Here is a 72,089-nt window from a genome sequence, read left to right on the forward strand (position 1 = left end):
CGCAATGAAACAAAAGTTTAAATTTTAAGAAAAAGAAGAATGGGTTTGACTGACAAAACACTGACATATTTGTGAAAGGGAGCACAATGATATTGAGTGAGATACATGTATTTATTTTAAAACTTAAAAAAATTTGGGTGAAGGAAATGATCTATTGTTCTTCTATTATAGTTCTACTCTATAATAATATGGTGACATCCACATTCTTTGGTGTAGCATTCAAGTACCCAGACCTTGTAGTGAGACTGACTTGCTTTAAATTCTAGCTCATTTCAGTACTAATTGTAACATCTTAGTTAAGCTATTAAATAACTAACTATGTCCTCTGTGCCTCAGTTTTCTCATCAGCATATGAGAATAGTAATAAAATATAATAGATGAGATTGTGATGATGATTAAATAGATTATTATATGTGAAGAGTTTGGAACATTTCAGCATGATGTAATAGCCCATCACTGTTAGATACCTTTATTATTAGTGATTATCAAGTCCTGCATGACTTCATCTTTGTGTGTCATGCTAAGTGTAGCCTGCATGCTGCCCCTTCTTTCCTGTTCTCTGATTTTTCATTCCTGAAAGTATACCGAGTTCTTGCACATGTAAGTATATTAAGGTCCCTCAGGGATTGAATGCCATACAACCCTACCCCACCCTTGCCAGCCCACCCTTCACATTCTCAGCTGTGTCCCTTTCTTTCATTCTCCCTTCCCCTTTCTTTTCTTTTACAATTGACATAATTTGATAACTTACTATGTTCCAGGAGGTCTATATAGAATAAAACATAAAATCATGACCAAAATGATACATAGACTGTGCTCTCCTATTGCATTTTAATAAGCATGATGGACAACGGTCAATCGATTACACAAATAAATGTGAAGCTGCAACTATGGTGAGTTCTTTAAAGGATAGATAACTAAAATTAACTTGGTAAGAATTAATATTAAAGGTTTTCATGAGAAGATGATAGAATGGAGAACTATTGGTTTGATATGCTGTAACTATAGCAAAAAGTGAGGGACAGGGAAAGAAAAAAGAAATTTACAGTCAGGCAGAAAAAATATTGTTCTGTTGTAGAAGAAGTTGTGCTGAACAGATGAGAAATAAAGCAGGTGACACTGGAGAAAAGAAAGGAGGGTGGGAGGCTGGGCGTGTTGGCTCCTGTCTGTAATCCCAGCACTTTGGGAGGCCGAGGAGGGCGGATTACCTGAGGTCAGGAATTCGAGACCAGCCTGGCCAATGCAGTGAAACCCCATCTCTACTAAAAATAGAAAAATTAACTGGGCATGGTGGTGAGCGCCTGTAACCTCAGCTACCTGAGAGGCTGAGGCACAAGAATCCCTTGATCCTGGGAGTTGAAGATTGCAGTGAGCTGAGATAGTGCCACTGCATTCTGGCCTGGGCAATAGAGAGAAACTCAGTCTCAAATAATAATAGTAATAATAGTAATAATAATAAGAATAATAAAGGAAAGAAAGAAAGGGAGTGGGGATGTGTTAGATGTGAAACTAAAAGAAAACCGTGTAGGGCTTTGTAGAGTACCATAAAGAGATTCCTTTTTCATTATATGAACAAAAATGAGAAGCCACTGGGAATGTTAACGTAGAAAGCTGACACAATTAGATTTACTTGTGAAAATATTGTTTTATCTACTGTGAGAGTGTAGTATTAATTAGAATAAGACCAAAGTGGAGCCACATAAAACTTTTATTTTAAGCGGAGATAAATTTCTAAATTGGTGGCATAGGTAGTAGTATGGATGAAAATTCAGGAAAATGAATATTGGAAGATAATAGAAAGTCAAATCATTAGGATTTATTGGCAGACTGGGCATGTTAATTGAAAGAGGATAATGTGACAGTGATTGTTCCAGAGTTTCTAGCTACCATAACCATGTGAATGATAGAACCATTTCCTGGGATAGGTAAAATAGAAGGAGGGACACATTTGGGTGTGTGGTAGAGATATATATGAGTTCAGTCTCAGATGATTCATCTTTTTGACATTTACAGAGCTATAATAGGCCAGGGGAGATGTGACTTATATATCTTCAATGAATGGAGGCCTACCTTGCTTCCCTGCTAAATTATACCCTGTCCTATTAATTCTATGTTAATTCCTCTTTTCTTTATTTGTTTTCTTATCACAGATTAGTTACCGTGACTTAAACTGTCTATAGAATGATTTTTCTATCATTCTCTTTCTTCTCAACTAAAATGGATTTATCAAAAGCATTAAATTACTTCCAACTATTTTCTTCCCTTTCTCATTCCTTTAGATTAATATTCATTGAGTAGCTAATATGTTTCAAGAATGTTGCCAAGTGTTTGGAATATAGCAATTGTACTAGATGAATTCTGGCATCAACTGAGTTTCTGGGAGCCAGTACCATGACTAGAAACCAGGTATTTTTACATTTGTTGGTACTTTTCCAAACACCATACCAGCTCCTCACATTGACACAGATTTGCCTTCTAATCAAACGAGAAAACTACGAAAATAAATAATCTTGGCAGAAGTAATGGCAGAAATAATAAGTAACCAGTGTAGGCAGTGAGATTTGAGTCTACTTCAAAATTTACACAATGGATAAAGGGAAAATAGAACATTTATTTTTCACTCTTTTGGAGAAAGAGTGTATGTACATCTTTGGAACTGTGCATTCTCTGACGTAGAAGAAACCAAGTAAATTATTTTCAGAGTCCAGTGTTGTAATTAAATTTGAAAGAGCTTTAATCTATATCAAATTTTGATAAAAATTAAATTGCTTTTTTTTTTTTATTATTTTGTGAACTCCAGGAATAGGTATTTATTGTTTTTTAGTTGTTAATGACCCAAGAAGAAGTGGTGATAAATGGACTATTTTCTCATTGTATTGAAAGAAAGTGAATCAAGAATGACAATCTTTGCCTCCCCTCCCCTCCCCTCCCTTCCCCTCCCCTCCCCTACGTTCCCTTCCCTTCCTTTTTCCTTTGTCTTCTTTTTTTGTTTGTTTTATACAGAGTCTCTTGTTCGGTCACCTAGGCTGGAGTGCAAGGACACGATCTTGGCTCACTACAACCACCGCCTCCCAGGTTCAAGTAATTCTCCTGCCTCAGCCTCCCAAATGTCTGGGACTATAGGCACGTGCCTCCACGCCTGGCTACTTTTTGTATTTTTAGTAGGACAGGGTTTTGCCATGTTGGCCAGGCTAGTCTCGAACTGCTGATCTCAGATGATCCACCCACTTAGTGGATGGGATTATAGGTTCTGGTATTATAGGCGTGAGCCACCGCATCTGGCCACACATAATATATCATTATACGTGCATGTTAATTCCGTTCTTTTACTTCTTTTACTTGAAATTGAATTATAAGCTGTGTCTGGTTTAATATATGTTTGTCAATATAGGTAACTTATTTTGTTGATTTTGTTTGTTTTGCATTGGTTTTGTCTCATGTGCCAACACACTCTCTGAAATAGAGAAGTTTCTATAAGACGCATCTTTTTTTTTACTCTTTTTTGAAATTTATAAAGTGACTTAGAATCACAAGGAGAACACCTAGAATATTCAAATTGCTTTGTTTACTCACTGGAATGGAACAGAAATCAAAATACGGTATATCTGCCCTCCCTACCTTTCTCTCCACCCGCTGCCAGCTCCATAGCTCCAGCTAATCAACATCAGATTGTGACCTTGAAAACTCCACCTGTCAGTTTGTCCTATTCATGTTAACTTCATCATTACTGTTGAAACCTTAATTTTTATTTTGCTGTTCTCACAAACTAGAATATATAGACCATGTTTTTAAATTTTTGGTAGCTGTGTCAATAGTAATGAGTATGCATGATGCATTGCACTATGAAAGGGCTTAGTGTTCAGCTGAAGGGAGGGCGAGAGATAATTCTTTCCTATTTTTAGTCAATGGAGTAGGCAGAGGCTGATCTAATGTAGAAGAGAGCTTCACATGAAGGAAAACTGGTTTATTCATCAAACTCAAGTTTTTGATGAGAGCAATAAATAAATCTATTCACCCCTCATCTTTAGAGGATACGTGTGGTGCTCTGGGAAATGACTTTAATAATTGTATCCAGACTTTCTTGCTTCAACTAGCACATTGAATATTAGTCCCTGTGGAACTTCTGCAATTACTAACTGTCATGTGAAAATTTCTACCATTTTTCATAGAAAGAAAAGAAAAAAATATATATAGCAGACTTACTGAAACTGACAATTGGCAGGCAGGTGAAAATGAAAAGAGCAGGATTTGGACTTAGATTATGGAATCATTTCAGGTTGGGGATTAGGTTCAGGGAGATGCATATACTTTATAAATATTGACCTATTTTCTCTTTTTTAAAAACATATTTGCCATTTAGGAATATTAACAGTTATCCAGTACTATTTATTTGTCAGTGAGTGTTTACCATGCAACTGAGGATAAAAGAGACAATTACAAAAATAAAACCTTTAAACTGGTATCATTCTTTTTTCCAGAGGGGTTACCCTCTGTAAAGACTTTTTATTTTTATTTTTATTTTTATTTTTTTGAGAGGAAGAAAGATTTTCCTTTCAGGGACTGAGTGAGATACAGTGTAATTACATTAGGAAACCAAAATTACATTGTTTAACTTGGCAATTTAAAACTTCGATAGAGTAAACTAAATCTGGTCTCTTGTCAAATACATGAAAGAAATACCATTTTCTGGTGACAACTCCAGTTTTAATTGACAGATAAGTACAATTTGAACCTAAGATTTTTGGGGCACCTTGTCAGGTATTCCCAGAAAGATGCTCTGTTCTCATAGTTGCTAAATGCATAGAATCATTTTGATGTCTATTTTTTCTGTCAATTTCTCCATCCTTCATTTCTTAAAAAATGTGCTAAAGAAACTTGGATTATGTTTTTAAAATATTTCTTAATTACTATGAAAACTCTTATGAAAAAGAAATGTTGACTAACAGATACTATCTATATAATGTTATGTGTAATACTAAATCCATACTGACTGACCATGTTTAGATTTAAATTTACACATAACGGAGGATCCAAATTACTTGTTGCACCAAATAAGTCACTTTCTTACTCTATGGAATTTGATGAGTCACTTGATCTCTCTAGTTCTTTTTTTGTTTGTTTTTTACCTTGCAAAATATAAGACAGAATAGTATACAGTAGCCAAGGGCATAGAGCTTGGAACTAGGTTGTTTTAACACAAATTGGCCCCACACTTCACTCGTTGTTTAGCCATAGAAAAATTACTTAATATTTCCTCACTTTGCACTCCATATCTGTAAAATGAGAATGTAATTACAATTCTATGAAGAAAATGAACTTTGTCTCTTTTGGAGTCAGAAATATCAAAGACTCACTAGGTTTGATATATCCTGATCTGTGTGTTCTTTTTCAAAGTTACAAAATCAAAACTACTTTGATGCCTCCTTTTAAAAGAATTACACTTTTTAAAAGAGGCAATGATCCTTCCTTTAATATTTTTTGGAAGCTCCACATACAAAAATGAGTTTATCAGTTGGGTGCGGTGGCTCACTCCTGTAATCCCAGCACTTTGGGAGGCCAAGGAGGGTGGATCACGAGCTCAGGAGGTCTAGACCATCCTGGCTAACATGGAGAAATCCCATCTCAACTAAAAATACAGAAAATTAGCTGGGCATGGTGGCGGGGGCCTGTAATACCAGTTACTCAGGAGGCTGAGGCTGGAGAATTGCTTGAACCTGGGAGATGGAGGTTGCAGTGAGCCGAGATCGCGCCACTGCACTCCAACCTAGGCGACAGAGCAAGACTCCGTCTCAAATAAATAAATAAATGAAAATAAAAGTAAAAATCAGTTAAATAAATTTTTGGAGGTTACAGCAAATAAATGGCGACATATGATTTCCAACAATATATTTGTTTAGGTTTATTTATTTATTTTTTTCCATTTGATTGGAAACAACAATACAAAGGGAAAAAAATGTAACAAATTTTTTCTTATAGCAGTGTCACCAAGTGACCATAATTGGAAGAATTAACCTCACAAGAAAAAGCCCATTACCCATCTCTGTTGTTGAAATTTCCTTAATATTGCCTTCTGAGAGGCAGGCGAACTTACTGAAAAACACATAATATATTTTGACCATCCAATAAAAAATGTCACCAGATTGAATTATAAGAAGTAAATCACACTTTAAATATCAGGGACCACATTATGACCTCTTATTCTCATCTTGTTTTTAATTGGCTGAAAACGGCATGAAAGTGAATTGCCCTTCATCACCGTGCAGTCTGCTGGCATCTGGGCTGCTAGTAATTGTGGACAATAAAAGTGACACCAAAAGGCAAATTCTGTCTCCACAGTCATTTGGTCTCTGCTATAACTTTTAATTTTGAATGATAATTTTAGTAAAAAATTGTCTTAAACTTTAAATACTGGATAGGCTACTGCTTGAAAAACTTTACTTTGTATAAATTTTAAAGTGTTCAGTTTGCAGAAATTTTGAGGTGTTACAATAATACATGCACTATCCTATTATTATTTTAATCGTTTAAAACACTGATTTTAGTTTAAAGACATGTTTTTAAGTCAATTAAAGCGATAATAGTTTGAACCATTTTAAGCAAGCAATGCTGAAAAAAAAAAAAAAAAAAAGAGTTACTTTTTAAATTCAACAGACTATCCCCTAGGACCACATGAAGCATAAGAGACTTTATACACTTGCCAGGCAATTTTCAAGTTAATGTGATATTAATATTCCTCGAAGAGCTTATATTTCTTGATTTTTTCCTCAAGTTTTCTCACATAATTACTACTATGTTAAATACTCCATATATATATATACACATATATATATAAAATCAGCAGAAGAAAAAATTCAGATTAAATGAAGATATAAAGCTAATAAAGTGATTTTGTTCTTATGTGTAATTATGAAAGTATTAAAACCTTCTCCACGTTTTATACTTTTTAAATCTTTCAGTTTGAAAAACAGTGGTTGTAATAGCAATAAATACATGAATTTGTTAAGAATCCATGACAGGAATACGTATTCAAATTTTTATGGCTTAATATTGCAGTTGAAATAATATAAAAGAAACTAAAGCATTTTGAAAAACTGAAATATGTGAATGAAATCTTCAATTTTGTCTTCTATGCACTGTTAGATATTTACTTTTTTTTTCTTTTATTATTATTATTATTATTATTATACTTTAAGTTCTAGGGTACATGTGCACAACATGCAGGTTTGCTACATATGTATACTTGTGCCATGTTGGTGTGCTGCACCCATCAACTCGTCATTTACATCAGGTATAACTCCCAGTGCAATCCCTCCCCCCTCCCCCCTCCCCATGAGAGGCCCCGGTGTGTGATGTTCCCCTTCCCGAGTCCAAGTGATCTCATTGTTCAGTTCCCACCTATAAGTGAGAACATGCGGTGTTTGGTTTTCTGTTCTTGTGATAGTTTGCTGAGAATGAAGGTTTCCAGCTGCATCCATGTCCCTACAAAGGACACAAACTCATCCTTTTTATGGCTGCATAGTATTCCATGGTGTCTATGTGCCACATTTTCTTAATCCAGTCTATCACTGAAGGACATTTGGGTTGATTCCAAGTCTTTGCTATTGTGAATAGTGCCGCAATAAACATAAGTGTGCGTGTGTCTTTATAGCAGCATGATTTATAATCCTTTAGGTATATACCCAGTAATGGGATGGCTGGGTCATATGGTACATCTAGTTCTAGATCCTTGAGGAATTGCCATACAGTTTTCCATAATGGTTGAACTAGTTTACAATCCCACCAACAGTGTAAAAGTGTTCCTATTTCTCCACATCCTCTCCAGCACCTGTTGTTTCCTGACTTTTTAATGATCGCCATTCTAACTGGTGTGAGATGGTATCTCATTGTGGTTTTGATTTGCATTTCTCTGATGGCCAGTGATGATGAGCATTTTTTCATGTGTCTGTTGGCTGTATGAATGTCTTCTTTTGAGAACTGTCTGTTCATATCCTTTGCCCACTTTTTGATGGGGTTGTTTTTTTCTTGTAAATTTGTTTGAGTTCTTTGTAGGTTCTGGATATTAGCCCTTTGTCAGATGAGTAGATTGCAAAAATTTTCTCCCATTCTGTAGGTTGCCTGTTCACTCTGATGGTAGTTTCTTTTGCTGTGCAGAAGCTCTTTAGTTTAATGAGATCCCATTTGTCAATTTTGGCTTTTGCTGCTGTTGCTTTTGGTGTTTTAGACATGAAGTTCTTGCCCATGCCTATGTCCTGAATGGTACTACCTAGGTTTTCCTCTAGGATTTTTATGGTATTAGGTCTAACATTTAAGTCTCTAATCCATCTTGAATTAATTTTCGTATAAGGAGTAAGAAAAGGATCCAGTTTCAGCTTTCTACTTATGGCTAGCCAATTTTCCCAGCACCATTTATTAAATAGGGAATCCTTTCCCCATTTCTTGTTTCTCTCAGGTTTGTCAAAGATCAGATGGCTGTAGATGTGTGGTATTATTTCTGAGGACTCTGTTCTGTTCCATTGGTCTATATCTCTGTTTTGGTACCAGTACCATGCTGTTTTGGTTACTGTAGCCTTGTAGTATAGTTTGAAGTCAGGTAGCGTGATGCCTCCAGCTTTGTTCTTTTGACTTAGGATTGTCTTGGAGATGCGGGCTCTTTTTTGGTTCCATATGAACTTTAAAGCAGTTTTTTCCAATTCTGTGAAGAAACTCATTGGTAGCTTGATGGGGATGGCATTGAATCTATAAATAATCTTGGGCAGTATGGCCATTTTCACGATATTGATTCTTCCTATGCATGAGCATGGTATGTTCTTCCATTTGTTTGTGTCCTCTTTTATTTCACTGAGCAGTGGTTTGTAGTTCTCCTTGAAGAGGTCCTTTACATTCCTTGTAAGTTGGATTCCTAGGTATTTTATTCTCTTTGAAGCAATTGTGAATGGAAGTTCATTCATGATTTGGCTCTCTGTTTGTCTGTTACTGGTGTATAAGAATGCTTGTGATTTTTGCACATTAATTTTGTATTCTGAGACTTTGCGGAAGTTGCTTATCAGCTTAAAGAGATTTGGGCTGAGACAATGGGGTTTTCTAAATATACAATCATGTCATCTGCAAACAGGGACAATTTGACTTCTTCTTTTCCTAATGAATACCCTTGATTTCTTTCTCTTGCCTGATTGCCCTAGCCAGAACTTCCAACACTATGTTGAATAGGAGTGGTGAGAGAGGGCATCCCTGTCTCATGCCAGTTTTCAAAGGGAATTTTTCCAGTATTTGCCCATTCAGTATGATATTGGCTGTGGGTTTGTCATAAATAGCTCTTATTATTTTGAGGTACGTTCCATCAATACCGAATTTGTTGAGCATTTTTAGCATGAAGGGCTGTTGAATTTTGTCAAAAGCTTTTTCCGCATCTATTGAGATAATCATGTGGTTCTTGTCTTTGGTTCTGTTTATATGCTGGATTATGTTTATTGATTTGAGAATGTTGAACCAGCCTTGCATCCCAGGGATGAAGCCCACTTGATCATGGTGGATAAGCTTTTTGATGTGCTGCTGAATCCGGTTTGCCAGTATTTTATTGAGGATTTTTGCATCGATGTTCATCAGGGATATTGATCTAAAATTCTCTTTTTTTGTTGTGTCTCTGCCAGGCTTTGGTATCAGGATGATGCTGGCCTCATAAAATGAGTTAGGGAGGATTCCCTCTTTTTCTATTGATGGGAATAGTTTCAGAAGGAATGGTACCAGCTCTTCCTTGTACCTCTGGTAGAATTCAGCTGTGAATCCATCTTGTCCTGGACTTTTTTTGGTTGGTAGGCTATTAATTATTGCCTCAATTTCAGAGCCTGCTATTGATCTCTTCAGGGATTCAACTTCTTCCTGATTTAGTCTTGGAAGAGTGTAAGTGTCCAGGAAATTATCCATTTCTTCTAGATTTTCTAGTTTATTTGCGTAGAGGTGTTTATAATATTCTCTGATGGTAGTTTGTATTTCTGTGGGGTTGGTGGTGATATCCCCTTTATCATTTTTTATTGCATCCATTTGATTCTTCTCTCTTTTCTTCTTTGTTAGTCTTGCTAGAGGTCTGTCAATTTTGTTGATCTTTTCAAAAAACCAACTCCTGGATTCATTGATTTTTTAGAGGTTTTTTTTTGTCTCTATCTCCTTCAGTTCTGCTCTGATCTTAGTTATTTCTTGCCTTCTGCTAGCTTTTGAATGCATTTGCTCTTGCTTCTCTAGTTCTTTTAATTGTGATGTTAGAGTGTCAATTTTAGATCTTTCCTGCTTTCTCTTGTGGGCATTTAGTGCTATAAATTTCCCTCTACACACTGCTTTAAATGTGTCCCAGAGATTCTGGTATGTTGTGTCTTTGTTCTCATTGGTTTCAAAGAACATCTTTATTTCTGCCTTCATTTCGTTATGTACCCAGGAGTCATTCAGGAGCACGTTGTTCAGTTTCCATGTTCTTGAGCGGTTTTGTTTGAGTTTCTTAGTCCTCAGTTTTAGTTTGATTGCACTGTGGTCTGAGAGACAGTTTGTTATAATTTCTGTTCTTGTACATTTGCTGAGGAGTGCTTTACTTCCAATTATGTGGTCAATTTTGGAATAAGTATGATGTGGTGCTGAGAAGAATGTATATTCTGTTGATTTGGGGTGGAGAGTTCTGTAGATGTCTATTAGGTCTGCTTGCTGCAGAGATGAGTTCAATTCCTGGATATCCTTGCTAACTTTCTGTCACGTTGATCTGTCTAATGTTGACAGTGGAGTGTTGAAGTCTCCCATGATTATTGTATGGGAGTCTAAGTCTCTTTGTAAGTCTCTAAGGACTTGCTTTATGAATCTGGGTGCTCCTGTATTGGGTGCATATATATTTAGGATAGTTAGCTCTTCCTGTTGAATTGATCCCTTTACCATTATGTAATGGCCTTCTTTGTCTCTTTTGATCTTTGATGGTTTAAAGTCTGTTTTATCAGAGACTAGGATTGCAACCCCTGCTTTTTTTTTGTTCTCCATTTGCTTGGTAAATCTTCCTCCATCCCTTTATTTTGAGCCTATGTATGTCTCTGCATGTGAGATGGGTCTCCTGAAACAGCAGACTGATGGGTCTTGACTCTTTATCCAGTTTGCCAGTCTGTGTCTTTTAATTGGAGCATTTAGTCCATTTACATTTAAGGTTAAGATTGTTATGTGTGAACTTGATCCTGCCATTATGACATTAACTGGTTATTTTGCTTGTTAGTTGATGCGGTTTCTTCCTAGCTTAAATGGTCTTTACATTTTGGCATCGTTTTGCAATGGCTGGTACCGGTTGTTCCTTTCCAGGTTTAGTGCTTCCTTCAGGAGCTCCTGTAAGGCAGGCCTAGTGGTGACAAAATCTCTAAGCATTTGCTTATCTGTAAAGGATTTTATTTATCCTTCACTTATGAAACTTAGTTTGGCTGGATATGAAATTCTGGGTTGAAAATTCTTTTCTTGAAGAATGTTGAATATTGGCCCCCACTCTCTTCTGGCTTGTAGAGTTTCTGCCGAGAGAGCTGCTGTTAGTCTGATGGACTTCCCTTTGTGGGTAACCTGACCTTTCTCTCTGGCTGCTCTTAAGATTTTTTCCTTCATTTCAACTTTAGTGAATCTGGCAATTATGTGTCTTGGAGTTGCTCTTCTCGAGGAGTATCTTTGTGGCGTTCTCTGTATTTCCTGGATTTGAATGTTGGCCTGCCCTACTAGGTTGGGGAAGTTCTCCTGGATGATATCCTGAAGAGTGTTTTCCAACTTGGTTTCATTTTCCCCCTCACTTTCAGGCACCCCAATCAGACGTAGATTTGGTCTTTTTACATAATCTCATACTTCTTGCAGGCTTTGTTCATTTCTTTTTCTTCTTTTTTCTTTTGGTTTCTCTTCTCGCTTCATTTCCGTCATTTGATCCTCAATCGCTGATACACTTTCTTCCAGTTGAACGAGTCGGTTACTGAAGCTTGTGCATTTGTCACGTATTTCTCGTGTCATGGTTTTCATCTCTTTCATTTCGTTTATGACCTTCTCTGCATTAATTACTCTAGCCATCAATTCTTCCACTTTTTTTTCAAGATTTTTAGTTTCTTTGCGCTGAGTATGTAATTCCTCCTTTAGCTCTGAGAAGTTTGATGGACTGAAGCCTTCTTCTCTCATCTCGTTAAAGTCATTCTCCGTCAAGCTTTGATCCGTTGCTGGCAATGAGCTGCGCTCCTTTGCCGGGGGAGATGTGCTCTTATTTTTTGAATTTCCAGCTTTTCTGCCCTGCTTTTTCCCCATCTTTGTGGTTTTATCTGTCTCTGGTCTTTGTTGATGATGGTGACGTACTGATGGGGATTTGGTGTAGGTGTCCCTCCTGTTTGATAGTTTTCCTTTTAACAGTCAGGACCCTCAACTGTAGGTCTGTTGGAGATTGCTTGAGGTCCACTCCAGACCCTGTTTGCCTGGGTGTCAGCAGCAGAGGCTGCAGAAGATAGAATATTGCTGAACAGTGAGTGTACCTGTCTGATTCTTGCTTTGGAAGCTTCCTCTCAGGGGTGTACTCCACCCTGTGAGGTGTAGGGTGTCAGACTGCCCCTAGTGGGGGATGTCTCCCAGTTAGGCTACTCAGGGGTCAGGGACCCACTTGAGCAGGCAGTCTGTCCCTTCTCAGATCTCAACCTCCGTGTTGGGAGATCCACTGCTCTCTTCAAAGCTGTCAGAGTCGTTTACGTCTGCAGGGGTTTCTGCTGCTTTTGTTGTTGCTTACTGTGCCCTGTCCCCAGAGGTGGAGTCTACAGAGACAGGCAGGTTTCCCTGAGCTGCTGTGAGCTCCACCCACTTCGAGCTTCTCAGTGGCTTTGTTTACCTACTTAAGCCTCAGCAATGGCGGGTGCCCCTCCCCCGGCCTTGCTGCTGCCTTGCTGCGAGATAGCAGACTGCTGTGCTAGCAATGAGGGAGGCTCTGTGGGCGTGGGACCCTCCCAGCCAGGTGTGGGATATAATCTCCTGGTGTGCCTGTTTACTTAAAGCGCAGTATTATGGTGGGAGTTACCCTATTTTCCAGGTGTTGTGTGTCTCAGTTCCCCTGGCTAGGAAAAGGGATTCCCTTTCCCCTTGAGCTTCCCAGGTGAGGTGATGCCTCGCCCTGCTTCAGCTCTGGCTGGTCGGGCTGTAGCAGCTGACCAGCACCGATTGTCCAGCACTCCCTAGTGAGATGAACCTAGTACCTCAGTTTAAAATGCAGAAATCACCGGTCTTCTGTGTCACTCACGCTGGGAGTTGGAGACTGGAGCTGTTCCTATTCGACCATCTTGCTCCGCCCCACTAGATATTTACTTTTAATTAAGCTTTTTATCCTAGTTTATTTAAATGTATTGTTAAATGGAATTTTTTATATAATAAATGTGGTCACAAAATAATCATTATATAAAAAGGAAAAAAGCAGGCCACAAGTGCTATTTTTAAAAATCTTTCAAATTTCAGTATAGTTCCTGTCATATAAGATACTCAACATATATTAACTATAGAATTATAATTTTTTTCAGATTAGCTAAAAAGAAATACATCATATTATGACAATATCTAGTGAAAGCTCCTCAATTAATATTTTACAATTAAAAGCTAATAGGGGAACAATGAAGGAGTGGTGGAGGGGCTCATATTTTGCTTAATTTCTTAGATTGGTTTTTCCACTTAGTAATTTTACAAATTTAATGATCCAATTGTGGCTTTCATCATAATAGCCACTTAGAATTTTGTAAAGATTATTTGAAAACATTATTTAAAATATTTATAATGCCAGGAATATAAGACATATTCAATATAAACTATTTCATATTACAATATATTTCTCAAATTATTGAATCTTTTCATTCATAAAAATAATATCTCTTCTTGTTTTGAACATTCTGTTTTTTTCTATCACTCAGAAGCTTTACTATTTGTTTTTTTAGAATCCATATATTATTTTTTAACTTTATTTCTAGTTGGTTTGTATTGTGCTTGCTATTTTGAATTATATTTTTTATTGTGAATTCAGGTTGAGTAATGTTAATACAAAAATTATACGAATTTTCATATACTTATGTTGTAACCATCTACTTTTCTAAGCTTGCTATTTAAGTTTCTTCATAGTTATTTCCATTACTTATTCATTCCTATTTTAGTTTTATGTTGTATGCCAGTGCTAAGACTTTTAAAGATAATATTGAATAAAATTTATACACTGAAGTATCTTTATTCTCATTAATGTAAGAATAATGACTCCACTATTTCAAAATAAATTAGGTATTTGCTGTTTATTTGAGATGCATTTGTCTACATGCTATGCCAAAACTTCTATTTCTCATAGGTAGTTTTTTTTAAAAAAAGTAGAGCTATACATTTAAAACATGGGATTTTAACACTTATGATAGAAAAGAATTTGTGCCGTCTCCGATTCTATATTTATATGCTTCACAATAGAATAGAAAAAACATGGTCAATGCTATTGACCATCTTTATGATAAGTATTAATTAGAGCATATTTTATTTAGATCTAGGAATTTTATTGATTATTGAATCAATAGTTCAAAACCATTAACTAGCATGACTTTTTGCTACACTAGTATCTACATCACTAATCATAAACTGTGGTGCCATTATGAAATTATAAAACTGAAAACAGGTTTCTTTATAAAACTAGAAAATCCTTAATTACAAAATATTGCATACCTGAATTTATAGCCATGATGACTAGATTATTTCTAGATTATGTCAGAACTATTGTGTTGTACAAAATAAAATAAAATTTGACGAATTTTATTATAGGCCAGTGGTTTTCAAGGGTGGGACATTATGCCCCAGGTGACACTTGGTCATGTCTGGAGGCAGTTTTGTTTGTCATCATGGGTGGTGGAGTGTGCTACTGATAAGTAGTGAGTTATGGAGGCAAAGAGACTGATAAACATCCACAATGCATAGGACAGCCTCTACAACAAAGAATAATCTGATCCAAATGTCAACAGTGCCACTTTTCAGAAACTTTGGTATAAAGGAAAATAACCTGTAATTTGAAGTGGCATTTTGTCTATTTTATTTAAGATTACATAGAAATTTGCTGAGTAGTTCCAACCAAACAGAAAATTTCTTTTTCCTTCCTCCCTTCCTTCCTTCCTTCCTTTCCTTCCTTCCTTCCTTCCTTCCTTTCCTTCCTTCCTTCTTTTCCTTCCCTCCTTCCTTCCTTCCTTCCCTCCTTCCTTCCTTCCTTCCTTCCTTCCTTCCTTCCTTCCTTCCTTCCTTCCTTCCTTCCTTCCTTCCTCTCTCTCTTTCTTTCTTTCCTTCTTTCTCTTTTCTTTCCTTCATAAGAGAGAGAATCAAACAGAAATAATTTCTATAACTTTCAAAATCTTGTGACTACTTAAACTAAAGTCATCTAACTATATTCCTTAAAGGACATAGTGAGGCTGGTCCACACTTGGCTTACCTGCCATGAGCTCTGCATAATCCGCTTGGGAAGGAAGAATCCCACACATGTGGTATTGGCAGTTATTAATTTTGTCTTCATGTATTTTATTCTGTTATCGTTTGTAGACATTTTTTTCTAAAGTTTCACAAAATACATCTGTATTTTGCTCAGATAAGATTTCACAGTTGAAAAACATTCTACAGCAAACATCGTATCTTGTTTAAAAGGAAGCGAATAACTCACCTCAAGCATGGGGAGAAGCCTTCAAGAATGGTATGTAGTTTCACAGAGAGACTTGACTATTTGAATTACATTTTATAAACAGAGTGTTAAGTACTCAAATGGTGGAACTTCAGATTCTGCACTGTGTATCATCAGGGATGCTATGTCTATTTAAATAGACTAATTGTATATCAGGTTAGAAATACATAGAAAAAAATGTAAGTTTTAATGTGCATAAAGGATGACATAAAGTCAATTGTACAATGATTTTAGTTTTACTCTATTAGGTATTGGCTAGTAAAATTAAATTCAAGCCTTACTTACAACTGCAGTTATCCCTGTAAAAGCTTACTGTTCTTTGACAACTGAGTTGTGTTTAATTCAAAAGGTGAGTAATACAACTGTTAAGATTATTTGTATCCACTTTAGAAAATGTTTAAAATGGGAAAATCCTAGTAACTTACTAAATACAGCTGCCATGTATCTTGAGTGCTCCTAAGAGGTACATTTTTAAATAGTTTATTAGATCTCCAGCTAGTTTTTCAGGTAACATGACATATGTATATAAAATATGTGAACAAATATACTCTGAAAAATTTTTAAATTTATTTTCCATATATTTAATTTTTTTTCCTGAAATCTATCTTTAGAAAATTCAGTGTCTGTGAACTTCATGTTACAAGAAGTTTAATATATAATTATTTAAAACAGTCACCCATATCCTTTTTTAGTCAGATCAAGGGACTAGGCTGATTGCAAAAATCATGATAAAAATGTTTCCTCAACCTGCATTCAGTGCTGTGATGTGTTTATCTTTCCCTCTTTCTCTGTGTGTGTGTTTGTGTGTGTGGGGGGGTGTGTGGGTGTGTATGTGTGTGTGTGTCTGGAGGTAAGAGAGATAAGGAAGAGGGAAGATCAATTCAGAAACTTTGCTAAGTAAGCATCAATCCCAGATTTATACCAAGTGAAGTGACAATCAGAGTGATTAAAGAGCTACAGACATGTGCCATGCAGACATTTCTATTTACCATCTTTCATATTCTCAGCTTCTCATCATACTGAGACCCTTGACCATTTTTTTTTTACTCCAGCCATCACTGCAGCAATCAACCCTTCGGAGATGTTCATTGATTTCATGTTAGCACAAGCCAGTATGACTTGTCTCATGACCATGGCTTTTCCCTCTCATCTTCTGCCCTCCATTATCCTCTTACCAGGGGGATTTCCGCTGTCAAGGGATGTGATACTGAAGGCCAGACTGGCATATATGATTGTATGTCTTGCACATGCCAGAAAATTAACATCCCTCAAGGTAAATCTCTGACTGTGAGGAAAAGGATCATACAGATAAATACTTATTTCTTCTTCACCCAAACTTCTGTGAGATGCAGAGTATTACATAACCTCCCAAGATATGGTTCTGTAAGACTGATAAGTTAACTGAAAACTCTGTTAAATTATTTGTTATCGGTCTGCCCTTTTTTCCTGACTCATTTATTTTTTCCCCCACTCTGACTTACCTATAGTTGTCCTCCCTAATACAAGGAAAATACAGTAACTTTGGTATTGGGCTTTCTGCTTTCTAGAGGATCCAAGTTTAAACAGTGCAAGTAATGAGAATCTGTGTGAGTACAGTCATGCATGGCTTAACTCCAGGTTACCTTTTGAGAAATGCATCCTGTGATTTTGTCGTTGTTCGAACATCATAAGGTGTTCTTACACAAATCTAGATGGTATAGCCTACTATACATCTAGGTGATATGGTACACCCTATTGCTACTGAACTGCAAAGTGGTATACTGTGTAACTGCATGCAACGTTGTAGGTAACTGTAGCACTACTAAGTATTTGTGTATCTGACAACTTCTACACATAGAAAGATACAGCATTATAATCTTAGGGCATACATAAGCAAAATTATGTATATATGTAATATTATGTATACATAAGTATAATACAGTAAAAATGCAGTATTATAATCTGTTTCATACATGGTCTATTATTGACTGAAATATTGCTATGCTGTATATGAGTGTAACTGACCTTCTCTTCCCACATGCAAGAGGAGGCAAAAGATAGAAAAATAATAAGGAAAGAAAATGCCATGAAGAATAGAGTATGATAGTACTTGAAAAAGCTAAAGGAATGGGATGGGTTGAGGCAGTTTTTTTTTGTTGTTTTTTTTGTTTTTTGTTTTTTTCCTATTCAGAAGAGAAGTATTTATATTCTGGTTATTTTTATTTTTATTATGTTTCCCAGAAAAGAAAACATTAGAACACAAACATCTGAATCAAACAGAAGAATTTTGAGAGAGAGAGAGAGGCTCATTTTCATAAAAGTCTCTTAACGACCTCTGTGTTCCGAACTCTAAAAGCATTCTCTTTTTACTACAATCACTTCCTCAGTAGCACTAGACTAATAGACCATTCTGCCATTCCTAAATAATTTTTTATGTAGAGCCTCTTCTTTCATACATTCGTAGTTTTCCTTTTATATTACTGTCCATTGTCCTAGTTTGCTGGTAGACGTTTGAAAGTTAGAGTGAGTCAAATTTTGGTCATTGGGTTTTATTCTCTTTGTTCATTTAAAAATATGTGGAATACAAACTCATCCTTTTTTATGGCTGCATAGTATTCCATGGTGTCTATGTGCCACATTTTCTTAATCCAGTCTGTCACTGATGGACATTTGGGTTGATTCCAAGTCTTTGCTATTGTGAATAGTGCCGCAATAAACATACGTGTGCATGTGTCTTTATAGCAGTATGATTTATAATCTTTTGGGTGTATACCCAGTAATGGGATGGCTGGGTCATAGGATACATCTAGTTCTAGATCCTTGAGGAATCTCCATACTTTTTCCATAATGGTTGAACTAGTTTACAATCCCACCAACAGTGTAAAAGTGTTCCTATTTCTCCACATCCTCTCCAGCATCTGTTGTTTCCTGACAATTTAATGATCGCCATTCTAACTGGTGTGAGATGGTATCTCATTGTGGTTTTGATTTGCATTTCTCTGATGGCCAGTGATGATGAGCATTTTTTCATGTGTCATACATAATATAGTATTTTCTATAAGAAGTATATAATATTAACATGTATATATGTATAATTTGAAGAGTATTTTAAAATGAAAAACATGTTCCCACCAGTCAGCTTAAGAAATGAAAAGTTACCAGTGCCTCGTAAGTCAGCTGTGTGCTGTTTTTCTTTGTCTACGTCCTCCATGCAGGTAGAAGCATTATCCTAAATTTTGTATTAATTATTTTGTATTAAGTATTCTCTCGTTTTTAACATATATCTGTATTCTTAATTGTCATATTATTTAACTTTGCCTTAGGTTACTTTATATAACTGAAATTAGATATTAAGTATTATTTTGTAATTTGTTTTTTGATTCAAGAGTGCATATTTGAAATCAATCTTTCTGAAGAACTGTAAGTCACTTTTTTAACTATTAAAACATTACGAATGTAATATGCTGTTGTATAAACACAAAAAACTTTATTTATTTTACTATGAGTAAACATTTGCCAGTAAAAATTCATTGTTATGTCAACAATACTGCTTTAAACATTCATATACTTGTCCCTCAAGGACATGGTGAGAACATTTATCTGGGTAAATTCCTAAGAGTAGAATGACTGAAAATTAGAACACGTGGGTTGTACTAGACAATGTGAAAGTCTGTTTTATACCAGTTGACTCTGTTTATATTCCAACTAACAGTAAAAGGAGGGTTTATTATTCCACATCCTGACCAATATCTGCTGCATGAGTGCATTCTATTCCTTCCTTCCTTCCTTCCTTCCTTCTTTCCTTCCTTCCTTCCTTCCTTCCTTCCTTCCTTCCTTCCTTCCTTCCTTCCTTCAATATGGTGGATTTGAATGTTTTCATATGTTTATCTTGAATATTTTCACCCCTGTGAAATGTTTATTCATATTTGTGTTCTTTTTTTCAATTTTTTCTTTTTGTAGTGGCTTGTAAAAATTCTTTATGTCTTGTGATTAATATTTTGTCAATGTTTTCTATTTGTAGTGGCTTGTAGAAATTATTTACATGTTATGATTATTAATACTTTATTAGTCACATGTGTTGCAATATATTGTGCTGTTGTGTAACATGTCACTTATTCTATTTAGGAATTTCTTTTTCAATTAAGCTTATTCTTTCTCATGTAAAATTAATTAAACTGTTTCATTATAGTTTGCTTTTGTTCCTGTTATATTTTTTATTTTTATTAACTTTTTTATAGTCTAAGGTAGTGATCCTTTTTTTTCTAATGTGGTAAGATACATTTTTCATTTCTAAAATGTTATAGTTTATTGTATGAGTATTGTTTGTACTATGCATCAAATTGTATTTTTTAAAATCAGGCATATTATTTTCTTAGGAAAACAGTTTATTGTTTCTCTGCTAATCTGCTATTGCATGTAATGATATTTCAAGTTTATATATATTAAATATGCATGAATACATATAAAAAAGGGTTCTGGGCTTGTTCCCAAACCCCACAATGTCTTAAATTTTGTAAACATAAACATAAATGCTTTAAAACTTTATAAGAAATGATTTGAAATTGCATGATTAAAAACCTCATAGTGTATGTATCCTCTTCATTTATCTTTTTATTTATGAGTATGTTATTTCCCAGCTCTTTATTATACATTTCTGAAAACATTTGTGAATTTCCATGAGGAACTTTGTTGGAATTCGGAGTGAGTTTGCATTGACCTAATATATTATTATAAAAAGACGTTATATTTGTCTTTATATTTATTAGTTCCTTCCATTTAACTTAAAATTCATTAATGCTTTCCAATACATTTTAGTACATTTATCCACAAAAACTGTTCCTTTTTTGTCAAATGTGTTTTTGTGTATGCTTGTATTGTTTTTATTTTTTGTATTGTTTTTATTTATACATTGATTTAATCATAACCTTGTACTGATTGTTGCGGCTATGTGGATATATAGTTTGTATTTGATAATCTTGCTAATTTTGCTTACTAATGTTAATAACTAATTAGTGGTTTATTTGGGATTTCTTATATGGTTAGTTATAAAAAATATTCTTGATATTTAATCATTTTTGTTTAAAAATGTCAGATTCATATGGTTCAATGTAATGTATAGAAAATAATATTATTTGACTTTGTGACAATAACCAATATGTTTTTAAATCTCTCTTCTCCATATTATATATTTTTCACCATCCACACAGAACAAAATATAAGCACTTCTCTTCCAACTTTAATAATTCCTTCTTCTGATGTGTATAACGTAATTGTTAATCTATCTATTTAGCTTTGGATTTAAGTATTACATTTTACATTTCTTATTTTTATGATATTTGAATTTTCTTGTTTTTTAAAGTTATTTTATATCTTATTTTCAAGCCTCCTTATTATATTATAAAACATATAATGTCATTTTTTATTATCTGTAAAATAAAAGGTCAAAATTTGATGCATTCATTTGCATGATACTGCTGACTTTCATTTGTGGCATTTTTGTTTCCATCTATTTATTATTATTATTTACATTGAGTCCATAGTATCTAGAGTTTTATTAATATGTAAAGGTTAAAATTGGATTTTGTGTTTTTCTCTGCCTGTTACCTAAGTGTTCTTCCATTGCAGGGTTAAATAATGTAATTATTTGCACAAGAATTTTTAGACCACATAGGTAGCATGATTTAAACCGCCAACTTATGTAATCATAGACTTCAAATTATTAACTTTTAAAAAAGATGCTTTTATGCTAATGTCAAGATATAAATAAGCAAGTTTTCCATTTTTGCAGCAGCAGCAGCAGCAGCAGGCTTATATCTAGAAGGTGTTGTTCATTTAATGATATCTTGTATTGTAAGAAAGATCTAATTGATAGTTTAAATGTAAGATAGAACTTAATTTTATCACTTTGTTCCAGAACCTAATGCAATTCTAAGTAAAAGAACACATAGAGTTATCAGTATTTGGCAGACACTAAGGGGAAAATGTGATTTTTAAGGTTTGCTTTCTGCAAATGTTTCAACTTTCATTTGTTTTGGCCTCTGAGACTACTTTCTATCCAACATTATAATTTTTAAGACATAATTTTTACTTTTTCTATAAGATGTAACCTATAAGTTACACCTTATATCATGTGCTAGTAAAAGAGATCTCTTCCCTTTGGTCGCTTGTTAGGTTTACACATCCTGTGGAATTTTAGTATCCTTCAAACTTCTTTATTTTAGTCTTAGTTCTAGCCTTACCTTAAGGGAATTAGTGAACTTGATATCTAATAATCACTTAAATACTAGTATGGCTATATTCTGCTTCTGTTGGAACGGTCATGAACACAGTATCTCACTCATGGTATAAGATGCATTAGAAAATAGTAAGTCAAAACCATTTATTCACATCTTCAGATAAACTTAATTAAGAATGCTTCTCAATGGTCAGTTGATCAGAGCAAAGGACATAAAGGACTTGAGTTTCAAGTTTCACTCATAACTCACTTAGTAGAAAGCCTGAAACTATAGACGCCATTTAGCCTTTCTGTGCCTCATTTGACCTGCTGGTCTAATGAATATAAAATGATGTTAACCCCAGAAAGGTGCTGCAAGAACTGAATAAATCACTGTTACATGAAAAATAATGGTAAAAAAAAAATTTAGACAGTGATATTTAAGTAGACATAACTTTTGGTTTGGATATGTTTGTTTTAATTCAAAATTGCACTGATACCTTAACAATAGACCTTAAAACTTAGCATACCTTGTAAACCACATAACATAACTTACAAGGAAAGTCAAATAATGTGAGTAAGGGGGTGAAGGGGGAAAGACCAGGCCGGCCTTATTACTGAAAATTATTGTTTATTGCTTCATTATAAGAAATTGTTTATTTATATGATTTGTGAGTAGTTGGTGTATTTTATGGAAGTTAATATTGTTATTTCTAGATTCCTCCATTTGCTGTTTCTTAAGATTGACTAACAGATCTCTGGCATTTCAGCAATATTATTCCAAAGAACTTACATTTTGAACAAGTCACTGCTTGTTCAATGTGCCATATCTTTTTACTCTTCGTCTTCAAAATGTAAATCTTTTTGCTGCATTTTCTACGAATTACTAGGATTTATTCATCCAACTATACCAGAAATTTAATAATCTTAGCAAGAAAAATAGAAAAATATTAAGATTTTTAATTATTTTTAATTCTTATTGGTATTTTTTCTAAGACAATTATGCTGGACATCAGAATGTCACATAAGAAGCCAATTCTCTCTAAGGAATTCAATTGCTTATCGTTAGTGTTGCAGAATTAGTTCAAAGTAATGAAGTCCATTTTGTGTGTCTTGTTTTGTTTTGGTTTTCAGTCTTGCAGTTGGGGAGTTTTTCATGAGTCAAAGTAAAAGTAAAATCTTTTAGACAGACTAGTGAGCAGTCACTGATGTCAGTTATAGATGGTATAAGCTTGAATTATGCTACTTTGACATATTTAATTAACTAATATAGAAAACAATGAAAATTTCAACTGTATTTTAATATTAAAAAGAATAGCCTTGGCTCATATCTCTAATTTCATATTCATATTCTGGTATTTTTGCAGATGTATTTTATAATAGAAATATACAATCTTCTGTAGTTTTTTCATTTATATTCTAAAAGGATATGACATTCCTGTGGATTTGATGTACTATAGCTTAATTATTTCTTTGTTTCTGGCTATTTACACTATTTTTATGTTTTCAATATTTTAAATGATGCTATAATAAACATCTGTTTTAATTCACATGGGTCATGTCTTTCATGAATTCCTAGATACATTACTCTTGAAGCAAAGACAATTTTTTCTTCTTCATTCATGCTAATATTTCTATCAATCAATTGATTAAATTTTTCATCTTTTATATATGTATTGATTTTTATTTATTATTTTTATTTTTTGAGTCAGGGTCTCACCCTGTTGCTCAGGCTAGAGCACAGCAGCACAATTACGGCTCACTGTAGTCTCGACCTTCCAGGCTCACATGTTCCTCCCACTTCAGCCTCCTGAGCAGCTGGGACTACAGACACAAACTCCTGAGCTTAAGCAATCCACCTGCCTCAGCCTCCCACAAGTGCTAGAATAACAAGTGTGAGCCATTGTGCCTGGCCTATTTTAAAATATTTTATATTTTTATTTTTTTTTTAATTTTTAGTTCCTTGTAGATTCTTGGCAAGACAGGTCTCATACTCACAGTGTTCTGCAAGCAGGTACCTGGGTTCCAGGCAGCCTGTGCTCAGAGCTCAAAACTCCTCCAGGCAGGCTGTAATGCTCCCTGACAGAGTCAGAAACAGCAGCTTTCAAGTCATGCTCCTCTCAGTCGGCCTATGAAGCAGTGATGTATAGTTTCTGTGCTCATGGCTATAGCACACTTCCTGCTTGCTCTTTGGTTCTGGCCAATGGGGTTCATCCTCACTCGAGATGATATCACAAATCTCATTAGGAGCTTCTCTTAGATCACCAACTGAGTTAGCTGGTTGACTTCTGTGGAGTCTCCTGCGAGGTGGGACTAGTAATGCTTCCCTTCATTCTTTTTTGTTTTGTTTTGTTTTGAGACTGAGTCTTGCTCTGTCGCCCATGCTGGAGTGCAGTGGCGCGATCTTGACTCCTCACTGCAAGCTCCACCTCCCGGGTTCACACCATTCTCCTGCCTCAGCCTCCCGAGTAGCTGGGCCTACAGGCGCCCGCCACCATGCCTGGCTAATTTTTTCTTTTTTCTTTTTTTTTTTTTTTTTTTTTTTTTTGTATTTTTAGTAGAGACGGGATTTCACTGTGTTAGCCAGGATGGTCTGGATCTCCTGACCTCGTGATCCACCCACCTCCCAAAGTGGGCTTCCCTTTATTCTTTCTGGAGTTGGTGTGCATGCAAAGCACACTTTCCTGATGCTGCTCATTTTCATGTATTTCCCACCGCTCACTAAATCAGCTCCAGGCCTGAATAGGAGTAAGGGTTTCCCCCATGGTCTGGTTTTCACAGCTCTCCTGTTGGAGGGTGTGTCATTGTGTCAATCTCTCTCCACCTCACACTCTGGAGAGTCACAGTTATCTATCTGGTTCATGGTGTAGACTGTTGCCTGATGATTCCTTCAATGGGTCTGTGGTTTCTTTCCATTTTTCTGTTAAGTTACTGTATTGCTTCTTGAAAAAGAGGTCACAGCATGAATCTCTATACTTTATTTGGAGGCATACTAATAATGCCTCCAGTCCACCATCTTGGAAGAACACAAAAACAATAGCAACGTTTCTTTCTTTTTTAAAACAGCTTTGTTCAACACTCCTATTCAATCTAGAATTAGAAGTTCGCGGGCCAGGACAAGAGAAAGAAAGAAAGGATATTCAAATAAGAAGATCAGAAGTCAAATTGTCTTTGTTTGCAGATGACATAATCCTATTTCTAGAAAACCTCATCCCAAAAGCTTCTTAACCTGATAAGCAACTTCAGCAAAGTCTCAGTATACCAAATCAATGTGCAAATATCACAAGCATTCCTATACACCAACAAAAGAAAAGCAGAGAGAGAAATCATTAATGAACTACCATTCACAATTACTCTAAATAAAATAAAATACCTAGGAATATGGTTACCAAGGTAAGTAGAGACCTTTTAAAGGAGAACTAGAAAACACTGCTCAGGAAAATTAGAGAGGACACAAATAGATGAAAAATCATTCCGAGCTTTAGAGAGGAAGAATCAATATCATGAAAATGGCCATAATGCCCAAAGCAATTTATAGATTCAACACTATTCTCATCAAACTACCATTGATATTCTTCACAGAATTAGGAAAAAAACAGTTTTAAAATTCATCTGGAACCAAAAAAGAACCCTAACAGTCCTAAGCAAAAACAACAAAACTAGAGGCATCATGCTAACCAGTTTCAAACTATACTACAAAGCTGCACTAACCAAAACAGCATGGTACTGGTACAAAAACAGACACATAGACCAATGGAACAAAATAGAGAACCCAGAAATAAGACCACACAACTACAACCATCCAATCTTTCACAAACCAGACAAAAACAAGTAATGGTAAAAGTATTCCCTGTTTAATAAATGATGCTTGGAGAACTGGCTGGCCATATGCAGAAAAACGAAACTGGACTGACCACTTCTTTACATCTTATACAAAAATTAACTAAAGATGGATAAAATTTAAAACCCAAAACTATAAAAAGTCCAGAAGAAAATCTAGGTAATACCATTCAGGCTATAGGCATAGGCAAAGATTTCATGAAGAAAATGTGAAAAGCAATTGCAACAAAGCAAAAATTAACAAATGGGATCTAATTAAAGTAAAAAGCTTCTGCATAACAAAAGAAACTATCATCAAAGTGAACAAACTAGAGAATGGGAGAAAATTTTTGCAACTTATCCATCTGACAAAGGTCTAATATCCAGAGTCTACACGGAACTTAAACAAATTTACAAAAGAAAACAACCCCCTTAAAAACTGAGGAAAGGACATGAACAGACACTTCTCAAAAGATGACATACATGTGGCCAACAAGCACATGAAAAAGAGCTCAACATCACTGATTATTAGAGAAATGCAAATTAAAACCAAGATGAGATACTATTTCACACTAGTCAGAATGGCCATTATTAAAAAGTCAAGAAAAAATAGATGCTGGCAAGACTGTGGAGAGATAGGAAAACTTACACTGTTGGTGGGAATGTAAGTTAGTTCAACCACTGTGGAAGACAGCATAGTGATTCCTCAAAGACCTAGTACCAGAAATAACATGTGACCCAGCAATTGCATTACTGGGTATACACCTAAAGGACTACAAATCATTCTATGATAATAATACATGCACACGTATGTTCAATGCAGCAGTACTTACAATAGCAAAGACATGGAATCAACACAAATGTTAATCAATAATAAACCGTGGAATATTACGCAGCCATAAAAAGGAATGACATCATGTTCTTTATAGGGACATGGATAGAGCTGGAAACCATTATCCTCAGCAAACTAATGCAGGAACAGAAAACCAAACACTGCATGGTCTGACTCATAAGGGGGAGCTGAAAAATGAGAACAGAGGGACACAGGAAGGGGAACAACACATACTGTTGTTCCTGTTGGGGAGTGAGGAGGGAGAATATTAGTTAATGCATGCTGGACTTAATACTTCAGTGATGGATTGATAGGTGCTGCAAACCACCCATGGCATATGTTTACCTATGTAACAAACCTGTACATCCTGCACATGTACCCTGGAAGTTTATAAAAACATACTTTGTTAAAATAAAATATATATACTATAAAATTCACCCATTTAAAGTATATAATTCAATGATTTTTAGTATATTACTTTTTTTAATATGGTGATAAAATATGTGACATAAATAAAATTTGCCATTTTAAACATTTAAGTGTACAATTCAATGGCATTAATTACATTTGAATTGTTGTGCAACCATTATTATTAGTACTTCCAAAAATTTTTCATCACACTGGATGGAAATTCTGTAACCATTAACAATAACTCGGCTGGGTGCAGTGGCTTAAACCTGTAATCCAACCACTTTGGAAGGCTGAGGCTGGAGAATGACCTGAGGTCAGGATTTCGAGACCAGCCTGACCAACATGGTGAAAGCCGTCTCCACTAAAAATACAAAATTAACCAGGCATGGTGGCGCTTGTCTGTAATCCCAGCTACTTGGCGGGTTGAGACAGAAGAATCACTTGAACCCAGGAAGCGAAGGTTGCAGTGAGCCGAGAACTCCAGCCCAGGCAACAAGAGCAAAACTCCATGAAAAAGTAAAAATAAGTAAAAACTCCTCATTCCTTTTTCTCTGAAGCCTCAGGTAACTTATAATCCTCTAACGCACTTTCTGCCTGTATGAATTTGCTTATTCTAGATATGTCATATAAGTAGAAGCAGATAATATTTGTCTTTTTGTGTCTGATTTGTCACTTAACTTTCAAGTTTCATCTATGTCGCAACATTTAATATTTTATTTTTAATGAATAATAAACATAAACATAAATATTTGTATTAATAAGATATACTGGTATATGTATATATACGAATAATGTACAGATATATTTTGTTTATCCACATTTTGTGCGTCCACTCATCTGTCGATGGACATGGATTGTTTCTCCCTTTTTGCTATTGTGAATAATGCTGCAATGAACACTGATGTGAAAATATTGGCTCGAATCTCCACTGTTTTAGGCTGAAGCATTCTCATCAAAAATTCATGTTAAAGTTCTAACTGCCAGTTAACTTAGAATGTGATTGTGTTTGAAGAGAGAGTCTTTAAAGAGGTAATTAAAGTTAAATGGAATACATGGGGGGATTGTAATCCATTGTGACCAGTGTCCTTATAAACTGCAAAGATTAGGACTCAGATACACATGGAACGAAAACTATATGAAGACTTTGGAGAGAAGGTAGGGTCATCTGCAAGCCAAGGAGGGAGGTCTCAAAAGAAATTAATCCTGAAGACACCTTGATTTCGACTTCTAGCCTCTAAAATCGTGAAAAACTAGATTTCTGTTGTTTAAGCCATGCAATTGGTGGTATTTTGTTATGGCAGCTTTAGCTAACTAACATACCTACGTTCAGTTTCTTGGACTAGATATCTAGAAGTGGAATTTTGGGGTCATATGATAATTCCATGTTTAGATTTTTGAGGACTTATTCATTCTTGTTACAAACCTTTGAATACTTACTACATGCCAGATTTCGAGCTATGTATTTAGAAAGTGAAAGGAATATAGCAGAATCCTTGCTTTCAGTGTTCACTCTCTAAAAACTGATAGAATTATAAAATAAAAAGTTTAATGCTTTGATCGACATGTTCAAAAATACTGAAGTTTAATGTATTATTCTCTTGATAATATCAAATGATTTTACTTTGTTATGTCTTAATGGATAAACATGGCCATGTGCCCTTAAATTAGTATCTTTAGGAGATATACTATTAAAAAGTAATCACAAATGTCCACTCCTTCTGGCCATACTCCTGTAATGTGAAGGTGTACATCTTCTCATCCAGGAAGTAATCTATTTCTCTATACCTTAAATATGCCATGACCGTGTTGCTTTCTTTGGCCAATGCAATATTAGACAAAATGATACAAGCAGCCTGGAAAAGTGCTTGTACATTGATGAGCACTCTTTTGGTGTCCTTGAATCACTAAGGCTATCATATAAAAGGACATAACCTGCTGGAGGATGAGAGGCCATCTGGAGAAAATAAAGGAATGAAGCGAGCCCTGCAGACATCTAGCCAATGGCTAGATAAGTGTAGAAGGTCATACAGAATCATCCAGCCACTAACCAGGCTCTTAGCTCACAACCATGGAAGCATGAATGAGCTCCCTGAGGTCACACAAACCAACCCAGATCAGAACTATTCACCTGATCCACAGAATCATGAGCTAAATAAAAGAGTTATTTTAAGTTGTTGAAATCTCAGGCAGTAGAAGCAAACACTCAGATTACCAGATATTTTGTTAATGTTTTATATTATTTTGTTACTTTTGTTATTGTTAATTGTTATTTGCATCATTGTTCATTAATGTCTTAATTTGTTCTAATACATATAAATGATATGTGTGTATATATACATATATATGTATATATGTATATATAGAAATTTCTTAATGGCATGGGAATCTTCTTCAGCATTTTTTATCCAGCTTCTAGTTCCTAATGTCTAGCAAATAGAACACTTAACACTAAATCCTTGTCAGATGAGTAAAAGAGCTCTTCACAGTCAATACATCTTAACAGGTTGGTATATGTAATTTGATTTAATTATCCGATAATTTAACTCATTTTGTTCTTTTTTAAACTTCTATTTTAAGATCGAGGTACATGTGAAAGATATGCAGGCTTGTTACATAAGTAAATGTGCATTATGAGGGTTGGTTGTACAGATTATTTCATCACCCGGGTATTAAGCCTAGTATCCATTAGTTATGTTTCCCGCTTCTCTCCCTCCCCCAACCCTCCACCCTCTGATAGGCCCCAGTGTGTATTGTTCCTCTCTATGTGTCCATGTTCTGATCATTCAGCTTCCACTTAAAAGTGAGAACATGCGGTATTTGGTTTTCTGTTTCTGCTTTAGTTTGCTTAGGATAATGACCTCCAACTCCATCCATGTCCCTGCAAAGGACATGATCTCTCTTTTTTTTTTTTTTTTTTTTTTTTTTTTGTGGCTGCATGGTATTCCATGGTGTACATGTACCATTTTCTTTATCCAGTCTATCATTGATGGGCATTTGGGTTACTTTCATGTATTTGCTATTGTGAATAGTGCTACAAGGAACATATGCATGCATGTGTCTTTACAATAGAACAATTTATAAATCTTTAGGCATATTCCCATTAATGGGATTGCTGTGTCGAATGGTAATTCTGTCTTTAGGTCTTTGAGAAATTACCACACTGTCTTCTACAATGGTTGAAGTAATTGACACTCCCATTAACCGTGTAAAATGTTATTTCCCCACAATCTCACCAGAATCTGCTTTGTAACTTTTTAGTAATAACCATTCTTACTGGCATGAGTTGGTATCTTATTGTGGTTTTGATTTGCATTACTCTAATGATCAGTGATGTTGAAGTTTTTTCATACGCTTATTGACCGCATGTATGTCATCTTTTGAGAAGCACTGTTCATGTCCTTTGCCCACTTTTTAGTAGCCTTGTTTTTCTTGTAAATTTGGTGAACTTTCTTTTAGCTGCTGGATGGTAGACTTTTGTCAGATGCATATTTTGCCAAAATTTTATCCAATTCTGAAAGTGTCTATTCGTTCTGACGATCATTTGTTTTTTCTTTTTGTTTTGCAGAAGCCCTTTAATTTAATTAGATCCCATTTGTCAATTTTTGCTTTTGTCACAGTTGCTTTTGGTGTCTTTTTCATGAAATCTTTGCTCATGCGTATGTTCTGAATGGTATAGCCTAGGTTGTCTTCCAAAGTTTTTACAGTCCACAAACCACTGCCCACGGAAATTAGAGATGACACAAACAAATGTGAGAAACATTCCATGCTCATGGACAAGAATCAATATCGTTAAAATGGCCATACTGCCCAAAACAATTTATAGGCTCAATGCTATTCCCATTAAACTACTACTGACATTCTTCACAGAACTAGAAAAATCTACTTTAAAATTCATATGGAACCATAAAAGAGCCCAAATAGAACAAAGCTGGAGGCATCATACTACCCCATTTCAAACTATACTACAGGACTACAGTAATCCAAACTGCACAATAGTTGTACAAGAAAAGACACATAAACCCGTGGAACAGAACAGAGAACTCAGAAATAAGACCACACATCTACAACCATCTGATCTTCAACAAACCTGACAAAACCAAGCAATGGGGAAAGGACTCCCTATTAAATAATTGATGCTGGGATAAGTGGCTAGCCATATAGAAAACTGAGACTATACCCCTTCTTTACAACATATACAAAAAATTGACTCAAGATGAATTAAATACTTAAATGTAAATTTAACTCATTTTGATGCTGTTTCTTGTACATAAAAATTTTAATAACTCTTCAATGTGCCATATCCATTTGCTTGTATTTGTGATTATATTGATCCAATCTCAGAAAAATTATTGTATTCAGTAAAGACAATAGGATGGATGGATGATTTAGTTCATACCTTCGTTTTCCCTGTCTCAAAGTCACTGTCCTATACTATCTGATGTTCACTGTCTGAAGACAATTGATATGTATATTTTATCAAAAATTTCTTAGCTTATTTAAGGCAAGAGTACAAACCTAGACCTTATTATGCCCTGTGTCTGGAATAAGTTCTGGTGTTATAAAAACATATGAATTCTAACCTGAATATTAGCCAAAGTAGACTGCACAGGAAAAACAGCACAAAAGAGAAAGAGAAACATTTTATAATGATAAAATAATTGATTCACTTAAAAGACAAAACACTTTTAAATGAGTATGCTCTTAATAATATAATTTCAAATTATTTAAAGTAATATTTTACAAAGCTGAAAAAGAATAGCCAAATTTATAATCTAAAGATTTCAAGTGGGTTTTATACCAGGGATGCAGGGATGGTTTAACATATACAAGTCATAAATGTGACATATCATGTAGACATAATTAAAAACAAAAAATATATGATCATCTCAATAGACAAAGAAAAAACATTTGGCAAAATTCAGAATACCTTTATGATTAAAATCCTCAGCAAAATTGGCATAGAAGGGGCATACCTCAAAGTAATACAATTCATCTATAATATACCCACAGCCAACATCATACTGAACAGGGAAAAGTTTAAAAGCTTTCCCCCTGAGAATGTGATGTCCACTCATCACATCTATTAACCATAGCTCTGGAAGTCCTAGCTAGAGCGATCAGACAAAAGAAAGAAATATAAGGCATCCAAGTCAGTAAAGAGGAGATCAAATGGTCGCTGTTTTCCAATGATATAATTATATAACTAGATAACTCTAAAGACTCATCTAAAGAGCTCCTAGATCTGATAAATTCAGTTGTTTCAGGACACAAAATCAGTATACACAAATCACTAGCACTGCTATAAACCAACTACCACCAAGCTGAGAATCAAATCAAGAACTCAATCCCTTTTACAACTGTCATGTACATATATATATATACACACACACACAGATATATGTATGGGGGTGTGTGTGTGTGTGTGTGTGTGTGTGTGTGTGTATATATATATATGGAATGTACGAAGCCAAGGAGGTGAAAGATCTCTTCAAGGAAAACTACAAAACACTGCTGAAAGATATCATTGACAACAGAGACAAAGAGGAACATATTTCATGCTAGTGGATGGGTAGAATCAATATTGTGAAAATGACCATACTGTCCAAAGCAATATACAAATTCAATGCAATTGTCATCAAAATACCATCATCATTCTTCACAGAACTAGAAAATGCAATCCTAAAATTCATATAGAACCAAAAAAGACCCTGCCTAGCTAAAGCAAGATCAAGCAAAAATAATAAATTTGAATGTATCACATTATCCAACTTCAAACTATATTACAAAGCTATCGTTACCAAAACAGCACAGTACTGGTATAAAAATAGGCACATAGACCAATGAAACAGAATAGAGAACCCAGAAATGAAACCAAATACTTAGCATCCAACTGATCTTCAACAAAGCAAACAAAAATATAAAGTTCGGAAAACACACCCTATTCAACAAATGGTGCTGCAATATTTGGAAAGTCACATGTAGAGGAATGAAACTGAATCCTCATCTCTCATCTTATACAAAAATCAACTCAAGATGAATCAAAGACTTAAATCTAAGATCATAAACCATAAAAATTCTACAAGATAACATTGGAAAAAAACATTGAAAACACTGGCTTGGTTCTTCATGACCAAGAAACCAAAAGCAAACACAACAAAAGCAAAGATAAATAAATTTAACTTAATTAAACTAAAAAGCTTCTGCATAGCAAAAGAAAGATTCAGCAAAAGACAACTCACAGAGAGGAGAAAATCTTCACAATCTACACATTCGACAAAGCACTCATATCCAGAATCCACGAGGAACTCAAACACATCAGCAAGACAAAAATAAAAATTCCATCAAAAAGTGGGCTAAGAACATGAATAGAAATTCTTAAAAGAAGATATACAAATGGCCAACAAATATATGAAAACAAACGCTCAGCATCACTAATTATCTGGAAAATGCAAATTAAAACACAATGAGATATCACCTTATTCTTGCAAGGATGGCTATACTTTAAAAATCAAAATATAATAGATATTGACATGGATGTGGTGAAGAGGGAACACTTTTACATTAATGGTGGGAATGTAAACTAGTATAATGACTGTGGAAAACAGTATGGAGGTTCCTTAAAGAACTAACAGTAGTACCTCCATCTGATCCAGGATTCCCACTACTGAGTGTCTACCTAGAGGAAAATATGTCATTATATGAAGAAGACAAATGCATATTATAGCAGCACAGTTTGCAATTGTAAAAATATGGAACCAATCTAAATGCCCATCAACCAATTAATAAAGACAATGTGGCATGGAATACTACCCAGCCATAAAAAGAAATACAGTCCGGGCGTGGTGGTTCATGTCTGTAATCCTAGCACTTGGGAGACCGAAGCAGGCAGATCATTTGAGGTCAGGAGTTCAAGATCAGTCTGGTCAACATGGTGAAACCCCATCTCTACTAAATATACAGAAATTAGCTAGACGTAGTGGTAGGCATGTGTAAGACCAGCTACTCGGGAGGCTGAGGCAGATGTTGCAATGAGCTGAGATCATGCCGTTGTGCTCCAGCTTGGGCAACAAGAGTGAAACTTCATCTCAAAAAAAAAAAAAAGAAAAGTAACAACAACAACAACAACAACAAAAAGAAAAAAATAAAATAATGGCAATTGCAGCAACCTGAAAACAGCTGGAGATTATTATTCTAAGTGAAACAACTCGGGAGTGGAAAATCAAACATTGCATGTTGTGACTTATAAGTGGGAGCTAAGCTACGAGGACACAAAAGCCTAAGAATGAAATAATGGACTTTGGGGATTTGAAGGGAACGGTGGAAGGAGGGTGAAGGAGACTACACATTGTATACAGTGTACACTGCTTGGGTGATGGGTGCATCAAAATCTCAGAAACCACCACTAAATAACGAACTTACCACGTAACCAAAAACCACCTCTTCCCCCAAATCTATTAAAATAAAAGAAAGACAATTTAACATCTTTCCATCACCAATTGATCAAATGAATACTCTATCAGTATGAAAATGGAGGAGTTAAAAAATAAAACAGAAATAAATATTTGACATTTATAATCAATATGTATTTTTCAATTGGTAAATGTCACCAAACATTTAACAAGATAGAATATGTGATGAGTCATACATCGTCTCAATATATTTGAATTTTTTATATCATAGAAAGTACACTCTCTGATCACAAGCATATTAAGTTAGAAATCAATAAAAATAACATACTTAGAAAAACACAAGCTATTTGGAAAATAAACTATCACCTCTGTACATTCTGCACCTAATGTTATTTTAAAAATTCTTTATATTGGTGTGTGTTTTTTGTTGTTGTTGTTATTAGACTTACCATATGTCTAACAAATATATTAATCTTTCACAGAACAAATTTTTCCTTTTATTTTTTTCTGTCCCTAATTTCTATTTTTATATTTGCTGTTGCTATTCTTCTTCTTCCTTTAGCTTCAGTGTAATCTGTTTTGGTAGCTTATTGTGGATGTTTAGATAATTGATTTTGCATTACCGTTTTTAGGATCAATACACAAAACTAAAAATATTTTTAAATACTACTATGTTTGCATCCCACAAATTGTGATATATTGTAGTGTCATTATTATTCAGTATGAAAGGTCTTCCAATTTCCCTGTGAATTTTTTCTTTGATTCAAGTACAATTTTAAGAGAATGCCTTGAAGGGACACAACGTCTGCGTCTTTTAAGGAAAAATACAATGATAAAGGGATTATAGTATAATGTTACAGTTGGGGACTTTTGATACATAGTAATTATTGGTACTATTAAGTCAACTTTTCTGTAAGTCTGAAATGATGCCAAAATGAAAGTTTTTAATTAAATAAGGCTTTTACTGTATTACAAAAACACATCAGGAGCTCAAGCATAATACAACTTTTAAAAACTTATGTAAGCATGTCATTTTAAAAGATTAAGGAAGAAGGATTATACAATTACCTCCATAGTTTTAGAAAAATACACTAAAAATAAATATTTACTCCAAATAAATTTTAATAATAATTCTTAGAAACCATAAGATTGAAAGTTCTTGTTTGGATAGAGCACATCTATGAGAAACATACTGTATATTATGTTTAAAGCAAAACATTAGAAAGATATTTTTTATTTTGGAAACTAGGATGCCTGTTATAACTAACTTTAAATGAAAAATTGGAGGGGATTTTCAATAAAATAAGAGAAATAAAACTGGAAAATACATAAAAGAGTGAATATCAAGCAGAAAGAATCTAGATTATTATGTTTGGCAGAAGTCATAATGACATGGCTAAGATAAAAAGAACTAATAAGAATGTACAAAATATGGCTAATTATAAGATCAGCATAAAACAAATAACATATTTCTTATACATTATCAAAAGAAAAATGAAAATTATATAAGAAATCATTTTACAGTAGGAAATTTATGTCTACATACAAATCACCTAGCAACAAATTAGCAATAAATACACTGGAGTATAATCTATTAAAATTTACCGAACTATGTAAAACAAACAAAAAAAAAAATTAGAGAATTACTTTTAATGCCTGGTATAACTCAGTATTTAAAGACCTCAATTATTTCCATATCTTTCTTTCTTTCTTTCTTTTTTTTTTTTTTTTTGGAGATGGAGACTCGTTCTACTGCCACACTGGGGTGCAGTGGCACCATCTCAGCTCACAGCAACCTCCGTCTCCTGGGTTCAAGCCATTCTGCTGCCTCAGCCTCCCAAGTAGCTGGAAATACAAGCACGTGATACCACACCCAGCTAATTTTTGTATTTTTAGTAGAGACAGGATTCCACCATGTTGGCTAGGACTCTTTCAAACTTCTGACCTCAAGTGATCCACCTGATTCGGCCTCCCAAATTGCTGGGATTATAGGCATGAGCCTCCACACCTGGCCTTTCCTATTAATCCACAGCAATATTAGTCTGTTCCATCCCGGATACTTTTTGAAACCTAGTAATTTCTTTCTAAAGTTTATATGGAAGACTAGATGGGTGGAAGTGGGAATTACAAAGAAACATTTAAAAAGAATAAAATGTTTTACCAATTTAAAGATCTCTGCTTATACTTATAAAAATATGATATTTATTTATTATAGTGTATATTTTGTTAAATTTGGTCTTTCAAATCAATGATATTGTTCAATATTATTTATACCACACAGGTGTAAATGCTGTATTATGCTGAAATATTTAAGCATTTGTTTTTGTGCCCTCATTCAAATGATCACAGATCACATCTATGGTATATATATGATAGTGAAAATCCTACGTCCCTGAGATAATTACTTGTTGATTTAATTTCTGCTAATTTCTGTTACTAGATTTGCTGCATTTATGTTTTTAAATAGAATTCATCTTTAATTCATACACATGTGAGGTGTGCACACACACGTACACACATGCCCTTATATGTGTGCCTAAACATACTCAGGTACACTTATTTTTGAGTTTATGCTAACTTTATAAAAGTAATTTCTAGTTTTTTTCATGTTTTTTTTCTGAATCAATTTATATATTAAAGAAATTATGTATTCTTTCTTTTCCTTTCTGAAATATGAATTCTGGGCCCAGGGACTTTATTAGAGGAATTCTGTGATGAAATTCTTTGATAACATTCTCATTAATTATTCATATGACAAATATTTTAGTATTGATTTTCTTCTAGAGTCAGTTTTGATGATTTCAGAGCACATATTTTAAAAAATGATTTGAGATTGGCACTTCATTTTTGGTTTATATTGAATATGTCATTCATTATAATTCCTGTTTTTTTCTCCTAAAGTTTCCATATTCTGTTTATATCATTGTACTTTTTGAGCAGCTAAATATATTTAAAAATATGTTCTCATGCCACAGAAGACAGATCCTAAACACCTTTTGTGTGGTCCATATCACTAGTTAGAATAAAGATCAAATAAAGACCATTTTAAATGCTAGTTAATTATGATCAAATGTTATTTCTCCACATCAAAATGCCAAGTGAATGATGTGAAGTGTAAACCAGTCATCTGCTATGTTTCATGTTATTGTAATACACTTGTTTCCTTCAGCACAATGTTAGCAAAAATTGCATGTGCAGTCATCAGATAATTTTTCTGGGCATGACTTCCTTCCAGATGTAATTTTATGATCACCCATTTTCCAGTTTCCTTTGAAATGCACTCATTTAGTAAGAATTTAGTGAATATTTTCTGTATACACTGCTTTGTACTGAAATTGGTGATGTAAAAAGAAGTTAAAATATGTTCTTTGTGGGGCCATTCATTGTACATGTGCATCAAAGACATGCACGTAGGAAAATCTGCAACAGTTTAATTTACATACAATATGAAGTATAAAAATGTGTGATACAGAAAATGTATCAAAAACAACAAACTAGCCCTACAGGAAATAAATTAGAAAGACAACGAGAATCTGTACTTGAACTGGACATTGAATAATAAGTACATTTTAAGAGCCAATGGGAATAGAAACACAATTGGAAAATTAGGCATATGAAAATAATATTTAATAAATAATATTTAATAACATTTTAATATGTTGGCCCAAGATAAATCTAAGAGATTACCATAGAAGAGTAAATATCTATTATAGACCTTAATGGTTTTCTAAATGCAAAAATTCATTATATGGTTTAAGTCTGCATTTATTCAGAAAACAATACATGATTTTTATATTTACTTTCTCTGATGAGTCATTTGGTCTTCTTTTTAGAAATGTATATTGGTTATTCACATTATATCAATCACATTTATGAACAATTGAAGACAGCCATAAACAAACAAACAAAAATATTGTTCTGATCCTCACATAATTTATATTCTAGAAACTAAAGATACAATTTAATAAATAAGTCAGATAATACGCACTTTATGACAGGAGATACTATCCATGTCAAAGGTTCATAAACAATCACCTGGATATGACCATGGCATACCAATATATGTATTGTGGAAATATCATAAGACTTTCCCTGTGAAAAAGAATTGAACAGAATCCTGGACTCAAAGGAATATATAAAAAGCTTTTTATAGAATGTTAAGCAGGAGATGATTGTGATTTGAAATAAGTTATAGGCGGCAAAGGAAAGAGTAAATACACCAAGGAAACATTTGAGAGAAACAAACTTTCTGATTTTATATTTATGCTGCAAGGGAACAGGGAAAAGGTATAAATTATTATTTTTCAAATTTTTGGCTTAAAAGTCTGTTAATCAAGTGCCTAATACAGGGGGTATTAGTTAAGACTAACTGCTTTGGTTTCCAGGTAAGGAAACTCTACTTTGTCAGCAAAAGGCAGTAGTCAATAAACCATGGTCCACAGTCAAATTAATCTTGCCACCTGTTCTTGTAAATCAAGCTTAATTGCAACACAGCCATATCCATCATTGGAGCTTAATAGTTGCACTCAAACCATATGTTCCATAAAAACTAAAATATTTGCAATACAGACCTTTACAGAAGATGCTTACTGACCTTGGGCTAAAACAGAACAGTAAAATTCATCAGTGTTCACGTGTTTTCAGGAGTTCAGACAGTGTTATCCGGATTCTGCCTCTGCATCTTTCAGTTCTGCCTCAACATCAGCTGCTGCTTCAGTAGGTTCAGAACGTGCTGCACTGAGACAGCAACATTACTCTATCCATTTAGAATCAAAAGGGAGTAAACTTTGTCCAAAATTTTTAGCAGAGTTCATGGAAGTCACTCTCTGTACTGAGGTCTGGATTTCATGGCATCTATGGACTGATGATTTGGAGTCTTCAAAGGAAATCATGGTACTATTATCACCTACGCCTGATGTCCAGCATATTGGGAACATAGGAGACACATAAGGTTTTGGAAAGAGAAAAAAAGAATAATTTTAGTCATAATGAGATAAAAAGATACAGTAATTTTAAAAACATGAATACTAATGAAGAGCATACTATGAGCTACATAAAGTTTTGGTCTTTGGAGAATTTTATCTATATTGACTCTGCTATCTCTCACAGTGCTGCTGTGAAATGCGTATCTCCATTTTTCAGATGAGAAAATTGAGGGAAATTGAAGATATTCAGAAATAATGGCCACCAACTAATGCTATTTATTTACTATTTGCTAAATAATTTCCTAAATAAATTTTTAAAGTAATTATCTTTCCTGGCAATGCATAATTACTGAGAAGTCACATTATAAGCATCAAATGCCTAGTTATGTACAAAAAGACAAAGTTTCTGCTATCTGGGAAATCATGCTACTATAACATAATAGTAAACAGGTAGAAAAAGTTGGCTTTCAATTTAGTAAAAATCAGCAAAGTGTGATGGGAGGCCTTCATTTTAAATGAATGCTGTATGTTTAGCCTAACTACCTCTAAGCATAATTGACATACAAATTGATATCATACTAGATATTTCTGGTTTTGAGTGTCAGCATAATTTTGAATAGAGAAAAAATACACATACACCTCTATCTGTGGTGAGATGCTCCCTCTCTCTATGGAAAGAAAGTTGAAAGTGAATTCTGTTGTTTCAGAAAGGTAAGATTAAATTTCTTTGGTTTAATAAATGTAAATTATTTACTTATTGGAAGTAGGTAAAGGGAAGATCGTGATCACAGCTAATGATTATTGAGTCCTTGAAAAATACCAGATACTCTTCACTTAAATCATTTTTAGATTAACTGGCATTATTATAAACCTGCTTTACCAGCATAGACATTCTTGTAGTCACCTGGCCCTTAATGTGCCATATGCTATATAGTCAAGATTTGAACCCAGTGAGATACAGCGAGGGCAGCATGCTTCTGCTCACTACACCATGATGCCTCCATAGAACCCCACGGTTTTCATTGGTGCTGCTTGTTCTCTTTTCTCAACTGTGAAAACATCTGAGACTTTGCAGTTGACTCAGAGACGTAGAAAGGAAATTGCACTCCCTTTCCTGATAATACTAGGGATAGGAAAGTGACTGCAAACATTGAGCACAATTTTAAGAGTAAGAAATGCTTGGACTCACTGTTTCTTGAATCACATAGTGCAGAATATGAATTCAGGCAGTGGCTGACTTTGTCCTTCAACTGTATAAGAAAGGTGGTAGACTCCAGGAGGGAATCTGAGATAAGTTTCTTTTTTAATTATTAGTTTTGTAACCTGTGACACTTGGATGTGCAATTTCTGTGGTCCTCTTTAACCCTAAACAGATTATGGAGTTGATAAATAGTCCATCACCTAGAAAACAGTTATGAAGAACAGGCCTCCTCTGTGAAAGAAAACAAAAATCAACTTCACTAATGTCTATGTTTTTGGAAAGGAAATTCTCTCTTATGCTTTTCACAGTTTTAGAAATCTTAGCTTATGGCAACTTGAGCACAAAGAAAGGATGACTGTAGTGTCCATAGTAATAATATACAGGAGTAATCCTACTTCACTGAAGTACATTTATGAAAGGATAGCATTACAGTACATTAAAGGACATAAATTATGATGATACTGGTGAATGGATTTGTTAGAGAAAATATGTAAAATGGTATTCAATATATGAGAATCATTTAATACTCAAAATTTTATTTTTTCACTAACTTCTACGAAACTTTCTATTGTTTTTTTTTTTTTTTTTCTCTGAGATTTGACTTTTCCATTTGGGGAGCTGTCATTTTGACAGGGGTTAACACTAAAGATCATCTTTCTGGAGGGTCGTTTTACTAGAAAGCTTGAAGACAGCCGTGGTGGGATTTGCTTCATATTAAACCCAGTTTAGAGGAGAATACAAAGTCCCAAGGTATACTGTTAAAGCAGGGCATTTCAAAGTAATATCTTGCTTGGTTGCCACTTTGAACTGCTGTATCTTTATATTGTTGAAGCAGTTTTCTTTTCCTTTGCCATTAAAGGTATTAATTGTAAATGCTTGAGAAGCACTTGTAACAAAGCACCTCTGCTTCTACTATAATTTATTTAGTTTTAGCTTTCAAAACACAGAGAAATAACTGTTGTTTTACTTTTTATATAAGAGCACTTTAAAATGTTTATTTGTATGCTTTCCTAAACAATGTCAAAAAGCCATCTCCATCAGAGATCTTTCTGCTTATTGCAAACATCAAAAATTGTCCATATGTGCTGAATTACTTTCACACTATATGAACGCTTCAGATTTTCCTTACAATTTTTCCCAATCTAGAATTTTGATGTATTTACAGTGACAAAGCATGATGTGGATATGCATGTTCTTCTTTCTAAATTGAAAAGATTAAAAATCTACATAGTTTAAGTAGCCCAGACCTTTGGTATCCAAATATAGATGAATTAATCATAGATGACTAATATATATATTATATAGTTTGAATTTTATTAATTTGTATAATGAAGGGAACTTCAGACTGTTGCATTCCATGGAAAATCAATCATCTTACGTGCAGTGTTTACTTCCCAGCTTTGCAACTATAGTGACTGGAAATGATAAAGTAGTTCCCAGAATTTCAGCGTTAATTACAGTGTAGTACATCATTGGGGCCCTTGTTTTAGAAAAGAAAAACTTTTCGAGATTTGTATTACATTGCCATCTACTTCAAATGCAGTTTAATTGTATAAGAAACACATTTTTTCCCACAATGTTGATTTTGAGTATTTTCTTACTAAACTATACCAAAGATATTTAATGTTTGTTTATGAAAACATGTTTTGAAAGAAATGAAGAAATGAATCACCCTAATAAATATTTTTTAATTGTTTTGCATCTAGGATATTGTAGCTGTTATCATGATACTCTGTCAGTTTTCTCCTTTGGGACCTCCAAGAAATTCATTTCCCAGTTTATGAGGAAGGCCATTTACAGCTTCATGGCTCAACTGGGAATTGCCCTCAACCACAGGAAACTTCATAGGTCAAGAGTATGCCCGTTGTGTGAATGCATCCTGAGGTCCATTGTTGTTCTACGGTGGGATACCAAAGTTGAACCCTATGATTCAATTTGGAACAATGTTGAAGGCTCATTTTAAGTCCAGAACTGTTTATAGAATCAGCAGAATCCTCCATTGTCACTTTATTGTTTGGCAGCATCCCCCTCTGTCTAATCCTGCATTTTTCACTTCTTTACAGGTGTGTATCTCAAGAGCACTCCACAACAAAGATTCTGCCTGCAATCCTCCACTTCAAGGTCTGTTCCAGGAAACCTGTTTAACACAGTGATGGATAGAGTGGTCTTAGGAAGCTGACTCTAACATGAAAATTTAGAGTTGGATCTTTTGCTAACATACTGCATATTCATAAGAGCATATGATACATTTGTCTACCATAAACATGTCTTTTCAAAACACCCTCAAAATTGCCTTGTAGAATATCATTTTAAAACTAGTGTGTAGGAATATTTCATATCAGTTATTCAATCTTCTCAATAGCTGAATCCAGGCCAGGCGCGGTGGCTCACGCCTGTAATCCCAGAACCTTGGGAGGCAGAGGAGGGCGGATCACGAGGTCAGGAGATGGAGACCATACTGGCTAACACCGTGAAACCCCGTCTCTACTAAAAATACAAAAAAATTTAGCCGGGTGTGATTGCAGGTGCCTGCAGTCCCAGCTACTGGGGAGGCAGGAGAATGGCGTGAACCTGGGGGGCGGAGCTTGCAGTGAACTGAGATTGTGCCACTGCACTCCAGTCTGGAGGACAGAGCCAGACTCCGTCTCAAAAAAAAAAAAAAAAAAAAAAAAAAAATCTGAATCCACATTAATCTTCCGCTTTCAGATTCATTAATTTGTATTTACATTTATTCCAAAGTAGGAAATACCAGCATAAAAATAAATTATTTGAAACAAATCACATTGTTGTCCCATTTTTACCGTTGCTCATATGTAGAAAATATTGTGTTTAACAAAAACAATAAGAGAAACAGAAACCACCATTTATTAACTGATGCTTACTGGAAGCTTTAGAAGGATTTTCTTATTTAACTTTCAATCAAGATTTTCATGGACATTTTTGTTATTGACAAATAATTTTAATCTATCAAATCATCACAGATAATTATAGATGCCATTATTAATAGATTTTTTTTTTAAACCTCATTCATAGAAAACGTTAATGATATGGTTTGGACCGTTGACCCCATCAAGTCTCACGTTGAATTGTAATTCCTAGTGCAGGAAATAGAGCCTGGTGGGAGGTAATTACATTATGCCGGTGGAGTTCTCATGAATGGTATAGCACCATTCCCTTGGTGCTGTGTTGTGATTGAGTTTTCATGAGATTTAATTGTTTAAAAGTTTGTGGCACCTTCCCCATCTCTCTCTTGCTCTTCCTGCAGCCATGGGAAGGGCTGTTTCCCCTTTGCCTTCTGCCATGATTGTAAATTTCCTGAGGCCTCCCCAAAAGCTGAGCAGATGTCAGCATCATGCTTCCTTAACAGCCGATGGAATTGTGAATCAATTAAATATATGTTCCTTATAAATTACTAGTCTTCGGTTTTTCTTCATAGCGGTGAGGAAATGAACTAATTCAGCTAGTAAATCACAAATGCCATAAAAATAGCAAATAGCAAAAGAAGATATCTAACCAAGATTAGGGGACTCCAGAACCTAAGGATTTCTGAAAGCATAGGTTTTAAAGAGTGTAAAGAAACTAAGTCTGGGACACATTTAGGAACTCAATTACATAAGAAATAAAAATAATATATAGACTATTTAAATTTAGAAGAGGAACAGGAGAGGAGAAAGACAAAGAAGAAGAGGAAGAGGGAGAAGGGGAAGACATTCTAGTTTAGCACATTTACTTCAGTCTACAGGGAAAGCTCGGTTATACCACTTCCCTACTAACCCTAAGAGGAGCTCTAATGTTCATAAGGGGTTTTCTCAAGGACGGAAATAAATCCTCAAGGATACAAAATGGGGTGGGATAACAAGCAATAGAGGGGTGTGTTTGTGTGTATGTGTATGTGTGTGTGTGTGTGTTAGACAAATAGATGAAAAATTTTATTTTCTTTTGAGACATCATTATTTTGTTTGGAATCTCTCTCTTTCTCAATTTTCTTTCTCTCCCTCTCTCTTTCTTTTTCTTTCTCACTTTCTTCACTTCACTTCATGAAACACACACAAGTATCAACAGCTGAATCGATCAAGTAGAAAGAAGAATATCATTAATTGAAGATCAACTTAATGAAATAAAGTGAGAAGACAAGATTAAGAAAAAAACAAAAAAAGAATAGAAAGGAACAAACAAAGTCTCCAAGAAATATGGGACTATGTGAAAAGACCAAACATACATTTGATTGGTGTACCTGACAGTGACAGGGAGAATGGAACCAAGTTGGAAACACTCTTGAGTTTATTATCCAGAACTTCCCCAACCTAGCAAGACAGGCCAACATTCAAATTCAGGAAATACAGGGAACACACAAAGACATTCCTCGAGAAGAGCAACCCCAAGACACATAATCATCAGATTCACCAAGGTTGAAATGATGGAAAAAATACTAAGGGCAGTCAGAGAGAAAGGTCAGGTTACCCACAAAGGGAAGCCCATCAGACTAACAATGGATTTCTCAGCAGAAACCCTACAAGCCAGAAGAGACTGGGGGCCAATATTCAACATTCTTAAACAAAAGAATCTTCAACCCAGAATTTCATATCCAGACAAACTAAACTTAATAAGTGAAGGAGAAATAAAATCCTTTACAGACAAGCAAATGCTGAGAGATTTTGTCACCACCAGGCCTGCCTTACAAGAGAGAGCTCCTGAAGGAAGTACTAAACATGGAGAGAACGATTGGGACCAGCCACTGCAAAAACATACCAAATTGCAAAGAACATCGACAAGATGAAGAAACTAACGGGCAAAACAGTCAACTGGTATCATAATGACAGGATCAAATTCACACACAACAATATTAACTTTAAACATAAATAGGCTAAACTCCCCAATTAAAAGACACAGACTGGCAAATTGGGTAATAATTCAAGACCCATCAGTGTGGTGTATTCAGGAGACCCATCTCATGTGCAAAGACACACATAGGTTCAAAATAGAAGGATGGAGGAAAATTTACCAGGCAAATGGATAGAAAAAAAAATGAAAAATTCAGGAGTTCCAATATCATTGATTGAAGGTCAACTTAATGAAATACAGTGAGAAGACAAGATTAGAAAAAAAGAATAAAAAGGAGCAAACAAAGCCCCCAAGAAATATGGGACTATGTGAAAAGACCAAACATATGTTTGATTGGTGTACCTGAAAGTGACAGGGAGAATGGAAACAGATTTTAAACTAGTGAAGATCAAAAGAGACAGAAAAGGACATTACATAATGGTAAAAGGATCAATACAGCAAGGAGGGTTAAATATCCTAAATGTATATGCACCCAAAACAGGATCACCCAGATTCATAAAGCAAGTTCGTAGAGACCTACAAAGGGACTTAGACTCTCCCACAATAATAGTGGGAGACTTTAACATCCCACTGTCAATATTAGACAGATCAATGAGACAAAAAATTAACAAGGATATGCAGGACTTCAACTCAGCTCTGGAGCAAATGGATCCAATAGACATCTACAGAACTCTCTACCCCAAATCAACAGAATACAGATTCCTTTCAGCTCCTCATCTCACTTATTCTAAAATTGACCATATAAAAAAAATTGGAAGTAAAACACTCTTCAGCAAACACAAAAGAATAGAAATCATAACAAACAGTCTCTCAGACCACAGAGTAATCAAAATAAAACTCAGGATTAAAAAACTTACTCAAAACCGCACAATTACATGGAAACTGAACAACCTGCTCCTGAATGACTACTGGACAAATAATAAATAGAAGGCAGATAAAAAGCTGTTCTTTGAAACCAATGAGAATGAAGACACAATGTACCGGAATCTCTGGGACACATTTAAAGCAGTGTGTAGAGGGAAATTTATCACACTAAATGCCCAAAAGAGAAAGCAGGAAAGATCTAAAATTGACAGCATAACATCAAATTGAAAGAGCTAGAGAATTCAAAAGCTAGTAAAAGACAAGAAATAACTAAGATCAGAGCAGAACTGAAGGAGATAGAGACACAAAAAAAAACCCTTCAAAAAATCAGTGAATCCAGGAGCTGATTTTTTGAAAGACCAACAAAATAGATAGACTGCTAGCCAGACTAATAAAGAAGAAAAGAGGGAAGCAGCAAATAGATGCAATAAGAAATGATATAGAGGATATTACCACTGACCCCACAGAAATACAAACTACCATCAGAGAATACTATAAACATCTTTACACAAATCAAATAGAAAATCTAGAAGAAATGAATAAATTTCTGGACACGTACACCCTCCCAAGTCTAAACCAGAAAGAAGTCGAATCCCTGAAGAGACCAACAACTAGTTTTGAAATTGACACAATAATTAATAGCCTACCACCCCCAAAATTCCAGGACCAGAAGTATTCACAGCCGAATTCTACCAGAGTTAAAAAGAGGAGCTGGCACCATTTCTTCTGAAACTATTCCAAGCAATAGAAAAATAGGAAATCCTCCCTAACTCATTTTAAGAGTCCAGCATCATCAGGATACGATAACCTGGAAGAGACACAACAAAAAAGGAAATTTCAGGCCACTATCCCTGATGAACATCAATGTAAAAATCCTCAATAAAATACTGGCAAACTGAATCCAGCAGCACATCAAAAAGTTTACCCACAAGATCAACTTGGCTTCATACCTGGGATGCAAGGCTAGTTCAACATACACAAATCAATAAACATAATTCATCACATAAACAGAACCAATGACAAAAATAACGTGATTATCTCAATAGATGCAGAAAAGGCCTTTGACAAAATTCAACAGCGCTTCATGCTAAAAACTCTCAATAAACTAAATATTGATGGAGTGTATCTCAAAGTGATAAGACCTATTTATGACAAATCCACAGCCAATATCATACTGAATGGGGAAAAATTGGAAGCATGCCCTTTGAAAACTGGCACAAGACAAGGATGCTCTCTCTCACCACTCTTATTCAATGTAGTATTGGAAGTTCTGGTCAGGGCAGTCAGGCAAGAGAAAAAAAGAGTATTCAAATAGGAAAAGAGGAAGTCAAATTGTTTCTGTTTGCAGATGATGTGATTGAATATTTAGAAAGCCCCACCGTCTCAGCCCAAAATCTCCTTAAGCTGATAAACAACTTCTGCAAATACTCAGGGTACAAAATCAATGTGCAAAAATCACAACCATTTCTATACACCAATAAGAGACAAAAGAGAGCCAAATCATGAGTGAACTTCCATTCACAATTGCTACTAAGAGAATAAAATACCTGGCAATAAAATTTACAAGGGATGTGAAGGATCTCTTCAAGGAGAACTGCAAACCACTGCTGAAGAAAATAAGAGAGGACACAAATAAATTGAAAAACATTTCATGCTCATGGATAGGCAGAATCAATATCATTAAAATGGCCATACTGCCCAAAGTAATTTATATATTCAATGCTATCCTAATCAAGCTACCACTGAGTGTCTTAACAGAATTGGGAAAACCTACTTTGAACTTCATATAGAACCCAAAAAGAGCTTGCAGAGCCAAGACAATCCTAAGCAAAAACAACAAAGCTGAAGGCATCATGCTTCCTGACTTCAAACTATATTACAAGGCTACAGTAAACAAAACAGCATGGTACTGATACCAAAACAGATACATAGATCAATGGAACAGAACAGAGGCCACAGATATACCACCACACATCTACAACCATCTGATCTTTGACGAACCTGACAGAAAGAAGCAATGGGAAAATGATTTCCTATTTAATAAATGGTGTTGGGAAAACTGGCTAGCCATATGCAGAAAACTGAAAGTGAACCCCTTCCTTACACCTTATACAAAAATCATCTCAATATGGATTAAAGACTTAAACATAATACCTAAAACCATAAAAATACCAGAAGAAAACCTGGGCAGTACCATTGAGGACATAGGCATAGGCAAAGACTTTTTGTCTAAAACACCAAAAGCAATGGCAACAAAAGCCAAAATTGACAAATAGGGTCTAATTAAACTAAAGAACTTATGTACATCAAAAGAAGCCATCATTACAGTGAACAGACAATGCAGAGAATGTGAGAAAATTTTTGCAATCTATCCGTCTGACAAAGAGTTAATATCCAGAATCTACAAAGAACTTAAACAAATTTACCAAAAAAAAAAAAAAAGAAGAAAAAAAAAATTCAAACATCCCCATCAAAAAGTGGGTGAAGGATATGAACAGACACTTCTCAAGAGAAGACATTTATGCAGCCAACAAACACATGAAAACAAGCTCATCATCACTGGTCATTAGAGAAATGCAAATCAAAACCACAATGAGATACCATCTCATGCCTCTCATGCCAGTTAGAATGGCGATCATTAAAAAGTCAGAAAATAATGATGCTGGAGAAGATGTGGAGAAATAGGAATGCTTTTACACTGTTGATGGGAGTGTAAATGAGTTCAACCATTGTGGAAAACAGTGTGGTGATTCCTCAAGGATCTAGAACTAGAAATACCATTTGACCCATCAATCCCATTACTGGGTATATACCCGAAGGATGATAAATTATTCTACTATAAAGACAAATGTATACGTATGTTTATTGAGGCACTATTCACAATAGCAAAGACTTGGAACCAACCAAATTATCCATCAATGATAGAGTGGATAAAGAAAATGTGGCACATATACACCATGGCATACTCTGCAGCCATAAAAAAAGGATGAGTTCATGACCTTGGCAGGGACATGGATGAAGCTGGAAAGCATCATTCTCAGCAAACTAACACAAGAACAGAAAAACAAACACTGCATGTTCTAACTCATAAGTGAGAGTTGAACAAGGAGAACACATGGGCGCAGGGAGGAGAACATCACCTACTTGGGCCTTTTGGGGGATTGGGGGCCAGGGGAGGGATAGCATTAGGAGAAATACCTAATGTTAATGGATGCAGCAAACCACCATGGCACACATACACCTATGTAACAAACCTGTACGTTCTCCACATGTACCACAGAACTTAAAGTATAGTTGAGGGGGAGAGAGAGAGAGAGAGAGAGAGAGAGATTAGAATCTTCTATTTCCTGTACCTTGGAATACTTGCTTTTGGATACTACCACTATGCCATGGAGAACATAAGATGTTCTGTACAGACTCTCATTTGGACAGGAAGGGAGGCTCCTGAAGGACAGATATGGCTGAATTGCCAACTGACAGCATCCATCAACCACATCTGTGAGCTATCTTGAAAATTATACCTGTAGCCCCAGTTGAATTTCCTCAGTTGACCTGATTGACATAGAGAGAGATGAGGCCTTCACACTGGGTCCTGCCCAAAATTCAGCTTCAGAAACAAGATAAATTAATTTGTTTTAAGCCATGAAACTTGAACAGGGCAATTTATAACGAAGAAGCAAATAATAACAAATGATCTACCAAGTTAGAGAAAGATCCCACACTCATTTCATTTTGCTTCATGCTGTGATTTTTCAGCTCTATCAGGTCATTTATGTTCTTCTCTAAACTGGCAATTCCTCTAACCATTTTTCAAGATTCTTACCTTCCTTGCATTGGGTTAAACATGCTCCTTTAGCTTGGAAGAGTTTGTTAGATTACCTACCTTCTGAAGCCCACTTCTGTCAATTCATCAAACTCATTCTCCCTCCAGTTTTGTTCCCTTGCTGGCCAGGAGTTGCGATCCTTTGGAGGAGAAGAGGCATTCTGGTTTTTGGAATTTTCAGTCTTTTTTGCTCTGGTTTCCTCTCCATCTTTGTGGATTTATCTACTTTTGGTCTTTGATGTTGGTGTCCTTCAGTTGAGGTCTTTGAGTTGACACACTATTCTTTTTTTTTTTTTTTTTTTTTTTTTTTTTTTTTTTTTTTTTTTGAGACGGAGTCTGGCTCTGTCGCCCAGGCTGGAGTGGTGCAGCCGCGCGATCTTGGCTCACTGCAACCTCCGCCTCCCGGGTTCACGCCATTCTCCTGCCTCAGCCTCCTAAGTAGCTGGGACTACAGGAGCCCACCACCATGCCTGGCTATTTTTTTTAATTTTTAGTGGAGATGGGGTTTCACAGTGTTAGCCAGGATGGTCTGGATCTCCTGACCTTCTGATCCTCCCGCCTTGGCCTCCCAAAGTGCTGGGATCACAGGCGTGAGCCACTGTGCCCTGGCCGCTATTCCTTTTTGTTTGTTAGTTTTCCTTCTGACAGTCAGGCCCCTCTGCTGCAGGTCTGCTGGAGTTTGCTGGAGGTCCACTCCTGACCCTGTGCCCTGGGTATCACCAGCGGAGGCTGCAGAACGGCAAAGATTGCTGCCTGTTCTTTCCTCTGGAAGCTTTGTCCCAGTAGGGCACCTGCCAGATGCCAGCCAAAGCAGTCCCATATGAGGTGAGATGTCTTTCAGCCCCTATTGGGGGGTGCCTCCCAGTCAGGATACACGGGGGTCATGACCCACTTGAGGAGGCAGTCTTGGGAGGTGACAATGTGCTAGCAGCCCTCACTTTTTCAGCACCTCCTCAGCCTCCGGCCTCCGCGTCCACTCTGGCGGCGCTTGAGGAGCCCTTCAGCCCGCCACAGCACCATGGGAGCCCTTCTCTGAGCTGGCTGAGGCCAGAGCCTCCTCCCTCTGCTTGTGGGGTGATGTAGAGGGAGAGGCAAGGGTGGGAACCAGAGCTGCGCTGGCGGGCCATGTGAGTTCAGGCGGGCGCGGGTTCCACAGGCCTTGCACACAGAGCAGACGGCCAGCACCGTAGGCCCAGGGCAGAGAGGGGCTTAGCACCCAGGCCAGCAGCTGCGGAGTTTGCCAGGTGTCCCTCAGCAGTGCCGGCACACCGGCGCTGCACTCAAATTCTCCTGGGACTTACCTGCCTCCCTGCAGGGCAGGACTCTGGACCTGCAGCCCGCCATGTCTGAGCTCCTCCACTGCAGCGGACTCCCGCGCAGCCTGAGCCTCCCCGATGGGCGCCGCCCCTTGCTTCTTGGCCCCCTGGACAGCCCAAGGGCTGAGGATCCAGTGGGGAAGCCAGCTGGATGAACTGGATGGGAACCTGAAGAACTTTTATATCTAGCGGGAGGATCCTATGTGCACCAATCAGCACTCTGTGTCTAGCTCAGGGTTTGTGAATACACCAATTGGTACTCTGTATCTAGATAACCTAGTGGAGACTTGGAAGGCTAGTACTCTGTGACTCTGTGTCTAGCTCAAAGATTGTAAATGCACCAATCAATACTCTGTGTCTAGCTCAAGGTTTGTGAATACACCAATTGGTACTCTGTATCTAGCTAACTCTGTATCTAGCTAACTAGCACTCTGTGACTCTGTGTCTAGCTCAAGGATTGTAAAGTACCAATCAGCACTCTATCAAAATGGACCAATCAGCTCTCTGTAAAATGGACCAATCAGCACTCTGTCAAAACGGACCAATCAGCTCTCTGTAAAATGGACCAATCAGCAGGATGTGGGTGGGGCCAGATAAGGGAATAAAAGCAGGCTGCCCAAGCTTGCCAGCAGCAACCCAGTAGGGTTCCCTTCCACACTGTGGAAGGTTTGTTCTTTTGCTCTTTGCAATAGCTTGCTGCTGCTCACTTTTTGGGTTCACTCTGCCGTTATGAGCTGTAACACTCACCTTTGCTGCAGTTTCACGCTTATAAGCTGGGGAGACCACGAACCCACTGGGAAAAACGAACAACGCCAGACGTGCTACCTTTAAGAGCTGTAACACTCACCATGATGATCTGTAGCTTCACTCCTGACAGTGAGACCATGAACCCACCAAAAGGAAGAAGCTCCAGACACATTTGAAGGTCTGAAGAAACAAACACTGGACACCCCATCTTTAAGAACTGTAACACACACTGCCAGGGTCCGTGGCTTCATTCTTGAAGTCAGTGAGACCAAGAACCCACCAATTCTAGACAGTCTCACCCTTAGCGTCGCTTGAACTTGGTGCTGGGAGGTCTGCTGCTGTCTTCAGCGTGGTCAGGCACGGACGTTTAAGTCTGCTGAAGCTGCACCCACAGCTGCCTCTTGCCCCAGGTGCTCTGTACCAGAAAGATGGGGGTTTTATCTGTAAGTCCCTGTCGGGGGCTGCTGCCTTTAGTTCAGAAATGCCCTGCCCAGAGAGGAGAAATCTGGCAGTCTATCCGCAGCAGCCATGGTGGGCTGCAGTGGGGCTCCGCCCGTTCAAGCTTCCTGGCTGTTTTGTTTACACTGTGAGCCTAAAACTGCCTTCTCAAGCTTCAGCAATGGTGGACACCGTTTCCCCCCACCAAGCGGGAACATCGGATGTTGATCTCAGACTGCTACTATGCTGGCAGTAAGCATCTCAAGCCAGTGGGTCTGAGTTTATTGGGCTCTGTGGGGGTAGGACCCGCGGAGACAGACCACTTGGCTCCCTGGCTTTAGTACCTCTCTCCTGCAGCGTGAACGCTTCTGTCTCACTGTCATTCCTAGTGCCACTGGGGTATGGAGGAGGAAAAAAAAAAAAAATCCTGCAGCTAGTAAATGTCTGCCCAAATGTCTGCGCAGTTTTGTGCTTGAAACCCAGGGCCCTTGTGGGGTAGGCACCAGAGGGAGTCTCCTGGTCTGCAGGTTGCGAAGACCCTGGGACAAGAGCAGTATCTGGGCCAGAGTGCACCATTCCTCAGGCTCAGTCCCTCATGACTTCCCTTGGATAGGGGAGAAAATTCCCCCCACCCCTTGTGCCTCCCGGTTGAGGCAACGCCCCAGCCTGCTTTGGCTGCTCCTCCACGGCTGCACCCACTGTCCAAGCAGTCCCAATGAGATGAACCGGTTACCTCAGTCGGAAATAGAGAAATCACCCACTTTCTGTGTCGATCTCGCTGGGAGCAGCAGACTGGAGCTGTTCCTATTGGGCCATCTTTCTAGCAATCTCCCAAAGATGCTAATCTCTTAAGACCTGGAACCAGAAACTGGCACAGCGTAGTTTCTATCCTGTTCCATTTGTCAAAGTAGTAACAGAGACTGCCTATATTTAAGAAGAGAGGCATAGACCAAATTTCTTAATGTGAGGAGAGTCAAAAAATTATGCCTATTATTAATCCACTAGAGTCTTGAAGCAACAAGGTTAAATATTTATTGGGATATATATATGTGTGTGTATATATGTACACATATTTACTGAGATATAATATACAAGGACAATATGTGTGTATATTACATATAAGCGGGAATTACAGAAATCATCCTGGGTTCTTAATCTTACTTGGAGAAAGAATTCTGCCAAGTGAATGATTCAGACAAAGAGAATTTACTGAAGGAATATAGAGAGCAGTTATCTAGGGAGACAGTACATTCTGAAAAGATGTGACAGAGCAGGCTGTTGAAGGGGCTGAGCCAGCAGCCTTCCAAGAGATCTGTGTTGGATTTTTATGATGTTGAATTTTTCCTTGAAGTTCCCACCTCTGTCTTAAGTCTCTGCCTTTTTTCTTTTTCTAGTTTTTCCATTCCTACATTAAGTCCCTTCCTTTTCCCTGCCTAGTTCCCACCCCAGGCTTGTGGGGCCATCTCTTACTGCTAGTTGGTGCACATGTCCCAGCCAGTGTTGGGTACTAATTATGTTATGTATCTTTTAGGAATTTCCCCTTAGCCCTCTTCCCCCTTGTTACCATGTGCCTAGCTACATGCTAACATTTTAACTGCAGAGTCAACAATTACTGGGCATCTTAATGGGCACTCCTTCCTGCATAGGTGTTTTCCCTCCTCTCTGCTCATATCTAGCATGCATATTTTCGCTGACTTGTGGAAGATTTTCCAGATTTCACTTTTATCGGAGGGTCCCCACTCCTGCTTATGTCTAGCTATCTGCCTACTCAACAACATATATATTATCAGATCATATGCACATTTGGGGAGATAAATGCCTTATACATCTCTGCTTCTTCTCTGTGTCTTAGATTCATTTTATTCTATCCATCTCTCAAGAGTTAAACTGGTATACGACTTATAAAGTCAATATTATAGGTCCAGGCTAAAGAGGTTAAGAAGACTGTTTTCACTGTGTCTAAACCTGGAAATAACAAAAGTAAGCCTTCAAACTTCCCCTAAATTTGGAGAGTTCTTAAGTTTAGTATTCCATATAAAGAAAGGGTTGTGATTGAAAAGTTCTTTAGGAAAAGAAAATAAAGGTGGCAGATAAAATTTATCTAAATGGCAGAATATTTTAAACTTTACATTTAATATCCTCATGAAGCATAAATTATCCAGGTCACCACAGGATTTTTACTTTCAAATGTTATGCACCTGGTCCTTTCATCACCTGCCTGGCCTCTGAATGCATCTATGTTTGCCATCCCTGTCACTGTACTATAATGTCTAAGCACTATCTATTCATATGAGGTACCGGGTATGTCCCATGTGCATAGAGCACTTGGAAATTTATGGCCGTAAGAAGAGTGAAGAATTCAAATTCCCTGGCCCTGAAAACCCCTTCCTTGAAAACAGTCATGGCAATTGTCATATACGAGGTTGACTCAGACATCTTATTTCCTAAAAGACTTTTATTACTGCGGGTTTTATCTGGGTTATAAATATATAGTGAGCAGTAAAAATGACTTTAAATCAGGATTCACCATGTTTGGTCTTGATGTATAGACATTTTCTAAATAAATACACTAACTCACCAATAATTATTTTGATAAAACCAGAAGTTTTTCAAGGAACAGTGGTCTTCATATCGTCTAGTCAATTTGTTTTATTTTATAGGTGATAAATATAAGGAGCAAAATCAAATGACTTGTCTAATCATGTAATTTATGGTACAGGCAAGAATAAAAGTTAGGTATCTTATTAACATTATGAGCTTATAAGGATAAAGCTTAATATTTCAATATATTAATATTGAAACACCAAAACAATTTGTATGTCAATATCCTTCTAATTGTGAAGTACAAAGTTTGGACCATCAGTCCCTTTTACAGAGACATATTTTGGCAGTAGTGTAGTTTCTTTTGATATAATGTTTTCTATTTCTTTTAATAATATTTTATTCCAAAGAGAGAGTGTAAATTTGAGAAAATCGGCATTTCCCAAAACCAAAGTAAATCTGAAAGGGAGAGAAAGTGTGTATTTCTCCACCTTACGATTTTCACATTTTCATGAAGTCTGAAAAGCAGCTTTATGGAATTTATCTAGCTCCTAATTACTTTGATTGCAACTAGTGATATGTAAATTATGTCTTTTTTTAATGAGTAACAAGAAGATATTATGTACAGATTGAAATCACAGAGAGTTGGATTTAAAACTAAGTGGCCTCTGTGCTTTTCAGTTTTTTTTTTTTTGTTTTTTTTTTTGCCTAGCATAAGTGTTTGGAGTTTAGGGATACTATATCCATCTCACCTGAAATATCAGATGCTTTTAAACAGATAATAGTTTTTTGCCATTTGTTCTAAAAAAAAAAAAAAAAGAAGAAGAAGAAGAAAAAAGAAAGAAATTGGCTAAGCAGATTGTTTAAACCCTCTAAGGTATTTAATACAGAATATATACCAACATGAAGCCACATTGAAAAACAGAAATACAGATAATTGAATGGCTACATCTTCTAGGAACATCCAGCCCTGCATACAAAAACAGTAATCTTTTACTTACATGATGCCCTTAAATTGTAGTTCTTATGCTGATGTCCTTTAATTTAAGAACTAGCTGCTAATAATGGTAGTTCTTAAATCGTAATGGCTTCAGAAATCACTGGTATTTGCTTCACTCAGTGAGGTAGTTCTCAAATAGATACAAGTTCCAACTTTCTCAGATAGATAACAATGAGGTCTTTCTCAAATAGATGTATTAATCTCTGTGCTAATGGAGCATTAGGAAAAAGCTGATTAACCCTTCAATGCTTTTTAGCCCTGTAACGCTGAAGTTAAGTCTAACAATGATCACTGCCAGCTGAAAGTATTATGAAAAATCAAGTTTCTGATTATGACTTTATAGGAGTAAACAATTCACTTAATTTATGTTTTTAAGTATGAAAATTTTATATCTGCATCTAAATTTAAGAAAATTTCTAAGTCTTTTGAGTTGATTGAAGCTAGATTATGGAAGTTATGTCAACTAATTGTTGGAAAAAATTACAATGGCTTACATCTTTAAGTGAAGACACTTTAAATTTAAAAAAGCACTCTAACAAGTAAAATGTCCTTTCATGAGCAGTTGTAGCCTCAAGGTGACCAGCCATGGTCTCTGGAGATACTGAAACATTATTTTAATAAATAAAGATAAAAACTCAGCTTTTTAAACAACAAAATAGAGAGTAAGTATAGAAGTAAAAAAATTGATAAAAACTAATTTAAGTGCTTTGTCTTTCTTTATAAGTCAGAGTAATAATTGTAATAATTAATCCACAGTTTTTAAATATCAAAGCACTTACATCAACAGCTCCTCACATTTGCAAGTTTCCTGCTAAACTAAGGAATTTGGGAGTAGAATTAAAGGTATTTGAGATATCTTATATATTTTTTAATGTAATAAGGGTAGATGATGGCAAGATTTTTTTCTAAACTCTGAATTCTGCCATCGTACTCAAAGATCTCTTCTAGAGCATGTATATAAATTTCAAGACTGACTTTTCCCATATAACACATTTCTTTCAAACATTTTGTATAATTATTGTTTTTACTAGACTAAGAGCTTAAACAACAACTATATGACTTTATTTCAATTTTCAGTGCCACATACATATTAGTTGTGTTCTCATTTGTTTAAAAACTAAATTCACAATTCTGCCAGCCTTTTAAAGGCTAAGTAATCAAAACTCTGAAGCCAAACTGTCGTGGCTTATATCCCATATCTCTTAGACATCTGTCTTAGTTTACTTACCTGCAAAATATTAATAGAAACAGTAATAACAAACTTTTTAAGGTTCTGTGAAGATTTAAACTGTTAATACATGTAAAAATATTGAGAAAAATGTGGGTTATCCAGTAAGTATTCAATGAAAGTTGGGCAGTGGAACGTAGTGGTTATGAAAATGAACCTTGAAAACCAGTGCCTGAGATTAATCCTAGTTTTACCATGTGCTATGTGTGTAATTTTATGCTACTTAATCTCTGTATGACTCAGTGGTCAACATGTATCAAATGGAGAAAAGAGTAATATTCCTACTGCTCAGAAAAATATGTGACACCTATCATTTTAAGGATTAGCTATATATCTCAAAGGATATACCAGGAAAAGCTTTTGTTATAACAACTGAGGCCATTCCCTTCAAACTCCTTTATAATTTGCTACCCCAGTGCACTGGGCTGAGGTTATGTGAACTAAGAAGTTATCAATTCAATCTAAGTAAAAGAGGGCTTCTTTATCCTTTTCATCTCATTCCTGCCAGGCTTTAAAAGTAGGGCTACTTCTTTCACAGCATGATAGGATCCACTAATGTGACTCCAAAAATGAATAGTCTGCAAGATCATGCATCTTAAAGGAAGGCCAAAATTGAATTGTGAGTTCAACAGGGAGAGGGAGTCGGAGCCAGAAAAGAAGAAGAGGAAGATGAAAGGAGGAGGAAGAGGAGATACAGACAGACAAGAGAGAGGAGAGAAAGAGAGACAAAGAGAGAGAATGATGGAATAAAAAGATATTTAGAAAATTTAATATTTACAGCAATTTTCTTTCCTCAAATAAACAATCTACCCATATTGCTTTATGACTACTTTATTCTAAGAGTTTGCAAATATATTTTGGTTACTAGACACTTTTTCCCAAAATCAGTGGAAAAGGATCTCTAATATTTTATACTGTTTCTTTCTTTCTTTCTTTTTTTTTTTTTTTTTTTTTTTTTGAGACGAAGTTTCACTCTTGTCTCCCAGGCTGGAGTACAATGGTGCAATCTCAGCTCACTGCAACCTCTGCCTCCTGGGTTCAAGCGATTCTCCTGCCTCCCGAGTAGCTGAGATTACAGGTGTGTACCACCATGCCTGGCTAATTTTTGTATTTTAAGTAGAGACGGGGTTTCACCATGTTGGCCAGGCTGGTCTCGAACTCCTGACCTCAGGTGATCCACCCACCTCGGCCTCCTAAAGTGCTGGGATTACAGGCATGAACCATGGCACCCGACCATTTTATACTGTTTCTAAGGAGCCACAGATGACATGTAAGTCTCCAGTGCCAATCTGGCTGGTCATTTACTTCAATAGTCAGAACCTTGGAAGAGGCAGCACAAGGTTTGGAGATGATGCAGGCCCTGGGAAGAAAGTGTCACAAAACTCATGATTGGATCCAATCTAATGAAACCGCAACCTGTTATCCTGTTTGACATCTGAATCCCTTGTCCAAATGCCCCCCCCCCCCTTTTTTTTGGCTTTATCTTTGATGCTGTGCTAATTTTGCATTTATTTATCCAAATATTGATTCCTGATTTGACTCCATTAATGTACTGACTCCCTTGGCCATCTAGCAATTTTCTATTCTCTTTTCTGACGATTATTTCAACAGAATTACAGTCTATTATTAACTCTGACAACTTGTTATGATGCCTTTCTTCTAAGTTTATATCTGTTTTCCTTTATGAGTCTTCAGTGGGGGATATTATATTGAGTTTAAGTGATACTTTTATTCTAGGGGAATACAACCATAGGCAAGTCAGTCACATGGTAAGCAAATGAATTCCCCCAGGAAGGCATTCCTAAGCACACCAGGGAAGAATAGACACTTGTCAGCTGTGTAGTGGTTCCACAGTATAACAAGTTATACAGAGCAAAGCAATCATGGTGTTAGTGTTGAAAGAGTAATGGAATGGATTAAAAGGGTTTTCTTTAATTACCAACCATATATGAGGCATTCCTGATTGAGCTATAACCTTGAAGTTCACCTGAAATTTGAAATTCCATATCATCACTGAACAATTGTGCCTTTTCTAAGCCCTACCACGTGTCCGAGTCTTCACATATTCCCGAGTCCTATCCCATTCTCACATCCACTGTACTAGCATGACTAGTCGGTGGTACTAAGAATTGAAACTGAAAGCATACAGTTGCCTTTATAAGCTGCATTTAAATGTCCATGAACAAAATCAGTAGTATCTTAATGGCCAAATCAAACTGCTAAATAGCTTTTCAAATGAGATACCAAATTCTGAAGTAATACCTTATCCCTGTTTGTCATTAATATGATAGCTGTCCCATTTCTTGAACAAAAGGATTATCTGCCTGATTTTTTTTCAGTTCATTTTTCTTTTTTTTTTTAACAAAGTTATTATTCTCATTTACAGTCATGATGACTATTAAGCTCAGATTTTAAAAACCTTTTCATGCCGTTTATATCTTGCAAAATTAAATTGAAAGGTCAACTGAATATGTTTAATCATTTAGACAAAAATTCTTATGTATAAATTACATGAATAATAGATTAAAATTAATTCTCAAATGGAATTACCTGTGGACAAACCCCTGAACTCTTCAGAACTAGGCTTAGTTCGTTCAATTATTTCAGATAATTTACAAACTCATTGTTAGGAAAAATCCTGCCTGTGTTTTTTTGCGGGTGACAGAGGAACTAATGATCTTTTCCAAAGTGAATCATTGATGTATAGCATTGCACTGTGCCAATGAAACTCCAGCTGCTTTCTCAGACCCGCTTTTTATGCTTATAATTTTTATTTGTTTCTTGTCTCCTTATCAGTAAAAGTGAATATTTCTCCAATTCCTGTGCCTTTTCTCACCCTCTCTCTTTGCCCTTGGAACAAAGTCCAGAGAATAATATATGAAATAGTGTGTTGAATATTTGCAACACTTTTAATTCATCACCTGTAAAATAGATAGTTGAGGGAAATGTCTGACAGCTGACAAAGCTTTTCTTGTCTTCAGTCCCATGGCACGATTCTAACGGTTGCAGTTTTCCCAGATGTATATGGATGCTGACTGTGCTAGTTCACATGCTGTTCTTAGCAAAATGCAATGTGTTCAATCAAGCTGGTAAACCCAGAGTCCATAAATTTATCATGCAAATGCTAGTGGTGAGAAAGCCTTCTCAAATGATGCTTATGCACGGGGAGCCACATTTGGTATCTCTTTACAACCCTGAAGTTCATGCAGTGACACCATTTTCCTGAGCACCACTCTGGCCAAGTTTCTCATAGGCATTCACCATACTGGTAGAATTTTATTTGCAATGTATAATTATAATGAAAAATTTTTAATTTATAAAACGAGCACACATACCAACAACAGTTTTTCAAGCATGATATATGATGCTACATTATTAGAAACTATACTAGAATAATACTTAGTGTCTTCTTGTAAATGAGGGCATGATGTGGGATATATGTAGAAATGTTCGAACATCACTAAATTACAGTAGGAAAAAGCTCAAACGTAATAATTCCGTTTATTTACTAGTATAAATGACTGATGCTTTCCAAAGAACAAACATCTATATAAGATTGTTTACTTGCTGAATGTCACATAGGTAAATATCAAATTTGTAGCGTATAGTCTATTGTGTTTCTTATCTATACTGCCTAGAGCACCCAAGACCGAGGACTCCTAGAATCTCCCATTTGTGTAACATCAAATCAAAATAAATGAAAAAAGTACATAGTGAACATAATTTGTATCAGAGTTATATGTTTTAAATTCCTTCAGAGACATTTTCAGTTTTTAAATAGGTGAGAATTAGGTAAATCACTGATTTTAATATCTTTTATTAATATTCATATATTGCATTTGTTACATGTCCATATGAACTAACAGTTTTTTGAGATATTTCCATATGTCTGGTGCTAGGACATCCAAAATGTTTCTATTTCACTCTTCACTAGAAACTTCTGATGTAAATAATTTTATTCCCAAATTTTCTCAGTTGTCTTTTCTGACTCTTTCCTCTGTCATTTTCATTATGTTCATGAAAAGGTCCAATAAATTATTTGTCCCTTTCTTAACCGTATGACACAATTCCACTGTTGGTGCTTAACCCTACAGAAATGAAAATATATGTTCATACAAAACTTGTTCTTTAATCTACTCTATTCACAATCACTCAAAAATGGAAAGAACCCAAATGTCTTTCCACAAGTGATGATACACCATCTCTGCTACATCCAAATAATGGAATCCTCCTCAGAGAAAGACAATAAACTATGAATACATGCAACAACTTGAATTCACCTTCAAGGCATTATATTGAGTGAAAGTAATCAGTTTGGTAAGATTATATATTAAATGATTCCAATTATATGACAGGCTCAAAATCACAAATACATCGGTATTAACCAAATACTAATATTCGGTTTAGGTATTGGGAGCTGATCTAATTTTAGAGGAATAGTGTGAGGAAGTTTTTTTTGGGGTAATGGAATTGTTTTTTATTCTCATTATGCAAGTTCATTTCATGGCTCTCTGTATGCTTTACATTTTATAGAAATGTACACCAAATAGTACATTTTAAAATATGATAATTTAAAAAAGACTTGAAAAACACAACAAATGTAAAATAAGGTTCACAGAGTCTGGAGATTGTTTTCCTGAAAATAAGAAGAATTTTATGAAAATTATAGTTATCTTCAAATATTTTAAAGGCTATCTTATGGCTTACCCAAAGTTATCCAAGTTAAGAACCTTCAATTTATTTAAAACAATTACTTGCTTCTCGTAATATCATTTGTCTCATCTTGGTATGCACACTCATTTACAATTATCCTTCTCTTTTCAGCCTGAACAGTAATCTAATTTTGTTAATTTAAAAACCAACAAATAGGCCAGCCAGTACAATAAAGATTCCATTAATTTTAGTTTATTAAAAGAATCCTTAGTATTGTTGGTCATTTAGGGAGGTCACAAACCAAAGGAAGATTAGTAGCTGGATTCCTTTTCTTTTCGATAGAGTTGTAAGTCAGCTTCTAAGTTTATTTAGTGACTGAGAGCTGCCAAGATCTTCAGTGTGGAAATTGGTGATACTTAATGCTTGAGCACATGGCTCAACATTAACATTTTAAACTTGGCATAAGTTTCAGTCTCAGAGAGAAACAGCTGCTTTGCTAAGCATTGGGGGAAAAATGATCATTAAAAGTTTAAAATAAGTGGAAAATGCTATTCTGCCTGATCATTAGGAAGTTTTGTGAAATGTTAGGAGTTGAAGCAAAGCTACCCCCACTTCATGAAATTATATGGTGAATATTATAAGTGAACCAGAAAAAAAAAAAACCCAACACACACACACACACACACACACACACACACACACACACACACATTCTGTCATGCATGGTATTAAAATAGAAATGTATAATGTAAGCACAATAATTCTTACTATAATTTGTTACTACACTTCCATTTGAATGTAAAAATTTACTCTTGTGGGGTAGTTAAAAGGTGGCCTACCTCTTACTATTTGATGTAGTCCTATACACTAGTGGTTGAACCATCACCTTTAACAATTACCATCTGAGAACATTCACTTTGAAGTATTTATCCAAAAAAGTTTCTCATGTTGCAAGCAATAAAGAAAAAAATAATTGTTTCTCAGTAAAGTAAGAATGACATAAATTATTGAGGCACTCTCTGTCTCACTTTCCCTCCTCCTTTTATTTTATCCTTTCTGTCTTTATTTTATGATTTTTACTTTAACATACAAGGATATGGAAACTTCAGTCCTACAATAATGGTACAAATAGGGAAAAAAAGAAGAGATAAAAAGTAAAAAGAAGCAGAGGCACCTCAAGGGCAAGAAATAACAATGATCATGTACACATTTTCGTTGTACTCTTAAACCTGATATCTCAAGTTGGTTTCACTAGCTTCTACAATTCGGGCATAATTTTCTACATGTACTTCATAACTATTAATTTATATGTAATTTCCTTGCTTGAATTTTATCTCTGACAAGAAATTTTATGTTAGATAGAAATAATCTAGATTTCATCAGTGAGTGAGTTCATTTTCTATTTTGGTCTTGAACATCTTACTCCATATCCAGTTCCATTTCATTTACATTCTTTTGATAATTTCAAGTATATTCAGACTCCTAAAACTCAGAGAAAGAAAAATGTCAATTCCTTCTCAGAAATCAGTGCAAATTCACTCATTCTCAGAAAGTGTATGTAACCTGTCTATGCATTATCCAAAGTTTAATCAACTGGCACATTTTAAAACACATACTGTCTTTTTTTTTTTTTTTTTAGTGTTTTTATTTATTTATTTATTATTATTATTATTATACTTTAAGTTTCTAGGGTACATGTGCATAACGTGCAGGTTTGTTACATATGTATACTTGTGCCATGTTGCTGTGCTGCACCCATCAACTCGTCATTTACCTCAGGTATAACTCTCAATGCAATCCCTCCCCCCTCCCCCCTCCCCATGATAGGCCCGGGTGTGCGATGTTCCCCTTCCCGAGTCCAGGTGATCTCGTTGTTCAGTTCCCACCTATGAGTGAGAACATGCGGTGTTTGGTTTTCTGTTCTTGTGATAGTTTGCCAAGAATGATGGTTTCCAGCTGCATCCATGTCCCTACAAAGGACCCAAACTCATCCTTTTTTATGGCTGCATAGTATTCCATGGTGTATATGTGCCACATTTTCTTAATCCAGTCTGTCACTGATGGACATTTGGGTTGATTCCAAGTCTTTGCTATTGTGAATAGTGCTGCAATAAACATACGTGTGCATGTGTCTTTATAGCAGCATGATTTATAATCCTTTGGGTATATACCCAGTAATGGGATGGCTGGGTCATATGGTACATGTAGTTCTAGATCCTTGAGGAATCGCCATACTGTTTTCCATAATGGTTGAGCCCTGATGTGTTCATTACAATTAAAAGATTAAAGACTTTACATTCTGACAAGTTATGTTTTATATTGTCTGTTACAGTATATTATGAATGAAAGGCATATGGTTTACTGATTTTTTTCATAAAACATTCTATGACTTTGGCTATCTTAGTAACTGCTTTGTAGTTAAACCTAATCAGCATGTTTCATTGTCTTTCTTTTCTTATAATATTAAAATATAAGTCTGAGATACATAGAACTCTTTGACCATGTGGATCTCAAAAACATTTTTAGCTTTCAATTAATATATACACAAACTATTATTTTAATAGTACTATTTCCATCGGTATTATGAGATTTTTCCTTTTAAATATTTTTTGAAAATTTATAAAAATATTATAATATTTGCTACTAAATTAACATGAATAAGATCAAAAACTATACTATGATAAAATTTAATATCTGATCCACCATGTAAACTAAATAACTTTATTATATAAAGCAATTAATTTATCTTCATGGATATTTATGTGTGAAATTAAATATTTCATACATTCATTAATTTTATAATTTTAGGAACCAGCCACTCTGAGGTGCACTAATCAACTTTTCCATTTGTATGAAAGCTAATTCTTTAATGGGCAATAATAATTTTCTCTGCCTAATGAGTCATCATACATGCCCTGCATATTGAACACTTAAAATAGTCTTTTTATTTTCATCATCATCAACAATATTAGACTCTGTCACTTAGCATACAAATTTTGATCCTTTGAATTAGGTATTTAAGTCCTTCCATTTATTTTAACTAAGTTATTAAACATTAACATAATTTTGCCCTTTGAGAGGCCAGTCATCTTCTTAGGAATTCATGTTCTTCTGAAAGTGCCCTTGTTTGTTATTTATTAATTCTCATTAAAAGCCTGCCAAAGTCATAGAAATAGGACCAATTTCTTGAGATAGAAGTGTAAGATTACTTACTTTTAGTGACATTTGTATATCGATGCAGTAAAACAAAATTTATCAATATCAAGTATAGCACATACATATACTTGTTTGCCTACTGGTAAATTTAGTACTTTTATAAGTGAAAGGTGAATTCACTGTGATTTTACATGAGCAACTGTGACAACAGAAACTCTAGTAGCAAATTTTGTTAAGCTTGTAGTATCTTCCAATATTCAATCATTTTATAGGAAATATGAAAGAAATTCATTCTCCAGTAAGACAAAATCAAGATTATTTATTCCCTAGGGAAAGTATTTAACCAAAGTAAATGCATTGCAAAATTTAATTAATATGAGCATATGGTATAAAATAATATTTCTCTTTCAACTGACCAATGTTCAACTGCATACTAAGGGATCTGAGTATATTATACAATCAATGAAGTTTTGATATGATTATTTAACCCCCAGTTGACACTAATTTCACCTGTATCATTACCTTTCCCTCAGATAAAACACTAAGTAGAAAACAAAAGAGAATAGTCTCAGTGGTGTCTCCCTTTGGATATAATGGTAAAACAAATTCCGTTTTCTACCACCTTAGTTTTTTCAATCTGGCTCACTACATGAATTTGTTGCAGTATGATCAATCATTAAGATAGTTATCAAAACTGTTGTGCTGCTTTGATACACAAGATATTTCATAATTACCCCAATTAAAACAAACACACAACTATCAACTTGGGGAAAACATTCCATTATAGCTAATATGATAAACTGTATCACACAGATTTATTAGTATTTCCCTATTGATAAAGAATACTAGTTTCTTATAGATATAAAGCCTCAGATTAAGCACAATTTTTTGAAATTAGTTGATTCTGCAACACTGAAAATTAATTTACTGACCATAATAATGTTAAATATTTTGATAATATAAGCCCCATTCTGCACTTCAATAACTCCATTGAATCCAGGAAATGTTACTTCACCATCGATTATCCTCACTTATATGTCTATATCATTACACAGATATCTGTGTGATTAGAAGAAACAATTATTAATTTTGAATTTTCTACAAGAAAAATGTTTACTCATTTTTCCTAACTCCTCCACAATCTTGCACTGCACTCCTTTTCAGCATGATGTTAGGTTTCCCACAAACCATGTTCATTAATAGACCAGTGCTGACTGAGACCTCTTTCAGAAGAAACTTATGATGCCCAACTGTCAACTCCATGTGTCGAATCGACCAACTTAGTGTGTAGGAGTTTGAGGAGGGAAGGTGGTAATATCAGTTTTTACATGTCCAAACTAATGGTTTAATTTCTATAGTTCTTGGCATAAGTTAGTTACTTAAAAGAGAAATTTCCTCCAATTTGTCTCTGTCTGTCCTGCTCCAGCATTCTCATTTGAGCTCCATGAGTACTTATTTTTTTTCCATATTGGAACTCTTACCACCTAAGCACTTACCACAGTTTTAGATTTGCTTCAACATATAATTAGCCTTTCAAAAAATAGTTTAAACAATTTAGAATGCATTTGTCACTAAATGATGAACAAAGAAAAGTTCATTTCTACTATAATTTGAGTATCTGAAAAAATGATACCAAAAAATCAGAAATTAGTCTTTATAATTGCCTTTTTAGAGAAAATTAATTTGGCAATGTTCAAATTAATTTAAAATTTTAATTATACTTTGCCAAAATGTGTTTGCCTCTATTGCATTAAACATTCTTCTCTTTTAATTTATGCACAGAGATAAACACAGTTGTAACAAATCCCTCAAAATATATATTTTTATTCCCCAGTTCTACAGGATTAATAAATTAACCAGCAAGCCAATTGCCTGTGTTTGAAAATAAAGTTTTATTGAAACAAAGTGATGCCCATTTATATACTTACTGTCTGTGACTGCTTTCCTGCCACAATAACTAATTAGTTGCAATAGACTTCATATGGTCTAAAAAACCTAAAATATTTACTATCTGGCCCTTTAAGAAAAGTTTGCCTAGTAAATATAATGAAATTCTTGCTTGAGGACCGTTTCTAAAATAATTTATCCTACAATATATGTTAATTTTCCATTCTGCATGCTGTATAACGAGTAACTTCCAAGGATAGCTGTAGCAGAAGCCTTGTAGTTCCTACTTGGCCAGTGCCCATTTTTCAAGAACTTTCCATAATCCATCCACTAATGATCCCCTTTCTGTAATTCTTCTTTCAAATGTCCTAAGTACAAGGTGACACTAACTACCTACATCCAGTTTAATAGATACATTTCCCCAAATAGGTCAATCTGGTTTTTCCCCAGGTAATATATAATCAGTTAATTTTCTATGAGTTCTTAGTCTGTAAAATGGTATATATTTGAAAGATGAGGCTGTCATGGATGCAATTTTAAACCATATAAGATTTTGAAACAAATGGAGAGATAAACATAGAGAAAAAAGAAGAGAAGTGAAAAGATAGCCAAAAACAAAAACAAAAACAAACAAACAAAAAAAATCAGAAAAAAGACTCATGTAGAGTAAGAGAAAAGACACTGCCTGGATTCTGAAAAATTACTATTTCAAGATTTTTATGAATCCAGTCTATTGCAGTCAGAAAATGTTGAAATTACTTCACCTATAAAAATAAAAAGACATGACTTACAATAAAGAATTGGGTAATAAATTGTGTGTTAATAAATGATACATAAAATTATGAAATAATAATCTATAAAAATTGGGAAGATAATGTCAAGAAAAATAACAAAAGTAATGAGAAAGAGGATAATTTTCAACAGGTCGTTTTCTTATAATGGTGCAATAAAAATAATATATATTTGAGAAACTTAAGACTATGCTGTAAATAAGGAGTAAACTGTAAAGACAATGGAATTGAGGAGAGAATGGAACCAAGTAAGAAAGAAATGAAGGAGAGTCCCAGAATGACACCTATGCTAAAATCTTCAAAGATAAGCTATCAGATGTGAGAGGGAGAATGTAGACTTCTACAAAGGAGGCTTCTGTTGCAAATATAAGAGGAATTAACTAGTGTTGGGGAATTTTTTGAAAAATAATTGAGAAGATAATGAAGATGAATAATGTCAGAAAATTCAAGCCATATAAAATTCTGTGAGAAAGTTATGTAAAAACAAAGGAAATCTAATCACAGCAAATAATTTGAACAGTTATATAATGAAAATAATATAAATGTTTGAATTCCAAATGTTATAATTAGATGAAAAGCAAAGCCAAAATGACTAAATAAATTTTATAGAACAGAATGGAATTACTTTTAAATTTGGTAACCTAAAAATAAAAATGACAGAAATTTGTAAGTTGTATTAAGAAAATTCTTAGTCATTTGTGTTGCTATAACAAAATATCAGACACTGGGTTGTTTAAACAACAGACATTTATTTCTCACAGTCTGGAGACTGACAAGTCCAAGATTAAGGTGCCTGCAGATTGAGTGCTAATGAGGGCTCTCTTCTTGGTTCTTTCTGCATCCTCATATGATAGAGACAAAAAACTGCTGTGTCTCTTCCTCTTCTTTATAAAGGCATTAATTCCACGATGAGGGCCCCACCATTATGTCTGCCGAGACCAGTTCAGTTGCAGAGACCCTAACCCAGCAGCACTAGAGGAATTAAAGACACACACACACAGAAATCTAGAGGTGTGAAATGGGAAATCAGGGGTCTCACGGCCTTCAGAGCTGAGAGCCCCAAACAGAGATTTACCCACATATTTATTAACAGCAAATCAGTCATTAGCATTGTTTCTGTAGATTTTAAATTAACTAAAAGTATCCCTTATGGGAAACGAAGGGATGGGCCCAATTAAATGAATAGGTTGGGTTAGTTAACTGCAGCAGGAACACGCTCTTAAGACACAGATCGCTCATGCTACTGTTTGTGGCTTAAGAATGCCTTTAAGTGGTTTTCCACCCTGGGTGGACCAGGTGTTCCTTGCCCTCATTCCTGTGAACCCACGACCTTCCAGCTTGGGCGTTAGGACCATTAAGAACATGTCACAGTGCTGCAGAGATTTTGTTTATAGCCAGTTTTGGAGTCAGTTTATGGCCAGATTTTGGGGGGCTTGTTCCCAACTATGTCCTAATCTATTCCTAATTACTTCTCCAAGGTTCTACCTCAAAACACCATCATATTGGGGATTAAGGCTTCTACATATGAATTTTGAGGGGAACACTAACTTTCAGCTCATAACAGGAAGAAAACATCATACTCTCACGTTACAGACTGAGGACTCCTTAACAGATAATGCCTATGCTTGATGAAACAATATTAAAACAATAACAACAAAAGCTCCTATAGTTATAAAAGCCATCAATACAGGATTTAGAAGTAATACTACTACTTCTAATTGTGTGTTGGGAGAAAAGGATTATCAGTATGTGAATGAATACTGTTAAGTTATCTAAATCTTACCTTTCAAAGGAAGGTGTCCTTAGATAAATATGAAGTTGATATGACAAAAATTAATATAAGAATATTAATTAATAATATGAAAGTATCATAAATACAAATAATATTGACTTGATGATTGTCTTATTTAATCTCTGATACCATACCTTGGTCTCCTTTGTTGTCTTTCCTTCTCTGTCGAGTCTCTAAATGTTATAGATTTGATGCTGGAAACATTTTGCTACCTTTACACACCCCCACCTTTGGCAATCACATCGATAATCAATGCTTCAAATACAACATATGTGCTGATGAATCAAAAAAGTGCATGGCTGCCTGATATATAATATTTTATATACAGTCAACAACTTGATATTTTTACCCACTGTCTTATAAACTTACAAAGGAGAAACATGGTAATTATTATTTGTTTTCTGTATGCTCCAGGAATATTTAATCCATCAGTGAAAATTGTGTGTTCTACTTATAAAATTATATTAATCTGACCCTCTGCCTGTATCCGAGAAAAGATGATATCATCTCTCACCTCATCTTCTTTAACTATCACCTAATCTTTTAAAATTATGAGTAGAATCAAGTATTCCTCATCTGAAAGCCCTATAATGAGTTTCTATTTGGTTCTACTGAAATATGAACTTCTTGTGTTGACCTATCTTTCCAACATCGTCTCACCTCTATCTCACCTTAGAATATTCTCACATTCTACATTTGCTCAGTCACAGGCCTGACTTTTAGTTGTCATTATTTCCCAAACTTTTATTTTACTTTTGCTTCATCTTCTGGAAATCTGAAGAATTCCTGGAACCACCATTACTTTGGCTCCACGCCTTCCTTCAGTTATTCTTTCGAAACTTATCTTTTTGGTGTGGCCTTCCCTCAATTACTAAGCCCAACTACATTGCCTCATGCTGCGCCTGTCTTCTCACACCCCTCTCAGTTTCTTCATAGCACACGACCTTCTAAAATTTATATTTATGTGATGTGTGTTTGGTTTTTTATCAGAATCTGTTGTCCTTACTCAATTCTGTCCTCAATGACTGATCATAAGCACTATATATTAATTTTCATTAATCTCACTTCCACACATCTCATAAAGCCTGAAACATGGTAGGCATCATTAAGCATTAGTTTTATTCACCTCTGTACTCACAGCAAAAAGCTCACCTCTTATAAAGATAAGAATCAGAAATTGCCGAATAAATTTTTAAATAGGAATTTGCAAATAACTGATTACTATTTAATGTATATGTTTTAAAAGATATCTAAAAGATGGTATCTTATGAATGTTGGAATCATTTTCCTTTTGTGGTTTATCCTTTTACCATATGAGTATTTGGCAGGCAAATAGTTTATGATTTTGCAATAAAATTTTAGTAATAGTGAATGTGAACAAGCAGGTAAAGAAATGAAGAGGGATTTTTTTTGCCTATCTGATTTTAAAAGCATTTTGTTTACAAACAATATTATTTATCTTACTTGAAGTATTAGAATTTCCTATTACTTTGTGTGTGTGTTTTCTATTACAGATGATAATTGTAAATATGAAAATTGTAATGATCTTGAACACGATAACAAAAAGGGGTGCCAATGTCAAATTATTGTTCAATCTACTAAATGGGAAAATTAATTTGGTAACATGCACCTTGTATAAACATGGTTCCATATTTGGAAACATTAATGCTGTCTTAGATCAAATGCATGTTAGTACACACAATTGAACAAATATTGAAAAACAAAGGATTATAAATGTATGCTAAGTAATATATAGTTATTAATGAGATTGTTTTGGTGATAAAAATACATGAGAGAGATAAAATATAGATAGATTTTTTACAGATCTTTAAATCTAGAAAGAAGTCGTTCAGTGAGATAAGGGAGAATATTGCTTTCACAGGTTCCATCTAAATTGCTGTGTGTTGATGGAAAGTGTAAAAGGTAATTCCACTATTAGGAACAAAACTACATAAAGCAAAATAAGACATTGTATAATCGGGGTAATTTAGAGATAGATGTAAAATATTATCAATAAGAAGAAAGAGAAATGCCTTTCTATTGGAAAATTCTAAAATACTAATAGAGGACCTTGAATTCAAACTAGGTGTCAAATAATGAATAGGAGCTTTGGGGGAAGGGATTTAATAATATAATTCTAAATAGGAGAGAAAGCATGTTTATGAAATTGAATTGAAAAAAAAAATTGTTGGCTGGGAGCAGTGGCCCATGGCTATAATCCCAGCACTTCAAGGGGCTGAAACAGGTGAACCTTCTGAGGTCAAGAGTTTGAGACCAGCCTGGCTAACATAGTTAAGCCTCATCTGTACTAAAAATACAAAAAGGTATAGCTGGACATGGTAGCAAGTGCCTGTAGTCCCAGCTACTCGGGGAGGCTGAGGGAGGAGAATCGCTTGAACCCAGCAGGTGGAGGTTGCAGTGAGCCAAGATTGTGCCACTGTACTCAAGCCTGGGAAACAGAGGGAGACTCCATATCAACAACAACAACAACAACACACACACACATACACACACTATATATATATAT

Source organism: Chlorocebus sabaeus, chromosome 7 (genome assembly GCF_047675955.1).
Source record: "Chlorocebus sabaeus isolate Y175 chromosome 7, mChlSab1.0.hap1, whole genome shotgun sequence".
Lineage (NCBI taxonomy): Eukaryota > Metazoa > Chordata > Mammalia > Primates > Cercopithecidae > Chlorocebus > Chlorocebus sabaeus.